General features: G+C 38.8%; 2 protein-coding genes across 4 annotated transcripts in view; both read left to right on the top strand.

Annotated features, from left to right (window-relative positions):
- Positions 1 to 19,879, top strand: part of xpo1b (exportin 1 b) — a 20,218-nt gene extending 339 nt beyond the window's left edge. The window contains exons 1-26 of one of the 3 annotated variants that reach the window (XM_083544579.1): positions 1 to 175; positions 1,742 to 1,873; positions 2,615 to 2,716; positions 3,829 to 3,896; positions 5,271 to 5,343; positions 6,696 to 6,757; positions 6,842 to 6,886; positions 7,655 to 7,836; positions 8,099 to 8,147; positions 8,272 to 8,391; positions 8,554 to 8,682; positions 8,798 to 8,956; positions 9,286 to 9,483; positions 9,800 to 9,938; positions 10,106 to 10,287; positions 10,817 to 10,973; positions 11,366 to 11,529; positions 11,634 to 11,768; positions 12,028 to 12,211; positions 13,083 to 13,189; positions 13,489 to 13,683; positions 15,552 to 15,720; positions 15,861 to 15,995; positions 16,838 to 16,997; positions 17,321 to 17,417; positions 17,988 to 19,879. The exon at positions 1 to 175 is cut by the window's left edge and continues 339 nt beyond it. In XM_083544579.1, coding sequence (XP_083400705.1) covers positions 2,665 to 2,716; positions 3,829 to 3,896; positions 5,271 to 5,343; positions 6,696 to 6,757; positions 6,842 to 6,886; positions 7,655 to 7,836; positions 8,099 to 8,147; positions 8,272 to 8,391; positions 8,554 to 8,682; positions 8,798 to 8,956; positions 9,286 to 9,483; positions 9,800 to 9,938; positions 10,106 to 10,287; positions 10,817 to 10,973; positions 11,366 to 11,529; positions 11,634 to 11,768; positions 12,028 to 12,211; positions 13,083 to 13,189; positions 13,489 to 13,683; positions 15,552 to 15,720; positions 15,861 to 15,995; positions 16,838 to 16,997; positions 17,321 to 17,417; positions 17,988 to 18,134 — 3,108 coding nt within the window. In that variant the 5' untranslated portion in view covers positions 1 to 175; positions 1,742 to 1,873; positions 2,615 to 2,664 and the 3' untranslated portion in view covers positions 18,135 to 19,879. The remainder of the gene's footprint in view (positions 176 to 1,741; positions 1,874 to 2,614; positions 2,717 to 3,828; positions 3,897 to 5,270; positions 5,344 to 6,695; positions 6,758 to 6,841; positions 6,887 to 7,654; positions 7,837 to 8,098; positions 8,148 to 8,271; positions 8,392 to 8,553; positions 8,683 to 8,797; positions 8,957 to 9,285; positions 9,484 to 9,799; positions 9,939 to 10,105; positions 10,288 to 10,816; positions 10,974 to 11,365; positions 11,530 to 11,633; positions 11,769 to 12,027; positions 12,212 to 13,082; positions 13,190 to 13,488; positions 13,684 to 15,551; positions 15,721 to 15,860; positions 15,996 to 16,837; positions 16,998 to 17,320; positions 17,418 to 17,987) is intronic. The other 2 variants (XM_083544577.1, XM_083544578.1) reach the window with 2 other exon arrangements.
- A 14,284-nt stretch (positions 19,880 to 34,163) lies between these two features.
- On the top strand, positions 34,164 to 61,124 carry LOC310727797 (uncharacterized protein). Its single transcript, XM_083544598.1, has 21 exons — positions 34,164 to 34,449; positions 35,307 to 35,412; positions 35,773 to 35,831; positions 36,023 to 36,106; positions 36,417 to 36,561; positions 37,194 to 37,267; positions 38,163 to 38,301; positions 38,399 to 38,482; positions 40,314 to 40,345; positions 40,913 to 40,936; positions 42,616 to 42,726; positions 44,106 to 44,185; positions 47,151 to 47,307; positions 47,453 to 47,536; positions 49,584 to 49,773; positions 52,660 to 53,258; positions 54,051 to 54,146; positions 54,234 to 54,281; positions 54,404 to 54,635; positions 56,778 to 56,904; positions 59,858 to 61,124. The coding sequence occupies exons 2-21, from the start codon at positions 35,334 to 35,336 to the stop codon at positions 59,988 to 59,990; spliced, it is 2,577 nt and encodes an 858-aa protein (XP_083400724.1). The 5' UTR covers positions 34,164 to 34,449; positions 35,307 to 35,333; the 3' UTR covers positions 59,991 to 61,124.
- Positions 61,125 to 72,089: the final 10,965 nt, after the last annotated feature.

The following is a 72,089-nucleotide window of genomic DNA, read 5'->3' as shown; positions in this document are numbered from 1 at the left end:
GTGCAGGGGTCCTTGTCAAAAAAAAAAAAAAAAAAAAACTAGCATAGTATCCGTGAGGCTAATCAGTGTTTTCATTCACACAGGTACTGGAAATAGTTGAGGTGATATATCTTTTGTTTATTATTATTTTTTTAGCAACTCTGGCAGACCTTTCTCTCAAAGGCTTGGACTTTCGGTAGGTAACTGACCTGAGTGTTGGTTGAGAAAATGAATGAACTGAGAACTAACTTGTGTATATGTGTATATGTGTATATGTGTTGTGCTTAGTGAATAAGGCGTTTCTGCTCTTTTGCATGTCCTCCTATATCACGAATGATCAAAGATAATATTAATAATGAATCTCCTTGCAGGTTTAGTCACCTTGCCTCCATGCTTGCTAGTCATGTCATTCATACTGCCTAACTTATCTATTATAGTTGTATACAGAGCTCATGTGTGTTCATGATTGAGTTTATTTGGTATGCAATGTTGATGAATGACTATAACTGGGTGGAGTGCTGTATATTTTTTTCTTTTATGCCATGTGAGTAAGTGTGTGTGTGTGTGTGTGTGTGTGTGTAAGAGAAGAGCATGATGTTGGGTGGGAGGGGTTGACCAATCCTGTACTACTTAGCTTGGAAGCATTGCACACTTCCTTATTCAAGCCATCAGTGTTAAAAAAAAATACTGATATGTATATACTTTTAAAACTATTGAGCATAAATTTCCATTCCATTTTGATAAGACCTCTACTTTGTCTAACAATGCTGTACATTTCATTGTTTTGCCATGCAATTGTTGTGATTGTATTTATTTCTATTATAGATGGTTGTGTTTAGAGAAAATTTAAAATTATATTAAGTGCTAGTTTTATTGTTGAACATGTACATATGTGTGTGTGTGTTATCTTTTAGGTACAATGCTGAAGAGCTCATCTAGCTGATCTTGCTTACAGTCATGTTTCCAATACAGGCTGATTGCAGAAAGTTTATTCCTCGCATCACTTTGCGATCGTTCTGCTGTCAAAACCCTGTACAACTGATTTAGGATTAGGACACTGAACTGGTTTGTTGAATTAGTCCTCAAGCTCCGACAGCTGATTGGCAAGCACGTGTCTTTGCGTCATGCCTTGCTCGATGACACGCTGGCGAACAGGTTTCAGATTCGGTCACACGGCCACGCCTATCCGTGACAGATGTAAACAGTGAGGCGTCGACTGAAAAGGACGATTCGAGCGTGTTCTCATTGTGAAATGAATGAACGGCGTCCTCACGTGCTTTCAGGCACTGTCGAACGCAACCCATCGAAAAACATAGTGTCGTTTTTTGTTTCGTCTCCTTCGTCATTCATTGAGCTTGGAGACTTGTCTTAAATTATTGACGATAAGTATCACATGTCCAGGATAGAGCGTAGTTTCTTTTTATATCCGCATGTCTGGAACCAGTGACCAGATCAGTGGGCTGTTCCTGGAATTTCATTCCATAGATTCTGACATGCAGGTTGTTTTTTTAATATAAAATTAAACTGAATATCAAAAAACAAATGTGAGTAAGCCTCATGTAGGGATTGGGCGATATAATCATTGCAATATTTTGTTACATGATATCATATCGTGTTCCAAAACGTGTAGCTCAATGTGTGTATCATTGTTACTAGAGTCTACAATTGTGAGGAAGTTGTTGCGCTCGTTTCACATGACTTTGTCCTGTTGTATGTTTACTGCCCCAAAAAAGGCCTCACCAGCCCTCCCCTGTCCCAACAGAGCTCTATGCCAGCAGTTATGACAATGTTAGCCGACCACGCAGCCAGACAGCTGCTGGACTTCAACCAGAAACTGGATATTAATCTCCTCGATAATGTGGTTAACTGCTTGTACCATGGAGTGGGACCGCAGGTAAGCTTTCAAACCTCGTGCTGTGGTGTAGCTTCACCAAGGGTTTTTTTTATTTTACTGGATTCTGAGCAGATTTTTTTTTTATTTTTTTGATGGGGAAAATCTCATAAATGTAAAACTCTTTTTTTATATTTGGGAAGTGATGTATTATTGCAGGGCAGAAAAAAAAGAAATACAAAAACACTCTTGTGGTGCAAGATATATATATTTATTCCCAGGTTTATATTCCTATAGTTCTTTATTGAGGTCATTTAGCTACCAAACCTAAACACAACCAGCATTAAGATTAATACTAAGAGACTCAAACCTGTATGACAATGACCCTGTGCACAAAGTGAGCTCCATGAAGACATTGTGTTAAGGTTGGATTGGTAGAAATCTAGTGTAATTTACAGAGCCCAGACCTCAAGCCCACTGGAACATCAGGTGATCTCACTAATGCTTTTGTAGCTGAATGATCACAAATTCCTACAACCACATTTTTAAAATCCAGTGCAAACCCTTTCCAGATGATTCGAGGTTATTATAACAGAAACGAGGACAGATATGTTTAACAAGATGATGATGATGATGATATGAGCATATAAGCGTGAAGGTCGTGTCCAAATCAGACTGACCATGTAGTGTGTGTTACCATATTCTGGATGTAAAACATCACTGCTGATATACCCACAAGAACCCAGCTGGTCATGAGGAGTACAACGTGTCGTGATGCAATATTTATTATTCTCTGTATTCCAGCAAAGAATGGCCCAGGAGGTCCTCACACATTTAAAGGAGCACCCGGACGCATGGACCAGAGTGGACACCATCTTGGAATTCTCCCAGAACATGAACACCAAAGTAAGCCTACGTTCTTACCCAACCTGCTTGTGTCAACTGGGCTGATGCTCATGAACCATCTTAGTGGCGGGAGCGCTGATCAGGCCTTTTTTTTCCCCCCCTTTTCTGATTTTTCGTGATCAGCAGGTCCTACATCAGCGCTCTTACTCAGAGATGCTTTGTGAGCACAGGCCCTGACTTCCCTGCTTTGAGGAAGTTCTGACATGATGTCACTAATTGATACACATATTTGGGGAGCTCGATTTAATCTATTTTGTAGATCCCTCAGCAATTTCTTTGTGTTATAGACAACCTAGAAGCCCCCTTTTTTAAGTGCTTATTTAGTGTGTTTTATTGAGATTGAATAATGACCTAGAATCTTTGATTCCTCCCAACACCTGTGAGCCTCGATAGTGCTTTCTGCCCCACCTAAACAAACACACTTTATAATTAGAAGGAAATTGTTTACTCTTTGGGTTAGCTTTAGATTTTCGATTTCAAAAATCTCTCCCTCTGTAAACATTTGTATCTGTAACTTCCATTTGATGGGAAAAATATATAAAATAAGTTTAGTCATAACCCTCGGAATCTCAGTTCAGTAATCTAAGGGCAGCATGTGCATGTTTACCTGGTTGTAAACTCAGCTAATCCCGACTCGGCTGTCCCTCCTGTTTAGCTGATCCTAATTGGGGCTTTGTTCTACTCAGCAGTTGTTGGGATGGAGAATATTCCCCTATTGTGCATCAGACTTCCTTAAACGATTGGCGACAGTTTGCATTTAATTCATTTTGTTCTGAGCTTGCTGTAGGTGTGCTCTAATCCTTTGGTCATTATTACTAATGTTTTGGAGTGGATTTGACAACAGAATTAATGAATGTATTAATTTTTATAATAAGCTGCCCAAAAAAAAAAAAAAAAGAAAAAGAAAATTTCTCATACAAAACTCATACTTTCAAAACCCATACGTAAAAATCTTGAAGTGCGTCAGTCACTTGTGTAAAATTTAGCTTCTCTCTATTTCTTATTAAACAAAGAATGAACAAACACCAAACCACAAGAAGAATTTCTTAACTGAATTTGTTCATATTTGATCATTAATGCCAATGTTCCATTATGTTGATTGCTTGTAATAGGAAGAAAAGGGGTGTGTCTTCCTGTGCACCTTGACACAGCTAGGCTTTGGGCGGCAGGCCTCCACAAGGTCTACCTTTTCATTCCCTTATACTTAATTCTGCTCTGCATCCGTTTTCATTGCATTTGCTTCTTCTCGTCCGAAGGAGGGAGAGCTAAGTGTAAGATGAGTAAGATGCTGATCCAGGAGCAGTTCCTCCTCTTTCTTTTGTATGGTCGTGTTCATTAAGAGAAACTGATCTTAGGTCAGCACTCTTCCTCTTTTCTAGGCAGGTGTTACCTTTTGTGTATAGGCATTTATATATAGGTGAAGGGCAACTAGGTGTTTCAACTGTAGAGATCATTTTGTTTTAAGTGTGTTTCTTTTTAGTTTTGATCTCTCTCTTTCCTCCCCGCCCCCACTCGCTTTGTATACCTTTTTCTCTCGTTTGTTCTTACCATCAGCAATTAAATGTCATTGCTGAATCACAGCTTCGACATTAATCAAATAGCACAGTGAGATTTTTTTTTTTTTTTTTTTTTTTTTTTTTTTTTTTTTTTATTAAAGGTGGACATCTGAACAGGGGGTTTGTGGGTAACCTGTAGGGTTTCTATATACAGATTTCACCTTTAATCGCATTCCTTCACTTTGTCAAGCCTCTGTTGTATGTTAAACTCCACTCATTGCTTCTTTCTCTGTTTGACCCACTGCATTTTCCCCCTTTTCTCCTTTCTAAAAATTATCGATCCCTACAGCTGAAATACTATCAGCCCAAACAACACAGATACCAGTAACTGACCACTAATGAATTCTGAAATGAAATTTTTTATTTTTTTTATTTTTTTTTTCCTCGGTTAATGTAACGAAGCAGTTTGTTTTGCTGTTCCCAGAGGTGCACTTAAGCCAAAGGTGAAAAAAACAAAAACAGGTGCCAATATTTTATTGATCATTTGCCAAATTCTTAGTCACTTATTTATAAAAATTTTTGTATTCGTTTCAATGGTTAACTTTGAGTGAAGTGTTTTATAGATTTAAAAATAATATTTAGAGCTTTCTGTGGCTCCCTGTTCGGTCGTACGTAGACGCTGCCAGCGATTAGTGAAAATGGATTTATTTTCCTTCCTGTTTTTCACTTTCTGGTGTAAAACTGGCAGAAACAGCAAAACGTGTACAAGCTTTCGAGAATCTAGAAAATATCGATTCTCTAGAATGTTTACAGCAAAACTATGAATTAACCCAGTAAAAAGAAACCTGCATGAAAGACCATGTTCAGTCTGATTTTATTTAATTAAATAAATAAATCTTTTTAAGTGTACTCAGGCAATGATGATATTTCTGTCTCTGTTTTGTCATATTTCTTAAAAAAAAAATAAATAAATAAATAAAAAAGTCAGTAGCACATGTGTGAATTGTCTAGTTAAAGGTGAAGTCCTTAATGTTCGCTTTGTTTCCTTGGCATTCCAGTACTATGCTCTGCAGATTCTGGAAACAGTTATTAAAACAAGATGGAAGATTCTGCCCAGAAACCAGTGCGAAGGTAAGTTTTCATTTCTAAAATCTACATTGATAAATATGAAAATAAACCTACAAAACACTTTTTTTTGTTGTTGTTGTTGTTTCATTATATATGGTATGGTCTTTGGCTCAGGGTCCAAGTTTGCGTATTTCCTAATGTCTTCTAGGATCTGCTCGTAGTGGACCTGCATCACTGTTAACTAATCCTAAGCTAAGCATGTGATTGCTCTGTACACACCCCCCGGTGTTCTCTATTCTGTCTCCAATACACCTGATTGAGTTCAGCAGCTCATCATCACACCCTTCGAGTAAGCGTTAAACCATGCCGATGTGCAGCAGTTCCAAAACTGGTTCTCCGAACACACTTTTAGCATGAAATGTTGAAGTTATGCAGTGATCGGGGCTAAATCACACAGGGATGTTTTTTTGTTTTCTTTCTGAGCACTGGATTTGGCTTGAAGGCTGCTTTAATTGGTGAGAACCCCATTTGTTTGCTACAGCAGTCGTGTGTGCTTTCCAAGTTGCATTCGCATTGAAAATCCCAACCTTTTTTTTTTTTTTTCTCCTGCCTGCCTTTGAACACTGAGAATTATTGCTTTGGCAATTCCATTTGTAGCACAGCATGAATCTCTAATGTGTTGTGTAGACTCCGTTATCGTACTGGACCCAGGGTAAAGTTAGGAGGGTGAATGGGTAAAAAAATTAAATAAATTTCATTAAAATGGTCCATGCACCTTTTTGTGTTTGTTAAATTATTGTATCTTGTGTGATTACAACTTAACCCCTTTACCCATGATGGATTTCTCTTGTCTCCCCCTGCTGTTTTACATATTTACTGCACCCCCGTCTTTTTTTTAATTTTTTATTAAAATTTTTTAGAAGGAGTCTGTATAGACAATCTGTATAGCTTGTTTCTTTGTAAGTGATCTTTTATAGCTCGGCTTATTAGCTTTGTTTTTAATGTACGCCTTCAAGCATTAAAACCGAGTACTGCGAAATGAAACCGTGCGATGCAAAGCAAATGGCACACATGCGATGCAAAGCAATCGCCATGGTGGGCAATGCAAATTGAAATGCACATGTGGTTTCTTTTGAGGTAATCGCTAAAACCCAGTTGGCATCTGCAGGAGCACCAAGACGGATGCAATTAAGTCATATTTATAAACAGGTTTTCTGTTGTGCACTGCAGGGACATTTTCTAACACATTTTGTACCCAGATGCTATCTAGGTTGCTCTACTCAGGCGTCTATATTGTGGTTCTGGTTTTGGAGAAGACACTTAAGCAAATAAAGGATGCATTATTGTGCTTTATGTGTATGACATGTTGTTCTCTTGATACCTTTTTACACTCTCTCATTTCTGTTTGTATGCAGGAATTAAAAAATATGTTGTCGGCCTCATTATCAAGACATCTTCTGATGCAGCCAATGTGGAGGTATGTGTGGTGTCTACATTCACTTTGGAGCAAAGTTTAATGGTTGTTTAAAGCCGATCGGTAATGTTTTGTGTTTCGTTGCAGAAGGAGAAGGTGTACATTGGAAAACTTAACATGATTTTAGTTCAGGTAAGAGGTGTAGAAGGTCAATTGTTGATGTTTCATTATTCATTTAAATTTGTATACAATGTATTGTACGCGTTCGTTTAAAATAAATGGTGCAAAGCCGTTAAATCAGGGGTCTTCAACGTTTTTCACGTCAAGGCGATGGATACATGGGGCAGGGTCCCCCCGATACAAAATTAGTCGATCTTAATAGAAACCAATCGTATTACTCTTGTTATATATTATGTTAAGACAATTAGAACGATGTTGTTGTTGTTGTACATGAATCATTGTATATATTCAAATCTTTCGAAAAAGATTTGTGCATCATAGCAAATTTATATTTATCAATTAAAATCACAATTTATTCAATTGTTCACATTTTACTATCAAGTGGACTTGGATGAATTTAACATTTTTTATTTTAATAGAACTTTAATGTAATAATTTAGTTTTATTAAATATTTAATTAAATAAATAAAAAAATTTAAACAATATTTATTTATTTGTAATTTTGTTTGCAAACAATTATGTGATTAAACAATAATTAACACCCCCCAACCCCTGGTTTAAGAGGCATAGGTTTTGTTTAACATCGTATAGACTTTTATTTAATTATTATTTTTTAATTATTATTAGTTTAAAATCTGTAGAATACTGAATTACATGACTTGTATTATTGATCAAACAATTGCACTTTAATTAAGATGGTTTGATGTGAGATGTGAACTATATTTGCTTTTTCCAGTTCTTACCTTTTTTATATTCCTTTATGTACCTTTTTTTTTATAGATTTTGAAGCAGGAGTGGCCCAAGCACTGGCCCACGTTTATCAGTGACATCGTAGGGGCGAGCCGCACCAGCGAGAGCCTCTGCCAGAACAACATGATCATCCTGAAGCTGCTCAGCGAGGAGGTGTTTGATTTCTCCAGTGGACAGATGACACAGGTCAAAGCCAAACATCTGAAGGACAGGTAAGACTCCAGCAATAGTGATAAATTAGTTCATTGGAATGATCCAATCAATTGTGTAATTGTACTGTTTATGATTTTAGTGAATTTTTTTATTTTTTATTAGTGACCTAATTTGGCGTGCAGCTTTTGCTAATAAAGTGAGGTTTGAGATTTTGTGTGTGTGTGTGTGTGTGTGTGTGTGTTAAGGAAATGCAGCGAATAGGTTTTTCAGGATTATCACTGAAAGTACAATGGTGGTGTTGTTTTCTATTATTTCCTCCAGTATGTGTAATGAGTTCTCGCAGATCTTTCAGCTTTGCCAATTTGTGATGGTGAGTACAGCTTTTAATAACATATTCAAACTTGCGCACTCTTCATGCAAACGTCTGTGAAGTTTTTAAGACAAGAACGCTATCAATTAACTTTTTTTTTTCTGTGTATATTTTATATTTTTAGGAAAACTCCCAAAATGCTCCTTTGGTACATGCCACCTTAGAAACGCTGCTCCGGTTTCTGAATTGGATTCCACTTGGCTACATCTTTGAGACCAAACTCATCAGCACTTTAGTGTATAAGGTGAGACCTGCACCCTTCTCAGAGTCGGAGCGCTGTTTCCTGCAGCACTTGACTTTGGGATGTAACGTCAGTTTAGAAGATTTGTAGCGTATCTAGACTATTTGTAGGAGTTTCAAAGGTTAAGAACGGATCAAATTTACCAAACTAATTTTTTTTCTCAAGTTTCTGAATGTCCCAATGTTTCGGAACGTGACACTAAAGTGTCTGACTGAGATCGCAGGTGTGAGTGTGAGCCAGTATGAGGAGCAGTTTGTCACATTGTTCACCCTCACCATGATGCAACTCAAACAGGTAACTAAATACAAGGCATCGGCGTGCACACACACACACACACACGTGCGCATTGTGTGCAGTTTGTAATATGTAATGTGATGTTTCGGTTTATTTCTTCTCATTTGATTTCTAGATGTTGCCTCTGAACACAAACATTCGCCTAGCGTACGCCAACGGGAAGGACGACGAGCAGAACTTCATTCAGAACCTGAGCCTGTTCCTCTGCACGTTCCTGAAAGAGCACGGCCAGCTCATAGAGAAAAGACTCAACCTGCGGGAGACACTTATGGAGGTACGTAGCGTCTCACACACGTGTACATACACAAAGTCCTGTGCTCTAATGAGTCTAATTAATGATCGTTATATTAGTTACTTTAATTATTATTTAATAAAAGTATTCTTTAAAAGCCATTGTTTGAATGTGCAGTAAACCAAACAGTGCACTTGAGAGAGAGAAAGTAAATCCAATTAATAATCCATTAATTACAATTAAGTGATAATCCGTTGCTTCAGCTGATCAACCTGAACGTTGCCAAAAACTCATAATGAATCGGCGTTCCTTTGAAATCTGCAAAAGGATAAAAGTTCTTATTTGTTGGAACTTTTGCATGTGATCCACAGGCTCTGCACTACATGCTGCTGGTGTCTGAGGTGGAGGAGACTGAGATCTTTAAGATCTGTCTGGAGTACTGGAACCACCTGGCCGCAGAGTTGTACAGAGAGAGTCCGTTCAGCACTTCCACTTCCCCGCTGCTCTCTGGCAGCCAGCATTTTGATGTTCCACCACGTAGGCAGCTCTATCTACCTGTGCTTTCCAAGGTAAGGATTATTCTCATAAACTTCTGATCTCTAATCTAGTTTGGGATTTCTAACAAAATGTTTGTCACAAAAGCAACTGAGTACCATGCACCCATGAACACACACACACCCACACACACATTTAAATGGAAAAATGGCTGCTGACTCACTCACTCTCTTACACACAAGTTCTTAATACTGTGTGTGTCTGTGTGTGTCTGTGTGTGTCTGTGTGTGTCTGTGTGTGTCTGTGTGTGTCTGTGTGTGTCTGTGTGTGTCTGTGTGTGTCTGTGTGTGTCTGTGTGTGTCTGTGTGTGTCTGTGTGTGTGTTTTGCAGGTGCGTCTGCTGATGGTGAGCCGGATGGCAAAACCAGAAGAGGTGCTGGTGGTGGAAAATGACCAGGGGGAGGTGGTGCGGGAGTTTATGAAGGACACGGACTCCATCAACCTGTACAAGAACATGAGGGAGACGCTTGGTATAAACACGCTTTGTACATTTAATCCAGATAATCATGAAGTGAACTCTGATGAACTCAGTTGATCCTTTTCTTTTTTTGCTCGTGTTTAATACTGTACTAATTTTATCTTTATTTGTCCTTTCGTTTGTTTCTTTTCTTTTATCTTCCTCTTTTGCCCCATGTAGTGTATCTGACCCATCTGGATTATGCCGACACCGAGCGTATCATGACCGAAAAACTCCATAACCAGGTGAATGGGACGGAGTGGTCCTGGAAAAACCTGAACACACTGTGCTGGGCCATCGGCTCAATCAGCGGAGCCATGCACGAGGAGGATGAAAAGCGATTTCTTGTCACTGTCATCAAGGTGTTTACTTTCAACAGATATTCTCTTTTTACACTGATCAGGCAGAACATTGTAACATTAATACCAGTGAATAACACTGATTATCTCTTTATCATGGCACCTTTAAGTGGGTGGGATTTATTAGCCAGCAAGTGATATTTTGACGTGTTAGAAGCAGAAAAAATGGGCAAGCAGAAGGATTTAAGTGAGTTTGACAAGTTGTGATGTCCAGACGACTGGTTCAGAGCTCTTGTGGGATGTTCCCAGACTGCACTAGTCAGTATCTATCAAAAGTGTTTCAAGGAAGGAACAGGCAACGAGGCACATTGATGCACGTGGGGAGGGAAGGCTGGTACGTGAAGTTAGTGCTGTTAATGCTCGATGGGTCACGACTGTTTTTACAGCAAAATGGGGACCAACACAATATTATGCAGGTGGTCATAATATCATGCCTGATCAGTGTACACAAATCTTACCTCCAGAATGAAAGTTTATTCTCGTGCTCATGTTAATTGTCTGCTTAATTGTAAAATGTTTGTGTTTGCATTAGGACTTGCTGGGATTGTGTGAGCAGAAGCGAGGAAAAGATAACAAGGCCATCATCGCTTCAAACATCATGTACATCGTCGGCCAGTACCCGCGATTCCTGCGCGCACATTGGAAGTTCCTCAAGACTGTAGTCAACAAACTGTTCGAGTTCATGCACGGTAAATTGCATAACGCGCTTTTACGAGGCACGGATTTGAATGTTTGCCCGCTTTTGCATGTCATAAAAGTCTTGTTCACATCATATACAAATACACACTCACGTGATTAATTATGTAAAAAGACACGTACTACAAATAATTTAACAAAACGCTTCCCAAAATGTAAAAGTACATTCATATTGCATTGTGCATGATCTCACGAGTGCTGGTAATATAATCCGCTGGTATCAATTTGATTGTTTATATTTCACTGCAAGTTGTATTCTATATAACTGTTTGTGCCGAATTAAAAAAAACCCATCTTGAATCTCCTCCTTCCTGATTACAAATCCAAAATCCGATCTTGCTGATCTAGTGACAATGCTAAACATTTCTCCATTCTCAATTATAAGAGACCCACGATGGAGTGCAAGACATGGCGTGCGACACGTTCATCAAAATTGCGCAAAAGTGCAGGAGGCATTTTGTGCAGGTGCAGGTCGGCGAGGTCATGCCCTTCATTGACGAGATCCTCAACAATATCAACACCATCATCTGTGACTTGCAGCCACAGCAGGTCAGATTCAGCTCAAAAGTCTCACTATGGTTTATGTTCTGCTTTTGGATATGAACGACAGATTAAAGAAGTCTTTTGTTCGCTCACTTGTCTTGCCCCTGTAGGTGCATACATTCTATGAGGCAGTAGGTTATATGATCGGTGCTCAGACAGACCAGGCTGTACAGGAGCATCTGATAGAGAAGTATATGCTGCTACCTAACCAGGTGTGGGACAGCATCATCCAACAGGCCACCAAGGTAAGACATTTTAGTGTCCTCGCACAACAGCAAATATTCAAGATGGCGTACTGAGATGTACGTCTGAGGAAAATCATAGCTAATTTGATGAATGGCAAACTATTTAAATTCAGGACGTGCCTGCATTAGTTAAACCAGTTTTGTTCACTTCACGTTGCTGAAATTTGCGAATGTTCATCACACAAGTCAATGAATCAAATTCTGAATATTTGAATTGTTGCAGTCATCAGAGTTATACTGTTCTCTAACTTTTGCCCAGAACGTAGATATTCTGAAGGACCCAGAGACTGTTAAACAGCTAGGGAGCATCCTGAAGACTAACGTGAGGGCCTGTAAGGCTGTGGGACACCCGTTTGTCATTCAGCTCGGCCGCATCTACTTGGATATGCTCAACGTCTACAAGTGCCTCAGTGAGAACATCTCCGCAGCTATCCAGACCAACGGTACGTGTTTTTATATGCGCATGCTGAATCGGACTACTTCTCTTCCAGAGCTGATACGATTTTATTGAAAATGTGCCGTGAATTTCATATTCGCGTATTCATATTCATATCCAGCATGGTTATTTTTTATTTATTTATTTATATATTGCTCTTATAAATGAAACTTGGTTATGTCAGTAGCTTTGTTGGTGCTATTAATACTGCATTAAAAACTGTATGGCCTTGCTTTGAGGAGAAAGGAATTGCCTGTTGCTTTGTATGTTTACCACTTCTGTTTCTATAAAGCTTTTATACGAGCCCAGAAAGTTTAGTTTTAAAATAATCAATCTCGCCTTGAAAGCCATATTGGATTGACGGTGCAAAGACAATAGAAAAATAATAATTTAATGATTTATACATAAATATATAAACATTGAAAACAAGCATTTGGACATAGTAAATCACGTTCGAAAACGGATAAGTTACTGTTGTAGAAGACAAACGCTATAAAAAGAGAAACGCAGAGAGCTAACAGGCTCGATTGTCGCGAGCTAGCCGATTGCGCAACCTGATGCTCGAGAGTCACGCCAGTACTGGATAGCACTTCAAAAACAGGCTTTTGCTTACGGTGCATCACTGTGAAAAATCCATACCACACAAACATTTAATATATGCTCATATGCCTTGTATGACTTGGGACGCACACTTTTTTTTTCCCGCTGCCGGTTGATTTTGTACTCGTTTTGCAAGCGGCTGTGTTATCGTGCCGTCATGCTAAGCCGTAACTTGATCAGCCCAACTGATCGATAACCGCATAACGGATTTCATTATCGTTTAGTTGTTGTAGCCCTGATAATGTGTATGTGATGTATTTTTGTGTGTGCACATGCAGGTGAGATGGTGACTAAACAGCCTCTAATCAGAAGCATGCGCACGGTCAAGAGAGAAACACTCAAACTCATATCAGGCTGGGTCAGCCGTTCAAACGATCCACAGATGGTAACACACACACACACACACACACACACACACACACACACACACACACACACACACACAAACAAACATAGCTTGTCTACAAGCACACTCCTGATCAATAAAGCTTAATATCTGTGCCACAAGTGTGTTCTTCTAAAGCTGTACCTAATTCAGGTGTAAGTCAGTCTGAACCTGTTAAGATAATCTGCTACACGCACGCACGCACACACACACACACACACACACACACACACACACACACAGTCTCTTCCCCCATTCTTTTGCTCATCCTTTAAGACTCTGTGCTTGTGTGCTCTCAGGTCGGGGAGAACTTCGTTCCACCTTTGCTGGACGCCGTCCTGATAGATTACCAGCGCAACGTTCCGGCAGCCAGAGAGCCGGAAGTGCTCAGCACGATGGCAACCATCGTCAACAAACTGGGCGGTCACATCACCACTGAGATTCCACAGATCTTCGATGCGGTGTTTGAATGCACGCTGAACATGATCAACAAAGTAAGAGCCTGGTTCGGTTCACACACCGTTCTACATTGGATTTTTCTAATCCTGGATTCTGTTTTTTTTTTTTTTTTAATGCAGACGGTGCACAAAAGTGTGAAAAAGTTATAAACGGTTGAATTATTATAAAAACACTTGCAAGAGTTTACACAACATGAAGCAATATTTTGTCACAGGGCAAACACACTGTTTCCAATATGCAGCAATAAGATCATCAGCCAAGACATCTTTACTTCTATCGGTGTCTCTGATGGAAATCGATGTTTACAGTTTTGCTCTGAAGCCATGAGATTGATGGCAAAATCTTTATAGAATGCCTCTAACCTTTTTAAGATGATCATAATTTTCAAAGTTTATATGGTTTCCTGGTTATGTTAGAAATAGACCAAAGGTCAGTGTAGAGCTGAAATCGCTGTGTTCTCCAATACAGACGTCTTAAAGCCAGAATGACAAAACCTATAACATAAACCTTACAGATATGCTTTTTTTCTTTTGTTTGTTTTTATTTAGGCATATATTTCACATAATGCAAACCCTCTATAGACTCTATAATACTTCTCAGCTACATTAGCTCCGATAGTAATCTTATGGACAAAACTTATGGACACCAAGCATGTTTGAAATTGTCAAGTGCAACTCAGACATTAACAAATTGTGTATTCTGTATTTATGACCAGATGAAAAAGAGTTGTGTTAAACATGTTTTGTTGCATTATGGTAAAAGAGACAAAATTTGTTAGTGACTATAAAGCTGTAAGATCAAGCAAATTCCTATTTGGTTTATGGATGGGTGGATAGGTAGATGGATGGATAGAACATTGTCATTTCATAGTACAGGTGCACAGCAACAAAATGCAGTTTAGCATCCAAAAGTGCAAATAAAAAAGAAATTGACAAGTGAAGATAAATATGTAAGTATATGTACAGCATGTGTATGAGGGGTATAAAAAATATGTACATTGTACAGATTTTATATACAGTGGTCTAATGGTGTAGTGTAGAGTTTAGTAGGGTGATGGTGGATGGAAAAAAGCTGTCCCTGAAACTGCTGGTTCTGGTGTATATGTTCCTGTATCATCTTCTTAAAGAAAGGAGGTTAAACAGGTGTTGTTGTGCCTTCTTAACAGAGCTGAAGTGTTCTGGTGCCAGGACAGATACTCGGAGATGTAAACTCCCAAGAACTTAAACCTGGAGACCCTCTCTACCTCAGTTCCATTGATGTAGACTGGCAAGTGTCACCTGCTGTTAGATTTCTTAAAGTCCACAATGAGCTCTTTAGTCTTCATGGTGTTGAGGGTCAGGTTGTTGGTGGCACACCTTCAGATCTCTTCCCTTTAGGCAGATTCATCGTCATTGTTGCCAACCACAGTGGTGTCATCTGCATACTTGATAAAGATCTTGGAGTCGTGGGTAAATGGGGAGTAGAGTAGTGGGCTCAGAACACAGCCCTGTGGGATGCCGGTGTTTAGAATGAGGGTTGAGTATACCTGTTTGCCCAACCTAACAGACAGGTTGGTAAGAAAGTCCAGAATCCATCTGCAAGTGGAGGTGCAGATACCCAGGTCACTGAGCTTAGTGATCAGTACAGTGGGGAGGACTGTATTTAACGCTGAACTAAAGTCAATGAACAGCACTCTGTGTGTCTCTGTCCTTTTGTCTCCATTCTTGTATATTTTTAAGGAATCTCAAGAAAGAATGGTTGACTGTTGAATTTCTATGGCTTTTTCTCCTCAACCCCCAGTAGTTTTGTTAGAGTCCAAGTGAAGTATATTTGTATGTGAATATCAGGTGTACAAGTTAAAAGAGGAAATTGGTATGAAGTCTTTTCTTACTTTTTTTCTTTCTTTTTTTTTTTTTTGCTTCAGGATTTTGAGGAGTATCCAGAGCACCGCACACACTTCTTTTACCTACTGCAGGCGGTAAATTCCCACTGCTTCCCGGCGTTCCTCGCCATTCCCCCAGCACAGTTCAAACTGGTGCTGGACTCCATCATCTGGGCCTTTAAACACACGATGAGAAACGTGGCTGATACCGGTGAGAATCTACACACGTGAAGACAAAATGTCGTATTTTGTTTATTCTTTGTGTAAAAAAACAGCATCATGTTGTTGATGAGGTTTATTCGATTATATTCAGTATTTAGTTTGTCACCTTTGCCGTGTGTATGTGTGCAGGTCTGCAGATTCTCTACACGTTGCTGCAGAACGTGGCCCAGGAGGAGGCAGCGGCTCAGAGCTTCTACCAGACATACTTTTGTGATGTATTGCAGCACATCTTCTCCGTAGTTACAGACACGTCGCACACGGCTGGTGAGTCATCCAGCACTGAAGTTAATGATGCGTTATGAACACACCCTATGAGTCACTGCTACCAACTCTGGAGTTCGGAGAATAAATAAGAATAACGTACCACAGAGAAACTGATAAACATGCAGGGCACAAATAATTCTCCCCTCCACCCCCCACAGTTCTTCCCTCGGGCAGAAAGAACATGTTGTTCAACGGATGCTTTTTGTACATGCATGTAGGCAGGAAGTCGGATGGATGGATGGATGGATAGTGTGTGTGTGTGTGTGTGTGTGTGTGTGTGTGTGTGTGTGTGTGTGTGTGTGTGTGTGTGTGTGTGTGTGTGTGTGTGTGTGTGTGTGTGTGTGTGTGTGTGTGTGTGTGTGTGTGTGTGTGTGTGTTTTATGTGTGTATATGTATGTATTTATTCCATTGGTTTTATTTATAATAAAATAAACTCTAATGATGAACATTAGTCTTAATATAAAAAAAGATTGTCATTATTATTAATAATATCATATCCATTCCCATAAACAGCACAATTTCCTCCTTTCGCAAAAGAATTCACCTTTTCATGTGATTTAAGGTTAAAAAAAAAATAAATAAAAACTATATATATATGTGTGTGTGTGAGGGAATGAGTATCTTTGCTGTAACGTAGTGAAAACGGGACTCGTCTCGAACATTCCACAGCATTAAATCTTAACTATTAACACACTTGTGTTCTATTTTTCAGAGCACCAAACATAACAGCTGCATATAAAACAAAGGAACAAGTTAAAATATTGCGCTCTATACTGGTGTCCTCTATATTGTTGTCTTTGGTTCTTAAACCATAGCATAACTCCCGTGTGTTTGTTCTGCAGGTCTGACGATGCACGCGTCTATCCTGGCTTACATGTTCAATTTGGTAGAAGAGGGTAAGATCAGTATGACACTGAACCCCGCGAGCCCAATGAGTAATCAGGCTTTCATCCAGGAGTACGTGGCCAACTTGCTCAAGACGGCCTTCCCTCATCTTCAGGAGTGAGTTTATGTTTCAATACAGTGGCGTGGAAATTCCGATCGCACTGCGAATGCTAGCATAACTGAACAGGTGGAAGCTATCGGAGCGCGTCCCGGCACGGATTTAACCCTGTGCTTCCCAAACTTTTTCACAGACCTCGGGGAGGGCTGTCATGCCCATAACTAAAGACAGTAATGCATGTTATGTTACCGTACATTAAAATGTTTCTTTTAAATGGGGTTTTCTTCACGCTGACGGTCTTCTGCGTTTTGATTGAATAGATATGATGTGCTCAATTGTGTCCAAATCTGAGTTCTGACTCTCGTTCCATGTGTGTGTTTAGTGCACAGGTAAAGGTGTTTGTGACGGGGCTGTTCAGTCTGAACCAGGACATCCCTGCATTTAAAGAGCACTTGAGAGACTTCCTGGTGCAGATCAAGGTGAGAAGGTCTACACAATATATCTTGATATTCAGTTATATTCACTTATTTTTTACGTTGCACAAAAACAAAAAATACGTTGACATTGCAGAGATGTTTACTGCATGCTTGAATAAAACTAATAGAATAAGCTAACGGTTTATTCAACATCCCAAAATGCAGCAGGGGTGTGTTTTTTTTAATAAACATTCACTGTAGGTGCTGTAGCTTGAGAGTAGGTCAGAAAGGCTCCATTTACACAGGTAACAGTTCAAACTATATTTTCCAATCTGTCGTGAGTTCAAATCCCAGCCACACCAAAGTGGCCACTCCTGGGCCCCTGAGCAAGGCCCTTAACCCCCATGGCTACTGAGTTGTATGAATGAGATGCATGTAAGTCGCTCTGGATCACAGCGTAAATGTAAATGTAGCTTGTGTTGTTTGTTGGGTCATTTAGCTGGCAACAAGTGAGTTTGTGTGTTTTATAGTTTGATGGCTGATCTTTTGGCAGTAATTGGAGCTTGTACAATGTTGGCCAGCACTGAATATATCTCTCTCTCTCTCTCTCTCGCATCTTTTTCTCTCCTTCAGGAATTTGCAGGTGAGGACACTACAGATTTGTTCCTCGAGGAGCGTGAAGCATCTCTGCGCCAGGCTCAGGAGGAGAAGCACAAGCTGCAGATGTCTGTCCCTGGAATCCTTAACCCTCACGAGATCCCTGAGGAGATGTGTGACTGAACATACAGTGTGTGTGTGTGTGTGTGTGTGTGTGTGTGTACACATCTTACTGGCGCCTTAACGCATTTAACCACATCGCTAAAGACAGCAGTGTCAATGCTGTCTTGTTTTGAGGCCAGTGATCGTGTGTGTCTGTGTGTGTGTGTGTAAGGGTTGAGTGTGTCTGAGAGTGTGTTCCTCCACTATGGAGGCAAAATCTGCACTTGGCTGTCTTTTGACCAAATCAATGCCAATCTGTATAATGATCCAGTCACCCAGTGGCCCTTTTTACATAACCTGCATTTTATATGGACAAATAATTATTATAATTTTTGTTTGTTTGTTTTTTGTATAGTACCTCTCCATAATTAACTCGAGTTTATGTTTGGTCAGTTAACCTCAACGCTGCATGGAGTTTTTTTTTTTTCTGACACCGACACCTTTTAACTTCTCTCTCGCTCTCTCTGCCTCCTCTTTTTACACATCATATATTAGTTTATATATATTATATATAAAATTGGGAGTGCAAGGTTGTTGTTTTTTTTTTTTTTTTTTCTCGTTTCTTGCAGTAAGCCACATGCTAACACGGTGATGAGGAATCTCAGATTTCGGGCTCTTGCGAGGTAAATTCTTTGCTTCACGCAGCAGGTCTTTTCTAGAGCTAAAGACAAATCTCATGTGAAACAAATACATGTGGAACTTAGTGTAGTGGTTAAGTAGGCGGGGGTTTCTTTTAAACGAACAAAAATTAAATCTTCAAATTGAAACTCAAACCGATTGTTGATTGGACAGTGAGAATAAAATTGTTCGTATTGATGAGTGAGTGATCACTTCCCGTAAAGTAAATGTGCTGTCCAGACCATGAACAGTTAGTCTGGAATTGGATCGACTTCCCAGTCTAGACCTAATCCCTAAGATTCCTTATCACTCAGTGAATGTGTTTTGATGAAGAAATAAAAAAGGAACAAGCTGTGAGGTTCTGCGCTGCTTACAGCCTGCAGAAAGAATGTCGAATTTTATGAATGAAAACGAAGCGATGAAGATTTGCTGGACGCTGCTCGATCTCAGCAGCTCTAGCTTCCTGGATAGACCTGGTTAGCTTTCTCGGTGTTCACTGGCTTCATATCGGAATGGACGCATCATCACTATCGAATAGCAGCTTTATTACCATGGGAACACTTAGATGTTTCTTCCTGTTAGTGTTTTTTTTTTGTTTGTGTGTGTGTGTGTGTGTGTGTGTGAGCGAGCGAGCGTGCAGTTGTGTGCGGGTGTGCTGTCGCTTAGCCGACATCAGGGTTTTTTTTTTCCTCAATGAGGACGGTGGCTCCTTTTGCGAGCTTTCATTAAATCGAAGTTTAAAGAAAAACAAAATCGAAAGTGGTTGAAATATTTATGGGTTTATTGTAGTCTGCGTCTTTATACCTGCTCTAATGTTAACTCATTCAGAGACAGTTATGGAGCTTTGTGTTTTTTTGTTTTTTGTACTAATTTACTTTGTTTACCATGCTGTAGTGCTTTAAGTCACTACGTAGAGCAAATAAAGAAATTAAAAAATACACAGTTTACATTTTTTTATTTCGTCGTTTTTCTTCATTGCTATTTTGAATCTACAGTATAAACAAAATTGCCGACATTCTAATTAGGAAAAGAATGTTTCTGATTCAGTCAGTAGTGACGTCATCCCCTCCTTTTAAGTGTTACGTTTTTGATGTGAAACTTTTTTTTGTTTGTTATTTGAGTTGATTAAAGGCAAAAGAATTTTATAACTATGTTCTCTCTGCTTTCTTTTGTTCACGACCGTGACGACTTGTGTGCACAATGAGAGAGAGAGAGAGAGAGAGAGAGAGAGAGAGAGAGAGAGAGAGAGAGAGAGAAAATCAATTAAGATTGCAAAAAGATCTTCATAGGTTCACTGCCTCCTCCTGCACATTCCCTTTAATTGAATTGCCATTTGGTTCTGACAATTGATTCATTTTTTTTTAATGGTCATCTTGTCTTTTTAAGAGACTGACTGACTAACCTGCCATTCAGCCACACCTACTGGTGCCATACCAAAAGAAAAAGCTGTCCTGTAAAGAAACTATTAAACTACATTTAAACATGCTGCATACATTGTTTTGGTTATCTAAGATATATATTTATATATACGATATATACACACACACACTCATTTACTCGCCGGCCACTTTATTAGGTACACCTTACTAGTACCGGGTTGGACCCCCTTTTGCCTTCAGAACTGCCTTAATCCTTCGTGGCATAGATTTAACAAGGTACTGGAAACATTCCTCAGAGATTTTGGTCCATATTGACATGATAGCATCACGCAGTTGCTGCAGATTTGTCGGCTGCACATCCATGATGTGAATCTCCCGTTCCACCACATCCCAAAGGTGCTCTATTGGATTGAGATCTGGTGACTGTGGAGGCTATTTGAGTGCAGTGAACTCTGTCATGTTCAAGAAACCAGTCTGAGATGATTCGTGCTTCAGAAGATGGGTACACTGTGGTCATAAAGGGATGGACATGGTCACCAACAATACTCAGGTAGGCTGTGGCATTGACACAATGCTCAATGGGTACTAATGGGCCCAAAGTGTGCCGAAAAAAATATCCCCCACACAATTACACCACCACCACCAGCCTGAACCGTTGATACAAGGCAGGATGTGTCCATGCTTTCATGTTGTTGACGCCAAATTCTGACCCTACCATCTGAATGTCACAGCAGAAATCAAGACTCATCAGACCAGGCAACGTTTTTCCAACTTCTAATGTCCAATTTTGGTGAGCCTGTGCGAATTGTAGCCTCAGTTTCCTGTTCTTAGCTGTCAGGAGTGGCACCCGGTGTGGTCTTCTGCTGCTGTAGCCCATCCGCCTTAAGGTTCGACGTGTTGTGTTCAGAGATGCTCTTCTGCATACCTCGGGTGTAACGAGTGGTTATTTGAGTTACTGTTGCCTTTCTATCAGCTCGAACCAGTCTGGCCATTCTTCTCTGACCTCTGGCATCAACAAGGCATTTGCGCCCACAGAACTGCTGCTCACTGGATATTTTCTCTTTTTCGGACCATTCTCAGTAAATCCTAGAGATGGTTGTGCGTTAAAATCCCAGTAGATTAACAGTTTCTAAAATACTCAGACCAGCCCGTCTGGCACCAACAACCATGCCACGTTCAAAGTCACTTAAATCACCTTTCATCCCCATTCTGAGGCTCGGTTTGAACTGCAGCAGATCGTCTTGACCATGCCTAAATGCATTGAGTTGCTGCCATGTGATTGGCTGATTAAAAATTTGCATTAACGAGCAGTTGGACAGGTGTACCTAATATAGTGGCCGGTTAATGTGTGTATATAATATATATATATATATATACAGTGAGGAAAATAAGTATTTGAACACCCTGCTATTTTGCAAGTTCTCCCACTTACAAATCATGGAGGAGTCTGAAATTGTCATCGTAGGTGCATGTCCACTGTGAGAGACATAATCTAAAAAAAAAATCCAGAAAACACAATGTATGATTTTGTAACTATTTATTTGTACGATACAGCTGCAAATAAGTATTTGAACACCTGAGAAAGTCAATGTTAATATTTGGTACAGTAGCCTTTGTTTGCAATTACAGAGGTCAAACGTTTCCTGTAGTTTTTCACCAGGTTTGCACACAGGATTTTGGCCCACTCCTCCACACAGATCTTCTCTAGATCAGTCAGGTTTCTGGCCTGTCGCTGAGAAACACAGAGTTTGAGCTCCCTCCAAAGATTCTCTATTGGGTTTAGGTCTGGAGACTGGCTAGGCCATGCCAGAACCTTGATATGCTTTTTTCAGAGCCACTCCTTGGTTATCCTGGCTGTGTGCTTCAGGTCATTGTCATGTCGGAAGACCCAGCCTCGACCCATCTTCAATGCTCTAACTGAGGGAAGGAGGTTGTTCCCCAAAATCTCGCAATACATGGCCCCGGTCATCCTCTCCTTAATACAGTGCATTTGCCCTGTCCCATGTCCAGAAAAAGACCCCCAAAGCATGATGCTACCACCCCCATGCTTCACAGTAGGGATGGTGTTCTTGGGATGGTACTCATCATTCTTCTTCCTCCAAACACGTTTAGTGGAATTATGACCCAAAAGTTCTATTTTGGTCTCATCTGACCACATGACTTTCTCCCATGACTCCTCTGGATCATCCAAATGGTTATTGGCAAACTTAAGACGTGCCTGGACATGTGCTGGTTTAAGCAGGGGAATCTTCCGTGCCATGCATGATTTTAAACCATGACGTCTTAGTGTATTACCAACAGTAACCTTGGAAATGGTGGTCCCAGCTCTTTTCAGGTCATTGACCAGCTCCTCCCGTGTAGTTCTGGGCTGATTTCTCACCTTCCTTAGGATTATTTAGACCCCACGAGGTGAGATCTTGCATGGAGCCCCAGTCCGAGGGAGATTGACAGTCATATTTAGCTTCTTCCATTTTCTAATGATTGCTCCAACAGTGGACCTTTTTTCACCAAGCTGCTTGGCAATTTCCCCGTAGCCCTTTCCAGCCCTGTGGAGGTGTACAATTTTGTCTCTAGTGTCTTTGGACAGCTCTTTGGTCTTAGCCATGTTAGTCGTTTGATTCTTACTGATTGTATGGGGTGGACAGGTGTCTTTATGCAGCTAACGACCTCAAACAGGTGCATCTAATTTAGGATAATAAATGTAGTGGAGGTGGACATTTTAAAGGCGGACTAACAGGTCTTTGAGGGTCAGAATTCTAGCTGATAGACAGGTGTTCAAATACTTATTTGCAGCTGTATCATACAAATAAATAGTTTAAAAATCATATATTGTGATTTCTGGATTTTTTTTTTAATTATGTCTCTTACAGTGGACATGCACCTACGATGACAATTTCAAGAACTTGCAAAATAGCAGTGTGTTCAAATACTTTTTTTCCTCACTGTATGTATATATATATATATGTGTGTATATATGTGTGTATATATGTGTGTATATATGTGTATATTTTGGAGTCCTAAAAGGTCACTCCTACACTAACTGTAGCATCAGAGTACAGTGGAACCTCGGAGCTCGCGGCCTCAGCGCTCGTGTCCTCGCATGCTCGCGACTTTCATTCCGACCGGCGACTCTCATTCAGACCGGCTCGTGAGCAACCGCGAGCTGCTCAAAACGCTAGTTTTAACATTTCTAATCAAGGTTTATCTCATTAAAATTGTCTAATAATTAAGTGTTATGGAGTGAAATAGTGTTATTTACTCATTTAAATCGATTTCGTATAGTGTTCTTTGGGTTTTTACTGGGTTGGAAGGGGCGTATCAAAAGGTCGCGAAAATTCGGAACTCGCGACCCGTCTTGGTCCCTAACCCTCGCAAGCTCCGAGGTTTCACAGTATCAGAATGAGCTTTGTTGCCAAGTATGTTTGCACTTACTAGGAATTTGTTTTGGTGCTAGAAGATTCCAGTAGTACATTTTTTAAGTAAAACAGAAATTAAGAAAAAACAAATAAAAAAGCAAATAAATTAAGAATAGAAGTATAAAAGTTATTGCACATCTTTATAAAGAGAGTATTATTGCACATAAAAGTACAGATTTTGATTAGTAAACATAATATTGCATGTGTTTTATTTTATTGCAAAATGGAGAGAGCGTTTAAGTGTTCATGAGGTAGATTGTCTGAGGGAAGAAACTTTTCCTGTTCCTGGCTGTCTTGGTGCTCTGTAGCTTCAGCCAGACGGCAAATGTTCAAAAAGTATAAAGGCTTGGATGTGAGGGATCCAGGGTGATTTTCTGGGCCCTTTTTCTCACTCTGGATGTACTGTGGGCAGGGGAGCACCAATAATCCTTTTAGCCTTTAGAACTGTCCTCTGTAGTCTTCTAATGTCTGCTTGTGTAGCTGAGCTAAACCAGACAGTTATTGAAGTGCACAGGACAGACTTCATGATAGAACTGTTTGAGCAGCTCCTGATGCAGGTTGAACTTCCTCAGCTGAGGAATAAAGTACAGCCTCTGCTGGGCCTTTGTGATTGTCCCACTTCAGGCTCTGAGAGATGGTGGTTCCCAGGAACCTGAATGACTGTGCTGTTCATGATTGTAAGTCGGGGGAGTGCAGGGGGTTTCTCCTAAAAATCCACGATCATCACTGTTTTGTGTGTTGAGATCCAGGTTGTTATGATTGCACCAGACAGCCAGCTGCTGGACCTCGCTTCTGAATGCAGATTCATCACTGTCGTTATTGAGGCCGATGACTATAGTGTCGTCTACAAACTTCAGGAGCTTGATAGAGGGGTCTGTAGAGGTGCAGTCGTTGGTGTAAAGGGGAGAAGAGCAGTGGGGAGAGAACTGATCCCTATGGGACACCAGTGCTGATAGTATGGCTGTTTGACATTAATTTCCCCAGTCTCAGTAGCTGTTGCCCATCTGTTGGAAAGCGGGTGATCCACTAACGTGGTGTTTAGAACAGAGAACTGGGTTAGTTTGGTCTGGAGAAGTGATTGTGTTTAAGGCTGAACTGAAGTCCACGAACAGGATCCTCACATAAGTCCCTGGTTTGTCCAGATGTTGCAGGATGAAGTGCAGTCCCATGTTCACTGAATCATCCACAGATTGGTTTGCTCAGTAAGCAAACTGCAGGGGGTCCAGCAAGGGTCCAGTAATGTCCTTCAAATAAGTCAACACCAGTCTCTCAAATGACTTTATGACCACAGATGTTAGGGCAATAGGTCTTTAGTCCTTAAGTCCAGTGATGTTAGGTTTCTTTAGGATGGGGAGGATGATGGAACGTTTAAAGCAGGTAGGCACGTCACACAGATCCAGTGATCTTTAAAAAGATGGATGGCAGCTAGTCTGCACAGGTTCTTAGACAGGCTGGTGAAACTCCGTCTGGTCCTGGTGCTTAACTTCTTTTTTTTTTTGTTTCCTGAAAACCTGTAGCACATCATCTTCAGTGATCTGAAGTACAGGAGGGGGGCTGCTGGAGGTGTTGATAGTCGAGTGAATTATTCCAGTCTTTCAAACTTGCCTTTGGCCTCATGGTCGCTCCTCTAAACAGTCTTTCTGATATTGGTTGTTCATTTTGGACAGATGGCCTGATCTAAGCAATCTGTTGGTGGCAACGTGCGATTTCCACTTCCTAATGATGCTCTGAACTCAAGAGGGATAACTAAAGCTTTTGAAATTATTTTGTAGCCTGTAGACTTGTGCCTTTTTACAAGGCCCTATAAAAGCACTTTCCCAGCCATGGTGAATTCTGTGCACTACCATGAGTGGAATTTTAAAAAAAAAGGTTGATTTTATTCTGAAGTATTCCAAACCACTGCAATGGATGTCAAGTGCCTGGTGTTTGATCTGCAAGTTGATTGGTTGCACCTGAGCAAGTTTATATTGGTATACTCTACTGATCACTTCACCAAACCAGGTATTTCAAGAATTCATTTTTAATTGAAGGTTTTAAAACATGTTTACTTTGATGATGAGGCTTATAATGTGTACCTATAGCTCAAAAACGTTCGATGTGACAAAGGTATAGATTTCACAGGGAATGAAGACTTTCTATAGGCACTGTATTTACAAAAAAAAAAAAAAGATTTACACACAATTGACATGTCATGAATTTCCCAGACCAAATAGGAAGTACAGGCCAAAAAATAAATAGAAAAATATTTTTAAGGTGTGCTAATATCATGGTAATAGGAAGTTACTTGATGTCTACTGTGGTTTGTAGTCTAAAGTGGTAGCACAGTGGTTAAAGTGCTGGAATACTGCTCAGAAGGGGGGGGTTCAAGCCCAAGGGCCCAAGTTCAAGCACCCAAGCTGCCACTCTTTGGCCCTTAAGCAAGGCCCTTAACCCTCTCTGCTCCAGGGGCGCTGTTTCATGGCCGACCCTGCGCTCTGACCCCAGCTTCTGAACAAGCCGGGATATGTGAAAAATATTATTTCAATGTACTGTAATGTATATGTGACAAATAAAGGCTATTCTATTCTAAACTATGTTCCATGGCCAGTGTATCTGAAAGATGCTTCGGAGTCAGTGGATGCACTTTTAAAAATGAATCAAGAGTAAATGTTTTATACGAGGTGGCTCCCAGAGTTCCTGTCATTTCTGGAATGTGTCCTAGAAGTCTTTTTTTTTTTATGCGTGTCAAACACCTTCTGCGATTTCTGATGGATCTCTGCAATGGTGTCGAAACTGTGACCTTTGAGCTGGATCTTCATCTTTGGGAAGAGGGTGAAGCCCGCAAGGAGCCAAATCTGTAAAGTGAGATCATGCGGATTGTTCTCCGACGATCATCATGCGCGAGTTGCCGAATGGTTTCGTCAATTTGAACTGATCTCTCGTCGTCTTTCAGTGATGCTCGAACGACTCGTTGCAGCATCGCCGTATGTCAAACGTGTGTCATGTTAAACGTTTTGCAGTCCGTGATGAAATCGTAGACGTGTTAACGCACATGGTCAGAATAGCACCAGTTAGCACCGTTAGTCTCTAAACTTTTTCATACCACCTCACAGATATCATGTAACCGATATGCATCATACTTGGCAAACAGATACGCATTCATACTTGGGAATAATTATGCTTTACTTGTGTGTATTTATAGATGGTGAGAGGAAAACCGAGATCCCAAAGAAGAATTATATGGACATTGAGAGAACCTGCACAGCAACTCCACACCAGATGGTAACCAGAGCTCAGGATCAAACCAGTGACTGCATGTGAGACACCACCACCATGTACCCCCCCTATTAGACATACAGTGTAATAAAAATAATACACAAGATTTTAAAATCCTGCATCTCCAGTATTATTTAATGACCTGGTATTGAAGGCATTGAGCAAAAACATTATTTAGGAATGTCATTCCATACAGAGTGTGTATTCCTTATGTTGGTTTTGTAAATATTTCCTACTGCACGCGGTGCTGCTGAGTTACAAACTTCAGTGTTTTATGGGCTCGCAGGTGCATCTGAGAAGCTACCCACCTGCTGACACTCGTCACTGCTTTTCTGAGTATCCATTTCCATTGAGGTAACCTGAACGCTGATAACATCGTGCTGCTGGATTATCCACAGTATAAATAAAAACAGGCTGGACGTGAGTGCACAGGTGTCTTTGTTTCAGGAAGTTCACCATAAACAACTCAAAGCTTTCTAGAATTATAAATCACACTGAAGAGTTTGTGAACAGAATTTCCACCTAGATTTTTTTGAAACATAAATTATTTCTTGATTCGGTGTTGGTTGTGGGCCAAGTGGGTTAAAGTCCATTTTCTGGGGGGGGGGATAAAATTGTCCTCAACACTACACATATGTATGAACTTTCATACATATGTGTATGTATGGGTTTAAGTTGGTGCATTGAAGTGGCTGTAGGTTACAGTAAATCAATATAATGCAGAAATGTCACCATCTTTGACTCATGAGGCACTCATTACCTTCTTTGCTTTTATTTTTAACTTCAGAAGATTGTTTGTGCCAGAAAACCGCATATAAAACCGAGAGTCTGAGATGTTTGGAGTTCCTTTGGTGCATTTCAGTTTCTCAGTGTTCAAGTGAGCGATGGCTTGTTCTCTTCACCCTGGATCTATACAAGTTTTAGCCTGTACTACTTTTGATCATAACTCATCTCCATCAAGCTCGTGTTTAAATGTGTGACAAACCGACCCTACAGCTGTGGAACCCTGTGTTCCTCTTGAACCACTTTCACTTAGATACCAGGTTAGTTTTTATATTTCCACTATGTACCGAGTGATAAGCCCTGGAAATATATAGCATGTCAATCTAGGCCTTTAACCTTGGTGACTTGGGACTAGTTTTTACCATCTAAGGCTCCTGGCAAAGGTTAAACCCTGGCTCTCCTTCAAAGACCTCTCATGCCTTTATTTCTACTCGACTTAATTGCTGCAACTCCCTCTATGTAGGTATCACAACCATCAATCTCTTTCACGACTCCAAATGTTACAGAATGCGGTGATTAGCATACCATATTACTCTGATTTTAAAATCAGTTCATTGGCTTCCATGATGTTGGTGAGAAACCAGAAAACACCAAGTCCTCTTTCCTACCTAATAAAATTAGGAACTGCTACAAAGTGCTGCCTCTGGAAACTTTAACTAGACTACAGATCAGATTTTGTTTATTCTTAGGAAGTATATACTACTGCTCAGCTGTATAAAAAAAATTATTTTTTATTTACACGGAGATAGGGTTGTCTGAAAAATACCATACATGTAAAACTCCATATTAATCAGTGGTGGACGAAGTACACAAACCGTGTACTAAAGTTCAAAAGTATTTACCTTCCCGTGTACTTAAGCATCCAAAGAGTTATTATCTCTTTGTTCCTATCAGAATTTCTCTCACAAGGTTTGGGAAAGGGATATGGGCCAGTCATTTACTGATGAAAAATGGCTCTCTATACGTGAGGAGGTTTTTCATAGATCAATCTCAAGCTCTGTGCTTCAGCAAAACTTCAAATTTATATACAGGATATATATATTACCCCAGTACGCCTCCACAAAACATACCCAAATGTATCTTAGATGTGCTTTAAATGTAAACCTGAAATAGGAACTTTAATGCATTTATTTTGGGACTGTAGGAACATTAAACCTTTTTGGCATGAGGTACATGATATGATTCATAAAACGCTGGCTAGAAAATTTACTTTGTCTCCAACTATTTATTTACTAAACTGCAAAACATCATTGAATTTCTCTACTGACTCACAGTGTTTATTAAATATCATTACTTATTTGGCAAAGAAATGCATACTTATTCTATGGTCATCACCACAGGTACCAACTTTAAAGATGTGTTTAGCACAAATGGCTAATCTTCTCCCTTTGGAAAAACGTACATATGACTTGCAGAATAAATCCGATGTATTCTGGCCCCTTTGTGGGATTTACTTACTCTACAGGCAAGACCCTAGACCTGATTTATGGGTTTTTTTTTTGTGTGCTTTGTTTATTCATTTGTAATTGTTTCCCTCTTGTTTTGATTTGCCCTTTGCCTTTCCATGGTCACTTTCTCATATTAGCAATATTTTCAAGAGTTATATTTTTATTTTGCTGTGCTGTGAGGATTGGGCAGCAGTCGAAGGCGGGGGTCTGCTTAGACTGCTGCCCCCGCGACCCGAATTACGGATAAGCGGGAGAAAATGAATGAATGAATGGATGAATGAATATTTAAATTTTGTAATCTGGCGTACCAGTGTAGATTTATTTATTACTAGAGATTCAAAGCAATTTTGTACGTCGCTCTGGATAAGGGCGTCTGCTAAATGCTGCAAATGTAAATGAATATTGTTATTAATATGATTGGGTGTATGCTGTGTGTGTTGACTGATCGGCTCTGTTGTTGTTTTGTTTTTCGTGAGAAATGAATAAAATATAATGATAATAAAAATTGCTCTTATCACATGAACCTTATAGAATGATATTAAGTCAAACACTGATTGATGTCTATTTAAATGATCATGAGCCCAAAAACTTTCTTCTCAACTGCTTAAAAAACACACACAAATAGGGCCACACGTGTTGTGGGCGAGTTCAAGACAGGAGTTTCTTCCATCATTTATTCCTCTCAAAATGCTCTTCTTGCTGATGCTGAACTGTATGTTGGCGCTAAATACCGCCAGACGGTAAGTTCAAAACAGAGTGCACGCTCGACCCTGATTGGTGGCTTGCTGCATACTTGACCAGTTTTAATCCACTCATAAATTAAAAGAAATGACTGATTTCGCAAAATGTAGTTGAATAAAAAGTACGATATTTTACTTTCAATTGTCGTGAAGTAAAAGTCTCCCCAAATATACTTAATTAGCTACTTAATTACATTTACTTCATTACTGTCCACCGCTAATATCAATGAGCTGTTACTATAGAAACAATAATGTATTAGAATAAGTGCATTCATTTAAAATCTGTGATTTTTCCTGCAGCCGGATGTACTTTTAAAAGTGCTGTTATAAAAAAACTAAACCAAGATTAGGAAATTATTATTGGAGGATTCAACAGTGCTGTTGTAGGATGTTCTTTCAAGTGAGTAAGTCCAAGGAGGAGGTTTATAAATGTGCTGAGGTGAAGACATGCACACGGTTAGTTTAAAAGAGGCAGATGTAGAGGACAGTGTGATATAAATATGGATTATTTACGACCCCTAACAGTAGCAGCCAAAAGAAGAACACCACCTTAGTGCTTAAGGCCTTGGACATTGGATTTAAAAGGTAGTGAGTTCATATCCCAGCCGCTCATGGGCCTCTGGAAGTCACTCTGGATAAGGGTGTCTGCCAAATGCTGTAAATGTAACATTGATTATCTGGCACCTGTTAGTGTGAAGTTGGATATACTAGGCAGTGGATGAAGTTACTTCCCGATCTGTGTGTTTTAGATACAGAAAATTAAATGCAACCAAATAATAGCTTTGACATGGGGCAGATTGTAATTGCTAAAATGCTATTTGGCATATACCACCTACCTAAACATTGATTCATAGCAAGTAACACCCCTTCATGCAACGGGACTCCCTAAGCAGTGGCTTCAGGTGGTAGCTCAGTGGACTCTGAATCAGAAGGTCACAAGTTTAAATCTCAGCACCACCAAGCTGCCCCTACTGCCCCATACAACATAATATAGAACATATACAGTTTAGGATGATCATATAGCAAAAAGCTTAAGTGGTGATTATTTATTTATGATTTTTGTTTATATGAAGCTAGAAAGTATTTACATGGTATTGACACAAGAAGTCTGAGTAAACTATATTTTGCACCAGCATATTTACATTAAATAAGTGCAAAGTAATGGAGAGTGTGTTAGAGACGTGAAGAAAAGAGTGCAGGCAGGGTGGAGTGGGTGGAGAAGAGTGATAGCAGGAGTGATTTGTGATAGAAGAGTATCTGTGAGAGTGAAAGGGAAAGTTTATTGGACTGTGGTGAGACCTGAGATGTTGTATGGATTAGAGACAGTGGCATTGAGTAAAAGACAGGAGGTGGAGCTGGAGGTAGCAGAGCTGAAGATGTTGAGGTTTTCGTTGGGATTGACGAAGATGGACAGGATTAGAAATGAGTTTATTAGAGGGATGGCGCATGTAGGACGTTTTGGAGACAAGGTGAGGGAGGTGAGATTGAGATGGTTTGGACATGTGCAGAGGAGGGACATGGAGAGGATGGAGCCGCCAGGAAGGAGGAAAAGAGGAAGACCAAGGAGGAGGTTTATGGATGTGGTGAGGGAAGACATGCAGGTAGTGTGTTTGAAAGAGGCAGATGAGGAGGACAGTGGGGTATGGAGACGAATGATCCGCTGTGGCGCCCCCTAATGGCAGAAGCCGAAAGAAGAAGAAGAATTGGATCCTTGGGATTTCAGTCTACTATATAATATCTATAATATATCTATATTTCCAATGTGCCCTTGTCTTTGTTCTTTAATATTTTAATAACACAGTTACAGTCATTATGCTATTGTTAATTCATTTAATTATCTTCAGTAAGCTCTTTATCCAGGAGAAGGTCATAGTGGCTCTGGTATGCTCAGAATGCAGAAAGGCATGCCGGATAATTGTCCCAACAGATCTACGTTATTAGAAATGCAACAATAATTACAACAATAATTAATTTACAACCTGCTGCTTACATTCGACTAGTTGCTGCTGTAGAAATATGTTCATATCACCATCTGCTGGAGGAGGCAAATGTTGCTGTGTCACTGAAATGCATTTCAGCTGTTAAGCATGTTGATCGAGAGCTGTTTAAAGATAAGTAGCGTAGTGTTAAGTACAAGAGATTCTGTATTTAGACACATTAAAAAGCCTATAATGTTTGCTGGAAACCAACACAGAGAAATAATTAAATATAACATTAAATAACAGAGTGGCAAAATCTTACTTTGAAAGCATTTAATAAAGTTACGTGTGCCCAGACGACTGTTTAAACACCTTGCACAGAGTTCAGGATTTGTGTTAACCTCATTGTGAAATGCATAGATACACATCTAGGTGAGGAATGTGCACCATTTACCCAGAGACAGCTGGAGATGACAGCAGCCTCACCTCTCTCTCTCTCTCTCTCTCTCTCTCTCTCTCTCTCTCTCTCTCTCTCTCTCTCTCTCTCTCTCTCTGTTTCTTCAGTTCCCTCTCGTTCTTTCTTTCTCACCCTCTATAACTCTTACACTCATTAAACTGCACTCTGCCTTGCCTTTCCTCTTCCCCATTTGCTTACTCTCATCTCTCAATATACCTCTAACTGCTTTCTCACTCACCTTCCCCTTTACTTTCTTCTCTCGCTTTACAGCTTTTCATTTTATTTTTCTCTATAACTCACACTTGCCTGTAACTCGCACTCGTTACCTGGGACTGCTAAACGAGTCTCCATCGTTCCAACAAATTCATGCAGCCAAGAATCATCTTCATCTCCATTCACGTATGTTCACTCACAGTTTCTGGTTTTACCTGTAAGCACTTTCTCCTTGCTGCCTCGTAATGTTTGATTCATCTTCTGCTCCATAAGGGGGTCCGGAGGCTGAAATGTCCCTGTCTGATGATGCACATTCTTCTCCTGAGCACGTTGTAAAAAAGACAATAAACGGGGAGAAACCATTAAGTCTCCTTAAGGGGGGATTCCTTAGGCGTACACTTAGGCAACTTACAGTCCCACCCAGCATATAGAAGACCTCCAGCACAGAGTTTAGAATCAGTAAATAGATACATGAAACAAAATGTGGCCAAATCTCAGAGTTCATGTAGGAATAATACAAACATATAATATACCAATATACTGGATAGAAAATGTACTACAGGTTACTTATAAAGTTCATAGATTCTTAATTAAAATCACATCTTGCTATACTAGTTGTTTTACTAGTACTCTGGACATATAGATAAAAAATTTGGATTTTTTGAATTTTGAATTTTAAAAAATTTCTACACGAAATTAAAGATTTATTGAAAGTAGGAGCCATTATGTAAAGTGGCAGCTCAGTCTATAAGATTCTTCTGATCTGAAGGTTATAAGTTCAAATCCTAGCTCCTGCTGGGCCCTTGCGCAAGTCCCTTAATTGTCAATTTCTCAGTTGACAATGAATTAGATAATTATGCGCTCTGAATAAGGGCATTCGCGAAATGTAGATATAGCAATCCAGAACAATGCTTTATGATAGGCAAACTGAATATTTAAGAGTATAATGGAACCGTAAGGTAGTTAGAACATCTCAAATAATCAATAACATTATCAAATAATGAATAAGTCTGAAATTGCTGGAGAAGATGGGTTGCCAGTTTTACCAGCTTGGCAGTGGTTTGATAGCTTGTAGCTGGGTCTTTCAGCAGGGATGATCCGATCTGGGTCAAATGTATACTACATGGCTAAAGGTAGCCAACCATCACACCTGACCATCACACCCATATGAGACCATTGACATTAACACAGACAGAGTCGGCCCCCACTATGCATTTATAGTAACCACCACTTTTAAGGAAAGGATTTGCGGTAGGTTTTTGAGTGCGGATGACAAGATTTGTGCTCATTCAGTAATTAGAGATCAGACGCTGATGTCAGACGGGGAGTTCTCTAGTGTATTTGGTGGTACACATGATTCAAAAACGAAGTCAGTTCCATGGAACACCTTTGGATCTTTTAGTTCTAGTGAAGGGAAGTTTAAGAGATCCTGTACAATTGTTTGTGAGTTTGTGACAACATTTTGGGGAAGAACCACATGTTGGTGTGAGGGTCATATAGTAGAGAGCCATTATTTTGTGAAATTCTTTTTGCATATCCTTGTTTTTTTTGGATCAGATAAGGTTAAGGGTCTTGCTGAAGGGTTCTGAACTTCTGATTAGTAACCCTTGGCTTTGACCCTCCTAATATGTTCTCGTTTTTCATTTACACTTTTGATTGAGTGCACCTGATGTACCATTTGCGTCCTGGAGAATGGGAACTATAGACACTTGTGGTTCCACACTGTTCTTATTAGTATATAAGGTGTTCAGACGCAGGTGTATTTTGAACAAGGGGAAGTCTGAACCAAAAATATTTCTCTCCCTCTCATTAGTATGTTTTTCCACGGGGTTGAGCATGCACTTTTGGAGAGCCAATGTGTGCGCGCTTGCGCCCCTGGGGATCTGCCGTCGGTGCTGGCTTCCATTCGCTCGGTGTCAGGTGGAGACGAAGAAAACTTCTCAACTTCATTTCTATTTCTTCTTTTCCTTCTTTTCGTCTCTTCAATACGAGTAAGAATACGGATAAAACTGCGGTGCGTTTTGGTGCGGTGCGGGATTGTTTCATAGGTGGAGAGAAATAAACATCTGGATAAACTTGGATGAATCTGAAGTTGTCGTCAGTCCAAGGTACATAAAACTAGCTGAATACATTAACATCGTGTTTTTATTGACTTGTATTTTAACACAAAATTTATTTAATTTCTATATATAAGCTATTTATAGGATGTTTATTAGGTAATTAGAAGAACGCATGAGAGCCGAATACTAGTTCGGCTTTTTCCGTCATTTCAGCGGAAATTCCCGAAGTCTTGTGTTTTCATAAACTCTAAATACACTCTCAGAACTTCTAAACTACTAAACCGGTACCATGCATCAAGAGGACACCTTTTCTACCATGATCATTGGTTTTTTAGTTGTACCTTCACTTAGCACATCAGTGGTCCAACATGCTTTAAGTGTTCATCTGAAGGGGCTTTGAAAGGAGCATAGTGAAAAGAAATGTACACTTGTTGATCCCACACCTGGAGAAGTGCAATGGAAAAAAATTGTAGATTCTCTCACTTTATTCCTAGGAGTGTCGCAAACAAAGACACTTAATATTTCCTCCATTTTTTTTAACCTTACTACACAATTTTTGGTAATGAACCTCTTGTGTATGCGGTGCCTACATTACAAACTCACACTTGTATAGAAGCAACAATACAATCGTACATGCAGATACCACACTGCACCTTAACCAGTCAGTGAAGTGGTATATATACCATATATATATATATATTGTTACTTGTACCATTTGTTTATTGTGTTCTAGGATTTTCATAAAAGTTCTAGGATTTCATCAAAGCTTCTTTACATCCTTGAATTTCACATATAATGAGGTTTATTGAAGTCCCTGGATTGATTGTTCTTTAATTACTAGTATCAATTGTTCATTGTCATTGGATTAATCAAAGCTTGTGCATTTTCTATGATTTTTCTATCAGTACACGGAACCGGAAGACATCGGTGAAATGCAGCGAGCACGAGACGCCAAGAGCTTTAGGGTTGTTCTCTGCCTCTGTCCCCCAGAACGCACTGAAAAGCGAGCAGGTTGTTAAATAGTTTGTTTTGCCAAACGCTTGTTTAATGCAGAGGATTCCTTTCTTTCGTTCATTCATTTATTTAATAATTTTTCTGTTCATCACAGATTCAATTAAAATGCGCTCATTAATATTAAAATTTTTAGAAAATAAACCCTATGTTCCTGTATGTGAAATCAGATCATGAGTGGTATAAGAGCAGACCATGTATAAGTTTAAGGACATAGTCATATTCATCTAAAAACAATAAAAACTAAATTATTATTTTAAATAGACAAGATCTGGCCTTTAAAACAATGTCTGTGTAACATTTAAAACCTCCAGCCTGCTGTGATATTGGATCCGTTGTTGTGTTTGATTCCCCTAACAGAGCCGAGAGCCTCCATCCGAGTTATCGGGACGAACAGAGTGACTGTTGACACTGGCAGGGTGAGTGTAACCCAGGCCAATGAAATCAGCTATTTCGATTGGATTACAGTTTTCTCTCTCTTTTACAGTCTTATACAAGCAAAGTTAAAGTGGAAAAACAGAATGCAGAAGTAGGAATTATGTTGTGTTGCTTCTTATAGGAGGGAACTAAGTTTCTTTTTTGCTAATGCGTGCGTTTTTGCCCTTTGCAGGGTCATCGGGCGCACGTCCTGGATTTTGACGCTGTTTGGAATGAAGGGACTTCGCCCCAAGATATCTATGAGTCAACGACAAAGGCATTTATCCTACCGCTGAGTCCCACGTTGCACAAGATCTACTACTTAGCACTGCCAGCATTCACTAAATCTATGAAATTTATTTACATATCATTTCCCGCATCTGATCTTCTCGCTGTCTCATATTACACCCTTGTGGTTGTGCAACCAGGAGATAAAACATTAAGAATAACGAATACTCGTTTTAGGTTTTTAGTCATTCTCTCCTTCTGTCATTCTGCTGCTCTTTTATTCCTATTTTCACTCTATGCTTTTCCACTACTCATTCTGCTACTTCCGGACTTTCTCACTTTATCTGTATTCACTCCAGTCATTGGTGGAATATGTGATGAAGGGATATAATGGATGCGTCATATTGTACGGGCAATTCACCAGCGGAGAGACACACCCAATTCAAGTCTGCACTGCCAGACAGAGGGGCATAATCAGCCGTGCTGCTGAGGACATCTTCAATTGTATCCATCTGAATTTGCATCCAAACTATAATAATATCCACTGTTTAATGTAGAATCCATACAATGGGTTGTATAATAAATGGTACAGGCATGAAGATGTAAAACATGATTAGCTTCCCAAACGTTGGGACCCAGACTTTGGAAACACAAAGGCTGTGAGTTTAAATCCTAGTCACACCAAGATGCCACTTCTGGGCCCCTGAGTAAGGCCCTTAACCCCATAGCTGCGCATTTGTATGAATAAAATAAACGTCTCTCTCGATGAGGGCTCCTGCAAAATGGCGTGAATGTAAATGATTTGACAGCTGTATTGCCTGAACATCTGCTGTGGAAAGGAAAGCAGCAGTTTGTAGTGTCTTATTATAGATCTGCAAAAATCTTTCGGAAGTTCTAAGATGAATGTGGACTAATGATTTGCTTTTTTATGGCCATATAATTAATATGATCATTTCAGGCTACTGTTGCATTTTTCTGCTGTCAATTTTGGGTCGATTTTCAATGTTTTCTCTGCAGTTTGCTTGCAGGCTGCAAAGGGCACTAAAACTACAGACTGCTCCTTTAATGTATTTTAGTCATTTGCTTCACCTCTAAATACATCTCCACATTTCGAATCCTTAACGTGACTCTATTAGCTCCTGAAGCTTCTCACTGCAGAATCAGAGTGTCCTTTTATCACATCTCCAATGAAAAGATTTATGACTTGTTGGTGAGTATGAACACAACCATAACATAGAAATGTTACTTGTAAGAAACGTTGTCCATACCGTAATAAATCTAAAATACTAATTGCGAGTGTTACTTATTAACCTGTTTTTGCTATAGTGATGAATATCGTAACTGACTATCATCATCATTCTATCAAAATCTTTGGTAAATACACTCTATAGACAAAAGCATTGGGACATTTTTCAGCCATATGTGAATCTTTCCCAAACTGTTGCCACAAATTTAGACACTATTAGAGAGAATATAATAGGTTGTATTTGGATGTGGCAGCATGAAAGTTTTCCCTTCACTTGAACTAGGAGACTCAAACCTGTTCCAGCATGACAATGCTCCTCTGCACAAAGCCAGCTCCATGAAGATACATGGGTTGGAGTGACAGATCTCCTGCTATAGAGCTCTGACCTCAACCCTATTGAACACCTTTGGGATGAATTGGAACACTGACTGCACCCCAGGCCTCCTCACCTCACCTACATCACTACCTGATTTGACTAAAACCCTTGAAAAATGACTAAATCTCCACAAATGAGGAAGATTGTTCCAAAAGAGTGAAGGTTATTATAACAGCAAATGGGGACTTATGCTCAGGTGTCCACAAACCTTTGTTCATAAAGTATTGACTAATACTATTGTACACATATAAATAGTGTCCCTAATATTTGAATAGATGGATCACAAAAAGGGATCACTGGTTGCCAAATAATCTGAGAACCCTGTTTTATAGAACGATTAAAACAAACATCTAGGGTCTTATTTTTAGCATCAGATTAGCATTTCTTTTGTGTAAATTCTGACTGAAAAGCATCAGATAATTCTCTAACATCAAAAAGTATACAGAACAAACACTGACCCTAATTGTAGATCCTCACTTCTAGGAGCCTCAGGTAAGTGAGGTGTGCCGTTTCCATGACACTGAAGAAGCAGTGCTTCTGGAGGGGCTGAGAGAGCTGGAGGTCGGCTCTGCTCAGGAATTGTTGGATGTGTACAACAGTGGGATCGCCCACAGGAATGCAGGTGAGAGGAGGCCATTCACACTACAGGTGTGAAGAAGAAGAGTTCAATGTACAAATGTAATCAATTTGACGACAAATTTCATGGTTTTTTTGTGCAGGTGTCTCCAGGGGAGATTTTGCCAGCAAGTCTCACATGGTGTTGAACATTATGGTCATAAACATGAGAGGCAAGTTGGATAAAGGTAAGCTGAAACAAACTAATTATGTAGACAATTATTTAGTTGCTTAGTGGTAAAGGCATCCAAAGATCATGAGTTCAAATCCAAGCCACACCAAGCTGCCACTCCTGGGCCCCTGAGCAAGACCCTTAACCCCATAGCTACTCAGTTGTATACATTAGAAAATGTAAGTCGCTCTGGACAAGTGCATCTGCCAAATGCCATAAATGTAAATTTGGGGTTCATAAAGATTTGATCAAGTCATTACCTTGTGATTAGGTCTGAAAATTCCCTTGCAGTTCAACATCTATAAATTATATTGAGGATCTGGAGGATAATAGGGTTACACCCAACCATTTTGCCGAGAAATGTTCTGTTTTCTCAGAGTTTGTCTAATACCGGGAAGGCAGAATAGTGTACAGTGGTGTACAGTAAAGAAGTAAATGTAGTTTGTTTCTGTACTTAAGTAGCTTTTTCTTGTATCTGTACTTCACTGAAGTATTTCTATTTGGGAAGACTTTACCTTCATTACATTTTAAAGTAAAATATTTTATTTTTAAAACTAGATTTTGTAAAATCAGTCGTTCCTTATTATTTATGTGTGGATAAAACTTGACTGACAAACACGCAACAAGCAACTAATCAGGATAGAGGGCATGCTCTGTTGAACTTGTTTCGATTGCCGCTTGGTGGTATCTACTTGGTGGTACATACAGTTCAGTGAGTTCAACAGTAAGCAGAACATTTTGCGAGCAATAATATTTTAATATATATATATATTAAGAAATGATGGAAGAAACTTCTGACTCTAACTTGCCACAAAACCCGTGGCCTTATTTGTTTTTGAAGTAGTTAAAAAGAAGAATGAGTCCTTCATTTTTAAGTGCCTTGTACAATTTCTTCTTATAAGAATTCTCCTTCCAATGTCAGGAATATAACCACTCATCTGGGTGTCTTCCATTGTCGTTTCATCATTGTTGTCATCATGTAGTGTACACGCCAGTGATTGGTGCTTAATTGCAGAGCAACCATTAGTTCTGAGCCACTGTAGTCCAAATCCGTCCTCAAAGTACATAAGTTGCTAAGTAACTTCATGGATCTTTAGGCTATTGATTTGGAACCGTCCTGAGCCTTATAGAGTGGTCTCAAATTAAAGAAAACTCCGTCCAGAGGTAGGATGAATCAGGATGAATTGGCAGATCTGCAGAGACGATAGGGAAAGGAGCACTGGTTACTGGTACCTCGACAGAGAGAGAAAGTGAAAGAGAAAAAAATACGAATTGTTAAGCAATTTTAATGGTAGGCCTGAGATTCTGCACCATTTCTAGACTGAACTGGTGTATATAACCTTAGTACAACCATATAAAGGTTTTGTTTTGAACTCTAATCCAGTGATCCGTCCTTAGATAGACTTTAGTCAAGAATACTATTCATTCTTTACTTTCCCAAAAACAACCTCATCACATCCATCAAGCAATTACACAACCCAAGCCTCCCCTAGGAACATCAGCAAACACATTGGAGTGCAGACATGTTTGTGTGAGTGTGTGTGTGTGTGTGTGTGTTTATGTTTGTGTGTATGTGTGTGTGTGTGTGTGTTATTGTAGGGAGATATGAGCAAACCTGTAATCTCAACCTCCTGTGGTTTATGATTTCACTACACTGTTCTTTATGCTGTTCTTTCTGTAACACAAACTGGCTGGATATATTGTATTATAAGCTTTAGAAAGTTATGTTATATGGTTTAATAGTAGGATCACCAAAATTTGTGTGTGTGTGTGTGTGTGTGTGTGTGTGTGTGTGTGTGTGTGTGTGTGTGTGTGTGTGTGTGTGTGTGTGTGTTTGACATTTACAGAAGGAGTTCTGACAGCCAGCAAACTAACTCTGGTAAGATGTTAACATCATATCATATTAAAACAGAATGCTATCTTGACCACAGCGGTGGACAGTAACAAAGTAAATGTAAATCGTTACTGTACTTAAGTATGTTTTTTCACTACAGTTCAAAGTCAAATATTTATTTGTTTACTCAACTATATTTTGTGAAATTAGTCGTACCTTTATATTTATGAGCATAAAAATATAGCTGGTCAAACACGTAGCAATCCACCAATCAGGTTCGAGCGCTCGCTCGGTTTTTAACTCGCTTTGATTGACGCTTGGTGTATCTACTGATCACCAACATAAAGTTCAGCATCAGTTTAACAGCAAGCAGAACATTTAGAGAGGAATAAATGATGAAGAAACTCCAGACTCGAACTCGCCATAACACACGTGACCTGATTTGTCTGTTTTTTTTTAATGATCATTGTGATAAAAATCGATAAGTGTTTGAGTCATTAATATCATTCCATTAATAGATCGGTGCGTTAAAAGTGTTTGTGTCCGTGTGTGTTTTTGTGTGTGTTAACTATCCATTTCCAGAGGTCATTGTGATCTTCTATGACTTTCTAGGTGGATCTCGCAAGTTCAGGCAAAGTAGGAGCAAAATAATTCTTCTGCTTTTTTTTTTCCTCAAAAATACTGTGTATATATTTATATATTTTCACACACACACACACACACACACACACACACACACACACACACACACACACACACACACACACACACTTGAGGAAATCAGGAATAAAAAATAAGAATCAAACCAAACCAACTCAGTTCAATTCAATTCATTTTTATTTGTATAATGTTATCATATTATATATTATAATTTACAGGGTTATTCATAAAGAATGAACCGCTATCATGACGCATTGCTTCAGTTCTCAAGCATCGTCATGGAATGAGTCAGTGACCGTTTGAAAGAGGAGTTATCTATGTTGATAGTGAGTATTATGGCTGGAGTTTTGTATGACTTTTCCTTGATAAAATAATGAGTAATGAAATTGGTCATTCTTTTTTAATAACCCTGTATTTGATATGATAAAATACTGATTGTATTTGCTTTGTAACAAAATGTCATATTATTCTAATTGACTAATCAAATGTAAGAATTTGGCTCAAATGATGATGCACACATTTAAAACAAAATGGAAACTTATTGGAAAAGATTCATCTGTCACTGCTGTGAACAGCTGTCCTTAAGGTATCAGCACAATAACACACTCAGCAAAATATCATCTAATCATCATTATCGATAAGTAAAATATCGCATTTTTTTGGTCAATATTTCACACCTCTACTGATAGGAAACGTAGGCCAGTGGCATAATCCTGACAAGTATGTTCCCAGTGTAGACCTGTAATCACTGAAGTGTGTGTTTTTCTACCATATAGATTATGTTGACTATATAGTCCATATAGTCTCATGTAGACTTTAGAAATGAGTTTATTAGAGGGACGGCGCATGTTGGACGTTTTGGAGACAAGGTGAGGGAGGCGAGATTGAGATGGTTAGGACATGTACAGAGGAGGCACATGGGGTATATCAGTAGAAGAATGCTGAGGATGGAGCCACCAGGAAGGAGGGAAAGCGGAAGACCAAGGAGAAGGATAATGGATGTGGTGAGGGAAGACATGCAGGTAGTTGGTGTGAAAGAGGCAGATGTAGAGGACAGGGGGGTATGGAGACGGATGATCCGCTGTGGCGACCCCTAATGGGAGCAGCCGCAAGAAGAAGAAGAAGAAGGCTCATGTAGACTCCAACAGAAAAGGTGTTTAACCATGTTGTTTGGAGATTGCAGGTTTTATTTTCATTTGATCTATGGATTGAAACCAAGAGGGCAATATTGGTTCTCTGGCTGGGAAGGATGGTATAGTTTTACATTTTGGACAGTTACAGTTTGTGTGCTTTCCTCTGAGTGTGTTACGCTGCCATGTGACACAGCATGAACAGATGTTTGAAAAGATGCAGCTGGTGAACTTGTGTCTCAAAGGAAGCATGTGTCAGACTTCAGTCTTCCCAGTTTGTAGCAGCTGTGTGACAGGACAATGATAAAACGGCTGTCAGGTGGGAATTAACCAAAAGCAAATTAAAGAGAATGTAAAACTTTGGGAACATTGTCGGTAACTGGATATTTAAAACTTAATGTATTGTTCGATTTTGAGTAAAATTGTACATCTTCTATTCTTTATATTTAGTCCATTCTTGTTTATTTGTTTCCTTTTATTTCCTCCATTTCTTCCCCCGTCTCTCTTTCCAACACTGTGCATAAGCCTGCATGTAACACTTCTGCAGTTCTGGATATAAGAAGAAGTTTCCATGTTGCCCAAGAAAACCTTCAGGAGGCCAAAACATTAAAACGATCCCTTACAATATTTCGGAATGTGAGTATGTTTTTCACTACAGCAAGATTTTTGTGTTGATTCCAGCACTATGAACTATATATGGAAGAAAACATATGGCGTTCTTTGTATGTTTCTAGCTAATGATTTCCCCTTCTTTTATTACATTACATTCTTGTACACATTATAAGTTCTAACCTCATTATGATGATTTACCATCATTAAATTCCTTTCTTATACGCATGACGATGAACGAAGAGTTAAATGTGTTTCTGTTATGGTGGAGAAGTTGAGTGGGGGTAGGCCACAGTGAGGGTCACGCCGGACGAGCAGAAATACAGGAGGATATTAGTAATGAACCCTGTTGCTGTGGTTACTAGAGATAAAGCAGAGGCCCCTTTCCCTCAATAGTTTGGATGGTTTTCTAAAAAACAAAGAGTCTGCGATAACGAGATGGAGGGAGGACGAGGTCATAATCTGCGTTTCGTGCAATGCTTTAAAGGAGCCAAAAGACCTGATTTAACTCCCCTACAGTAAATTAATGAACCAGTTCATTTACAGCAAAAAAAACCCAACCCACAAGTATGTAGGATATTAGTTTGAGAGACTCTTTTCACATGAGGATAAAACCTTTTCTTTGTTATTTTTTACTAAATGTCCTAGAACGAGTGGATATACAAAAAAAACAAAAATCATGTTTATGTGATATAGCAACAAAGAACCTTGAAGTAAATTATGATTAATAATATCAGTGATCAAGATTCTGTTATTTGTAATAGAAATAATGAATAATGAATCGTATTAGGGGAAAAGGAAAAATCTTTACAATAACCTGGCTGCATATGGATCTCATACCTCAACATAATATGCTTACAATGCAGTTTTTGTGGGTGAAGCCATTTCAGCAGGTAAAAATTGGGCAGCAAGCAGACGTGAAAATGTTCAATTGTACAATCTGTTTATGTACGCAGCGACACTGCAAACCCGCAGGCTTTTTGTGAACTGTTGATTTGATCATATTTTAGGCTGTGTTGGATAAAACACGACACTGGGCTACTGCTGTAATCAGTGTTTCTTCATCTTGTATTTTCCAAAGAGGTCGTTCATGTGAAAATATGAGAGACAGTACAAGTAGCTTGCTCATCTCTGCACACATTGTCCTCTTGTCCAACAAGGAGGAAATACTTTGCATGAGGAAGACTGTATTGTCAAGTATTCTAAAATTTGAATGTGTCCGGGTGCAAATTGTATGCTGTGCAATTGGGGGGGAATTATATATGTTTTAGATGGAGTTCTTTTCTTTCATTTGACTTTGCTATACCAAAACATGGATCTGGTCCTTTGTTCTTTTACTATAAATATACAGGTCAATAGAGTTTTTTAATTTTAAAAGTAATGTGTACAATTTTCTCATATTGCAGGTGATATTTTCTCTGAGCAACCCAGGCACTCAGCACATTCCATACAGAGAGTCCAAACTCACTCGGGTTCTGAGAGACTGGTGAGAGTCTTTTGATTTTAGCATTTTCACCATGTGTCCAATGGTGGACAGTAATGAAGTAAATATAATGCTTCAATGTACTTAAGAATCTTTTTTTCACGTATCTGTACTTTACTGAAGCATTTCCATTTAGGGAGACTTTAACTTCACAACATTTCAAAATTATTTATAACTTTAAGTGAATAAAAACTGCTCAAACACGCAGCAAGTCACCAATTAGTGTAGAGCACAAGCTCTGTTTTGAGCTTGTTTTGATTGCCGCTTGGTGTATCTACTTATCACCAATGTACAGTTCAGCGTCAGTTCAACAGCAGAACATTTAGAGAGGAATAAATGATGAAGAAACTCCAGACTCGAACTCGCCACAACACACGTGACCTGATTTGCGGGATTTTTTTTTTAAGTAGTTGAACAGAAGGTTTTGGTCTCATGATAATTGAATTAGATATCAATCAGTGTTTGACTCATTAACATCATTCTATTAATAGATCAATGTGTTAAGAGTCTTTTTACATAAACCGAGTTGATTAAGCTAAAGGTCTTATGACAAAAAATTATAATAAGAACATTATAGCCATAATAAATCATAATACTTTGGATGCTTAAGTACATTTTAAGGCAAATACTTTTATACTTTAACTGTAGCGAAAGATCACTTAATGGAGTCATATCTTACCGAGTGTATCTCTACTTTAACTATTTACTTCATCCACCACTGGATTTGAATTTTGCTTCCATTCTCCATAAGACATCATCGCCTCGTCTCTGCGGTCGGTGTGCTAAATTATCCTCAATAAAAACACAACCAGGAGGAAATATGATTGAAAAGATTTGTGTGTGGCTGTTTTTGTGTGCGTCTTTAAGTTAATGCAATTTTCAATCCTGCAAATAATTTCGAATGTGCTAAATTAATAACAAAGATGGCAGCCGGTGCTTACGTCAATACCACCAACACCACATTGATGTAAGTCGTACCCGAGCCTCAAGCAACCTTCCTGTGATTTCATCATTTATTTTTAAATAAAATAAGCCACTGCGTATTTTAACACTGTTTGACAGGCAACTTTTATTTGTTGCAACAGTTGCCCTAGCTGATAAAGTAGGTATAAAGTCACTGAAGAAGTAGGATGTGGATGCAAGTTTAATAAAGTGCAAAGTACAAAAGAATCGCAATGAAAACTAAACGCAAAAGGGAGGTGGTAGCTTAGTGGTTAAGGCACTGGATTTTGGCTTTTTTTTGGTCATGAGCCACACCAAGCAGCCTCTCCTGGGCCCCTAAGCAATGCCCTAAACCCCATAGCTGCTCAGTTGTACGAATGAGATCTGGATAAGCACGTCTGCCAAATGCCATAAATGTATGAAATTCACTCACTCATTCATTAATCCCTATATAGTGCATGGTGTCTGAGTTTACTATATGGGAAGAAGGAAATGAAAATTTGAATGCTTATGTAAATATCTGGCATCAAAGAGCAGGAAAAGGCCATCATGAACTTTACTCCTACCTGGTATAAATATAGAAAATAATAAAAAAATTTCAAATGATTCAAACTTACTGTTAGAATGCACCACCGAAGGGGAATATCCCAAGAAAATGGTAACTGGGAAGTCCAAAGGTTTAGGAAATTTCCAAAGCTAATAGTAACCTGGTAAAGCCCAGTGGAGTCCCACTGTATTTGAATACTGATGATTTTGCCATTGATATTCAGATCATCTCAGACATGTCATGAGTCTGCTCTGGGGTTGATAGTGTTTATACCGCAATTAACTTTTGCTTTTTCTCATCAACGTTTATTGAAGTCTTAATCTTTTACAAAGAAACTTTTAGCCAACACTGACACAGAATTCAGCACAAGAGGACCCAGCTATTGTTGTGGCAACTCTTGCTACGACATAATTGGCGAGACTGCCATTTTTACATATCATTTTATTGATTTAAAACCTAAAATAAAGTTCAAGATTAAACAAGTATATGATCAGACATGAGAGGAGATTTTCTTTAGCACCGTGTCACGATGCAGGATGGGAAATAGTCTATTGGCAAATGTACCCTTGATATCAAAATGCCCTGTGGGTACAGACAATTGAAACGAATGTATGAAATGAAGTTGTTCATTCGGAATTTGGGCACCAATACAAAATGGCTGACACCTTATACAATTCACTTTAGAGGAGACAGAGGAGGGAGCGTTTCCAGACACAGCAAGAGAGTGTATAAAAGAGTAGTGCAACTTTAAATACATGTGTTTCTCAAGGTGACAAGGAGGTGGGGGATTTGTGTAGCATGTGAATTAGAACATGGACATGATTTGGCTGATGGGAGTTGGTTGCTCAGTGGTTCAGATGTTGGACTTCTGATCAGAAAGTTTTGAATTTGAATCCCAGCACCACTAATCTACCACTGCTGGGCCCTTAAACAATGCCCCTTAACCCTCAACTGCTCAGTTGTATAAATGAGGTAATTGCATGTCACTCTGGATAAGAGCGTATGCTAAATGTCGCAAATTTAAAGTCGTGCGTTCCAATTCCAGCACCACTAAGATGCCACTGCTGGGCCCTTGAGCAAGGCCCCTTAACCCTCAAATGCTCGATTGTATGATTTAGATAATTAAATGACACATTTTGGATAAGAGCATCTGTCAAAATGCTGTAAATGTAAATAAAAAATGTTGGGCCATAATCCACTGCCATAATCCTAACAATGCTGATAAATTAAGGAAATGAACACTTGAGATTTAGGAGCCTTTTTTAAGGGCCCAATAATGGAAGTTTGGTCAAATGGTATACCCAATGAGCTACCACTTGTTCTTCTCACCGTACACCTTCACCCTGATGATGTTATTTCCTGCTTCATGGTTGTAGTGTATATTTAAGTGTTCATTTTATCGTGATCAGCTTTTTGGCATGAATTGTTTGTGCTGAATGAAGCTGTATTTCAGTTTGTCTATCTTCGCGTTTGCTACAGTCTTGGAGGAAACTGTCGAACGTGTCTTGTGGTCACCATGCCATCCCGGTCATCCTCCATCACAGAGACTATGAGCTGCCTGCAGTTTGCTGCACAGGCTTTGAATGTACCATCACGGACCATACATACTTCACAGATACGCTACTCGCCTTCTCAGGTACCAGACAAACACTGTCTCAATAGTCAGCTCATACAAATTTATTTATGTTTATGATCAAAAATGCATTGTCACGCAGGTTACAACTCATAGAAGCTTGTATTTTGATTATACATGGCTATAAAAGTTGTATGTATCCATTTAGATGCAAAGTATATGGACAGCAGACAAGAACAGCCTCCTTCTACCTAGAACACAAATCCTTCCACCGGTCAGTGCTGATCGAAGAGTAAGTATTTAATTTTTATCCAGTTTTTCACATTCGCTCGTGCTCATTAAACTGTTCGAGTGAGAATTGTAGTAGAGTCCGAGCCAGAACTTTTTCTTTAAAGTATCTCCAAAGCAGCGTGTAATCCTCCATTTATGTTTCATTTGTTTTTTAATTTTAAATATTTCATGAAGGGCTTCAGTGCACATCAAACAATTTGGAGAGTTGGTTCATTCTTAACACCAATCCTTTTCACATGCAGGACTTAATGTTATTTTAACAGGTTGCAGGCATTTACATTTAGAATGACAATCCTATTACACAACAGCACTGCCTATTACTATTCCTCACAGTGTCATGAATTATTTAAATGAATTTGCATTTGTGTCATAAAAGTTTACATCACTGACTCCCTCTGTCTCATCCACGCTAACCCCAGACTTCTTGTTGTCTTCTGCACTGGTGTGTGAGAGACAGGATATGAGTATTTGTACTTCATTACTTCCCACCTCTGCTGCTGGGCCCTTGAGCAAGGCCCTTAACCCTCATCTGCTCAGTTGTATGTTGCTCTGGATAAAGGTGTCTGCCAAACGCCATGCAAAAGGAGTGATAGCATACAGGTGTGTGTGTGATTAGTAAACAGGGGAATGTAAATATAGCAGAGGCTGTTCTTGAAAAGTGTCTCCAACATGGTGTCAGTGTTTCAAGGATGTTTTCCCAGAATGTGACTGCCATTCACAGTCAATCCCTTCTTGATAAATTTAATTTTATCAAATTTGAATAAAATTTTTGCATAAAATTGCATGTTGAAAAGAAGTGTTTGAAGCAGCTCAGAGAAATGCAGACCTCACTTGAACCTGAATAACTTGACTGTCTAAGTACAGCAATGACAGACTTCTCAGTTTTAGATCTGAACATGCTCTTTACAGTGACTCGTTGTAGAAGAACTTAATTCCAAACATCCGCCCTAATGCTGGCTTTAATAAAAACACAGGATGTGTATGAGGGTTATTTTTAATGCAGCTGTCAATGCCATTTGAATTGTTTTCTCTCATGTGGGCAGATCCCAAAATAACACTTTCAACTCGTCTCGTTCAAAATCGAAAAAACATCACCAGGATGATTCACCAGGATGTAAAAAAATAACATTTCATAAGCTGGATATTAAATTGTGGCCAGGAGCATGTTTTTCCCACTAATAAAGTCAGATTAAGAACAAAAACATACACCAAAAAAGAAAAAATAATTTTTTTTTTAAAGCAATTTAACTTTACAGCATATTTTTTTAACCTGGATGTAGTAATTTTTGGGAAATGGGTTGTTGCGGAATTTTTTTGTATTCATATAAAAATGTTTAGTGTTTAGTGTAATAAATTTAATATATTCTGAAATATTAATACAATTTTACATATACTGCAATACACATACACATTTTATATATATATATCCAGCAACAACCCATTACCCAGAGATTACTACACACAGGTTAAAAAATATGCTGTAAGTTAAATTGCTTTAAAAAATTTGGTTGTTAATAATTTATTTTTAGAAATTAACAAAATAATCAATATTTGGTGTGGCCATCCTTTACCCACAAAATAGCACCAATTCTTCCAGGAACACTTGCATACTGTTTTTGAAGGAACTCGGCAGGTAGGTTGTTCCAAACATCTTGGAGAACTAACCGCAGATCTTCTGTGGGTGTTGGTTGCCTTAGATCATTGTCTATTCATGTAAATTCAGACTTGATAGTGTTAAGACCAGGGCTCTGTGGGGGCCAAACCTTACTTTCAGGACTCCTTGTTCTTCTCTATGCTTAAGATAGTTATTAATGTCATTTGTGTCCTGCTGTAGAAAACATTTGGGTCAAATCAGATGCCTCCTTGATGCCTAAAACCTTTTTTCAGTGCTGTATATTATATTGGCATTATTTGTATATCTGCATAACATGGGATTTGGAAATTGCACCCATCATTCTTCAGTGTCTGTTCTGCCCAATAGAAAGTCTGGTTGTTGTGCACCTGGAAGCCAGAAATTCAGCAATTTAGTCTTTGTCTTTCTTTTCCAGTCTCAGGCCTCTTTGCCATCCATTGTGAGCAGTCCAGGACCTCTATCTCAACTCAAACCCAAACGTAGCCTGGAGGTTTCTGAAAGCTGCTCCTTTTTGCCTCACCTAGAGAAATCCAGACCACCAGAATCAAGTGGATATCACAGCTGTGGCTCTCAGATTACAGACGAAAAGAGTGGTGCAGTCGATGGTAAACAAGCGTAAAGTATAGACTTTATCATCTACATTAATAGAAAAAGCTGTACAGTCAATCATGTAGCAGCAGCAACGAATACAACCCATGCGTTTACAGGTCAAGAGCTTCAGGCAATTTTCCCATCATATATTAAAGATCGGAGGGGGGGAGTGGGGATCTCTGTGGCTTTAACCATGGTTGTTCATGGATTTTCTATCATGGAGTTAATGGAGCATTTTAGAGCCCATTGGGATTTTCACAGATAGCAGTCTATAAGAAAGGGTAATGTGGAAAACAGAAAACATCCTGTGAGAGAAGGTCTGCAGGCTGAAACACCTTGTTGATAAAAGAGTATACAGGAGATGTTTCTTGTGAATATTGATTGAAACTGAAACTCGACATTTATCTGCATGATTTTTTTGCATTGCCACATTATTGTCCAATTACATAAACTGATGTCAGAAAGTGAGACTGGGAGAAGAACCAAAATGCAGTACACAACAAGTGTATGGTGAAAATATTCTTTAATAAGTGTAATAGGCAGGGAAAAACCCACAGAAGATAAAGCTCAAAAACAGCAAAATAACAGTCCTAAATCCAAGAGCCAGCAGACAGAGCAATTAGATCGAATTAGACTTTGATCGAACTAGACACAGTCGGTTTTGTTTCTCCTGGTCAGGGGCTTGAAAAGGAGGCGGATAGAATGCCTGCAGCACGACAGGTCATGGCGAAACAGCAGGCACCTCAAATACATACCCTGGTTTGGGGTAAAGGAAGGCACTGGCCATGCCAGGGGTAAACTCTAGGAGAGACGGGGCCACGGAAAGAGCCTGTACGTTCCCCGGGCCTATTCAGTGATGATATAGCCAGAAAGAAATCAGTTTTGATAGACAGATACCTAAGGGCCACCTCAGCCAATGGCTCAAAGGGGGGCTCAGACAGAGCCGCCAGCACAACGGCCAAGTCTTACACAGGCACTCTGGGTCGCTTCCCAGGCCTCAGCCTCCGGGTGCTTGATGTAAGAGACTACCAATGTGTTGTCTGTATGAACCAGCACATGGCGATCCCTCAGGTCTGGGAGGAAGTGTTTAAGAGCCAGAAACACGGCCAGTATCTCCAGGTAGTGAGTGGAGCCTGTTCCACCGACCTTGGGCGGAGCGGCCACTCATGACTGCTCCCCACCCCAAGAGGGATGCATCCGTCGTTAGCATTACGCGATGACAAGGAGCTCCCAGGACAGGGCCTTGAGACAGGAACACAGGTTCTTTCCACATATCTAAGGCTCAAAGGGCTTGCCAAGAGACCTTGATAGTGCGGAGTGGATTGCCATTTCGGGAGAACCCTCTGTCTCTGAGCCAGCTCCTGGAACTGCTTTACAGTGAGTAACTGATCTTCTCTTACTCTCCTGACTGTCGTGAGGATAGCTTCGATCCGAGAGGGAGACAGCTGCATAACGGTCGAGTTCCACACCACGCCTAAGAAGGTGGTTCTCCGTACTGGAGAAAGTACACTCTTCGTGGTGTTTGGTCTTAACCCCAGCTCCTTCATACAGGCGACAACGACATCTCAATGTCAGAAGCTCTGATCGAGCTAATATCAACCAATATATAATATAATATAATATAATATAATATAATATAATATAATATAATATAATATAATATAATATAATATAATATAATATAATATAACATAATATCAGCGGGGTGAGAGCGCCAGGCCGAACGGGAGGACCCGATATCGGTAAGCTTCGCCCCTGAAAGCAAAGAACCAGGAACAGGAGCCGGAAGGGTGGAAGAATATTCTCAGGGGGCTAGGGAGTTGGTAAGACAATCTGGCCCCGAGCTAAAGTCTTGGGTGTTCTTAAATACAGGAAGGCGCGGGCAAAACGGCAAGATTGCTGCCGACCTGGAATTGCGTGCCGCGAAAAAAGGAGTGCGCGCCGTGTGCCCCTGAAGATCCTGACATGCTTCTTTTTCTTTCAGTCATGATCTCAGCCACACACTTAAATCCCCTTTTAAACCTATGCTGAATGTGCTTTGACTGAACTCTGTCATGATAAGGGAACTCTGTCATGATAAGTGGTGGCACAGCGGAAGAAGATATAGTTCCAATTGACATTCCTATTTAAGTATTATAGTTATTTATATACTATATGGCATATTAATATTAAAATATTCTAAAGTCACTTGTTTAAAAAAGAAGCCAAAAATAGTCCGAAATTCAAATACTGGCAAACAGAACGGTAAAGGGCAGAGCAGAAGCACAAACCGATAAAAAAGTCTGGAACAGGGGACAAGGAGGGTGGCAAGAATAATCTAGGGGGATGAAGAGCGGGTGAGCTAATCTGGCCCACGAGTAAATGTCTTTGGAAAAACGGCAAGATGACCGACAATCCAGAAGCAAAACCAGAACTCAGTGCCTGGAAGACCCTGACATTTAAACATTAACATCAACACAAATCTTTAAACTGAAGAGTTTATCTCCAATCATATTGCAAAGTTTTGAGATTAATTTTGTGTAATTTGTGTAACCAAACAGGTACATGCATGTGGATTAAAATAGGAGGTTAGTGGTTATGGCATTGTGTTTGGCTCCAGAGGTCATGAGTTCAAAATCTCAGCCACACCAAGCTGCCACTCCTGGGCCCCTGAGCAAGGCCCTAAACCACATAACTGCTCAGTTGTTTGAATTGGACAAGGACATCTGAAAACGCAACTAATGAAAATTTGGGATTTATTGAGGCAAAAGTATTTATCTACAGTATTTGGCATTGGCAATTATTATTCAGTTAAATCATTGAGAATAGAGAACCTTCTGTTATCATGTTTGCTTCCTGCTGACATTTAATTCTGACATAAGATGTTTTAAACTCTCTCACAAATTCTTTGTCTCTTGCAGTTTGTGTCATGAAAAGTGCAATCCCACTCTCCCGATGTGGGTCCGTTTTTGTGGAACCTCTACATCGTTACTCTGCTGAGAAACCTTCATCCTCACATGGCTCCTCGTCTATTCCTCCACTTCTCCCTGAGTGCTCCAACTGCAAACAGGAACGAAAGATCAGGGAGGAGTACGACAAATTTATCATTCAGGTGAAAAGAGATCGAGACAGCCTGAGCCAGAGAGTGACGGAGCTAGAGAAAGAGCTGAAGAACAGAGGAGGAGAGCAGATCGAGAGCAGAAAGGTGGAAAAAGACAAGCGAGGAGAAGAGCGAGACGTTGGAAGACAGGAGACACCAACTGGAAGTAACGAAACAAAGAATGAAAGGAAGACTGACAGCAAAGTGAGAAAGATCACCAGAGAGGGTGGTGAAGGAGAAATTGGCAAAAACAAAAGTGAAAAAGAGGAGAACGATATCAGAAGACACTACAGAGGGACCAAACGAGAGGAAGAGAGCGAGAGGAGAGAGAAAAGTGAGGGAGAAAAAGAGAATGACTCAGCTGGAAAGGAATCTATCTATCCCACACATGGAGCAACGGAAGTGCCAAAAAACACTGAGGTAAACGGCCAGATCATCATCCAGATAAAGCAACTTGTGTTATACACTATTTTCAACCAAACCTATTTATTCCCCATTGGGGTCAGCACTTTATCTGTTTAGTCACATGTATTACGTCTCTCCGTAATGTGTATTATAACACTTGCTCTTGCTTTTCAAACAGGGATGTATTCATAGTTGAGTCATTAGCATGTAGACAGGAGGGAGTACATATATATATATATATATATATATATATATATATATATATATATATATATATATATATATATATATATATATATATATATACACACACACACTCACTACTCCCCTCACCTTCACACAAATCTATAAGTTTGTTCCTCATAAGTTGGTCCCTAATGATTGATCCGGTAGTGACTGTGACAAGGAAAAACTCCTGAGAAACCTTAGGAACCAGCCTCTAAAGGGAACCCAGCCTCTAAAGTGGCACCAAATGTCCATTCATCACAGTTCCATCACAGCTGAGGTGTACTGATCAGTGATAGGTGCTTGAATACAGAACTGTTTATGCAACTTGTGGTCATTAGCAATTGTAGCAGATTGTTGATATTAATCAAAGTCCAAATCCATTCTCATGTGTTGATCAGTAAGAAAAAAACCCCATTTTCCCACAAACTTTAAGGTAAGAGATATTTACCCAGAATGCATTGATTTAAGCAACACAACCAACAACTGAGATTTATAAGAAATAATTACAGATTGGTTTAATAACTGAGTTTAGTGCAGTAATATTAGGATTGCTTTGTAAAATTTTAGGGTGTTTTTCAGGAGAGCCTTGGGTCTGACCTGCACAGCCTCAGAAAGGAGAATGAAGGATTGAGGAAGAGTGTGGATCTGTCTATCACACCGCTGCACAAAGAGAAGGTTTTAACCCTCTACTGATTCATTTCCAGCAGGACTATGAGAGTGTTGCACTGAGATGGAAGCCCTTATTGTTGTCCTGTGTTATAGGCTGAGCTTCTTTCTCACATAGAGGACACCAAGAGCTGCTATGAAAAAGTATATGCATTAATCCACATGTAAAATTTTGCCTTGTATGCAGTTTTGTTTTAGTTTATTTTTAAGTGTCTGAAGTTACATAACTGTGTTGTGGTTTTGTATGCATGTGCTGCGTCCTGCAGGTTTGTTTAGAAAATGCAGAACTAAAAGCAAGACTTGAGGTCCTCTTGAGAGAAGTAAACTCCAGACCATGCACTGGATGCAACGGCAACACGGAGACACATGACTCACACACACACACCAATGCACACGACTTAAACATTGACTCACACACACACACGGTCACCACTAACACGGAAATGCTTGTTGTGTCACACAGTGTTTGTCAACGGTGTACCAGAGAGCCTCACCAAGGTAAGACACACACACACACACACACACACACACACACACACACACACACACACACACACACACACACACAAACACACACACACACACACATATTGATCTGATAAATGTAATGATAAAGTTTAATATGATGACCATAATAATAAAGATGAAGGTTATTCTGATGATAAAGATTCTGATGATAATGGTGGTGGTGAAGGCTATTGTGATGATGATGATGATGATGATGATGATGATGATAACAGTTAACAAGATGATGAAGTTTATTATGAGAGTGGTGGTGGTGGTGAAGGCTATTGTGATGATTATAATGGTTAGATGTTGATGATGAGGGTTTTTTCTGATGATGATGATGATGAGGAGGATAATGATAATGATGAAGATGATGATTACGTTTATTTAGATGATGGGAAAGATGATGTTGATAAAGGTAAATATGATGATGATGGTGATGATAATAAAGGATATCTAGATGATGGTGGTAAAGGCTATTTTGATGATGATGATGATGATGATGAAGATGATGATGATGATAAAGGATTTCTAGATAATAGTGGTGAAGGCTATTTTGATGATGATGATGATGAGGATGATAAAGAATATTTAGATGATGGTGGTGAAGGCTATTTTGATGATGATGATGATGATGATGATAAAGGATATTTAGATGATGGTGGTGAAGGCTATTTTGATGATGATGATGATGATGATGATAAAGGATATCTAGATGATAGTGGTGAAGGCTATTTTGATGATGATGAAGATGATGATGATAAAGGACATTTAGATGATGGTGGTGAAGGCTATTTTGATAATGATGATGATGATGATGATAATAATAAAGGATATCTAGATGATAGTGGTGAAGGCTATTTTGATGATGATGATGATGATGATGATGATGATGATGATGATGATGATGATAATAAAGGATATCTAGATGATGGTGGTGAAGGCTATTTTGATGATTATGATGATGATGATAAAGGATATCTAGATGATAGTGGTGAAGGCTATTTTGATGATGATGATGATGATGATAAAGGATATCTAGATGATAGTGGTGAAGGCTATTTTGATGATGATGATGATGATGATGATGATGATGATGATGATAAAGGATATCTAGAGGATGGTGGTGAAGGCTATTTTGATGATGATGATGATGATGATGATGATGATGATGATAAAGGATATCTAGATGATAGTGGTGAAGGCTATTTTGATGATGATGATGATGATGATAAAGGATATCTAGATGATAGTGGTGAAGGCTATTTTGATGATGATGATGATGATGATGATGATGATGATGATGATAAAGGATATCTAGAGGATGGTGGTGAAGGCTATTTTGATGATGATGATGATGATGATGATGATGATGATGATAAAGGATATCTAGATGATAGTGGTGAAGGCTATTTTGATGATGATGATGATGATGATGATGATAAAGGATATCTAGATGATAGTGGTGAAGGCTATTTTGATGATGATGATGATTAGGATGATGATGATGATGATAAAGGATATCTAGATGATAGTGGTGAAGGCTATTTTGATGATGATGATGATGATGATGATGATAAAGGATATCTAGATGATAGTGGTGAAGGCTATTTTGATGATGATGATGATGATGATGATGATGATGATGATGATAAAGGATATCTAGATGATAGTGGTGAAGGCTATTTTGATGATGATGATGATGATGATGATGATGATGATGATGATAAAGGATATCTAGATGTCAATTGATGTCAGGTGTGGAGCATGGGAAGACTTCCAGGCAATTCTAGTAACACACAACAGTTTGCAAGCATACACACACAAACGCAGGCATACACACACACACACACACACACACACACACACACACACACACACACACACACACACACACACACACACATATACACACACCAGTCTTAGCCTGAACTATGAATTCAAACAGAGAGTGGTTCCTGTTTAAACTGCTGTTTATCTTTCAAACAAGAATTATAACCCATGTGAGTTATAACCGATGTTTTACAAATGAAATGATCATTTGGATTTATACCTGATCTCAACTAGGGGTACATTTTAAGACAGAAATTGATTGATTAAATATTTTTTTTTTTTTTTTTTTTTTCTTTGAAGATAAAGGGAATAAGTGTTGCTTTAGCCCCTGTTCTGGCTTCCAAGAGACATCTGAAACACCTGAGCCGAATTTACACACCTGCCACTTTGAACCAACAATACACAAACCCAACCTCTACAAACAGCTGTAGGTATAACACACACACACACACACACACACACACACACACACACACACACACACACACACACACACACACACACAAAACAATAAATCAGCAGTTCAAAGTAATTGAATAAGGAATAAACCATACTGCACACCCAGGTAAAATCAAACCTTTTTTCGAATGGCCTTTATATAATTAGGTGATGCATAACTCATAAAAATATTACAATTTAAATGCTGTTAATTTATAAATTCTTATCTTGCAACGGGTTTATGTTATGTAGGGCAGTCAAAATTATTGTACTATATATATATATATATATATATATATATATATATATATATAGTAATCCTTCAGATATCTGTATATCTGAAAAAGAAAATAACTTAACGGGCCCATATAATGTTCTGTATACCTATACTTCGCGTTATAAACCTACAAAACAACTATATAAAATATGGAATTTGGAAAAAAAATTTCCACTTAGCTTGAAGCTGCCAGACACGGTACTCCTAATTTCATGCTTATTTCCTAATAATATTGTACTGTGCTTTCATTCAGCCCTCAATGGCGGCCAACAGCAGCAAAACTCTTGCCATTGTGAAGCATGTCCAGAACTTCAATCTATTCTTGAAGAGTCGTTATCTTCCTCTTCTGCCACTTAGTTTCGTAACCAGAAGCTGTTGATGGTGCATGTTTTGGGGTTATTTTACTCTACAGTACAGATACTGTATAAATTCACTACAGTAATACAGTAAAATTTCACTAAACAACACATTATATCTGCAAATATATATATATATGTGTGTGTGTGTGTGTTTTTATATTTTGTAATCACCAAACATTTGTTTTACTGATGTGCTAAGTCTCAAATCAACAGATGGCAAAAGTACACACAGTAGAAGTACAGATACTCATGTTTTAAAAGACTCTGGTAAAAGTTCGAGTTCTGACTACACTTTTTCACTCAAGTTGAAGTAAAGAGTTTGGGCTCTGACATGTACTTAAGTAAAAAGTTATCATTACTACTACCTGTTTTAGTGTCACACTGGTAACTGGACGTCACGTCCTATTAATATATTAACACAAATTTTAAATGTATTCAGGCTGAACATCAAACCATGTAGAACACAAGCAGAGAAAAGATGATAATGATCAGAAATGTCTCTGTTCTCAGTCATGTTTACATCACTGACTCCCTCTGTTTCATCCACGTTAACTCCATACTTCTTGTTGCCTTCTGCACTGCTCGTTGTTATCTTTGTAATCTAGCCTTCCTCTGTGGTGTGTGAGAGACAGGAAATGACACACCAGTGGTAGATCGAAAAAGCCACACAATAACTGGAAATAGGTTGATGGGTAAAGTACTGATACCATTCTATTTCATTTCTTCCCATCTCTGCAAATCAAGTACCAAAAACTGCCATGATGCACACATCCGGCAATTAAAACCGTCCGTGTGGAAACATGGCAAAAGTTCAGTTTGGTGCCCTGATGATTTACGTAATTTAAAACTTGATAATTACTTTAAAACATTTAAAAGAATATTTAGTCTTCATGTTTTATGTTGAGTTTGGTTTCATTAATAATAAACAATAAACATACGTTTGCTTAAAGCATCCGCATTTGTACATGGTCATGTTAATTACAGTATAAAAAAACTATTAATTTACTATTAATTCATTTTAACTCATGACGATCATGTGATTAATTATTATTAAATATTTTAATTACTGACAGCCCTACTTAAAACTATATTATGAATATGTTTAAACGGCAGATTTGATTAGTACTTTAGTTTGAGGGCATTACAAACACACTGTCTTGGCCATGTAGATGCGACATATACGTGATTTTTAAATTCTTAAAGTCAAACGGACTTATAGCCGTCCCTTGTAGAGCAGTTGTACCCAACCTTTTTTTTGCACCAGTTTCACACAATGTCCATGGACCCTGGGGGGCACAATAATGTGCATATTAAATTACTATTATAAGGAAGTCCTAATACTTTATACTGTTTATAATATCATAACTGAATTTATTTTTGATCTTCACAAAACAAACATTGTTTCCTCATGATCAGTTCTTAATTTTTCTGTGTATTTGGAATAAGAGCATGTTCGAGAAAAAATGATTATTTGACTTCAAACTAAAATAACTCAAACTGAATTTTCTTTTTAAATTAATTCATGATCACGGGAAAACAACTCGTTATGTCAAGATCACAGGAAAAATACATCACGAGAAAACAAGAAAGAAAAAATATGATAATGCATAGCCTCTTATTATTTCGGTGTTATTATACACATTATATGATTTATTAATAGATTTTATTATTACACATATAATGAATATTTCACTTAATCTTACAAAAAGGTCATTTTAAAAAAAAAACAACAACAAAAAAACAACAATCACCCGACAGACTGTGAAAGTCAATCAAATGGAAATAAAATAAATATTGAACTATTTTTATTCTTTCTGTGTGATCTGGTAAATGATGGTCCACAGCCCAGTGGTTGGCGACCTCTGTTGTAGGATTTCAGACTGATGTAAGAAGGAGATACCAGAAATAATTCCTTAACCTACAGTAGGTTGCTGTTATAAAAGCAAAACGATCAACTTCCAAAAAAGGGTTAGAAATAATCCGATCATTAATTCAGTCAATTTTTAGAGATGATAAGTGAGGGATATTTTTTTTGCTTTCTTTAAGTATACTTCGTTAAAATGATCTTATTGTTTTTAAAATTAAACCTAAAGAAAATCCTGCTATATTAAACATGTATATGATGTGTGTATACTGCGCATACTGCACATGTTAAATCACATTAATTCACCATGAAATATTATATTTTTCAAATGGATTTTGACAATTTAAAGGGCATTTTGGTCGAAATTAGCTTACTTTTTTTGTAAGAGTTTTGTTTTAGTGTGCGTTTTTTGTTGTTTGTGTGTGTGTGTGTGTGTGTGTAGAAGAAGGGAGCACAGCCTGTTGCTGGACGTGATGCTGGTGCTGTACAAAAGAGCATGGTTCCTGCAGGATGCCATGCCTTATGTCAGACGCACGCTCAAAAAATGTGGCCTCACTCTGGATGACTTGGACTAAAGGGTGTTTTCTGTGATGGTGGGGGAACGTGGTCAGATCTCTTAAAAAAATTTTTTTTCAGTGCTGCTTATGATACTATAACTGATGAGGATAATTAATGTTTAATGATTAACACTTTTTTTATATATAAGATATTGGTGTTACAGATATTGGTGGCAAACACACAGCTGTGAAACTGTGACACCGGGTGTTCCTCTGGGATTGCTTTTGGCTCTATCCTCTATTAATTAAATGTTATTTTTGGGTCATATATCTTCCTTTTTCTGCTTCGAAAAAAAAGCTACAGAGACTTTCCCATGTGTTTTTAACTGTTTGTCTTGATTACCATAATTCCTTTTTTATTGAAATTCCAGCAAATAGCCTCACACAGTGTTTTCCCCTTTATACTGTAGAAAAGCATTTTTTTTTTTTTTTGGTCTGTATTGTGAACTATAAATACATATATACACATACATATATACAGGTTTAGGAGACAAATGAAGTAACAGCATAAATTACATCTTCTTTCAGCTGCTCTCATTAGGGGGCGCCACTGAGGATCATCTATCTCCATACCCCCCTGTCCTCTACATCTGCCTCTTTCAAACCATCTACCTGCATGTCTTTCCTCACCACATCCATAAACCTCCTCCTTGGTCTTCCTCTTTCCCTCCTTCCTGGTGGCTCCATCCTCAGCATTCTCCTACTGATATACCCCATGTCCAAACCATCTCAATCACACCTCCCTCATTTTGTCTCCAAAACGTCCCACATGCGCCGTCATCTAATAAACTCATTTCTAATCCTGTCTCTCCTCATCACTCCCAACGAAAACCTCAACATCTTCAGCTCTGCTACCTCCAGCTCCACCTCCTGCCTTTTACTCAATGCCACTGTCTCTAATCCATACAACATCTCAGGTCTCACCACAGTCCAATAAACTTTCCCTTTCATTCTCACAGATACTCTTCTATCACAAATCACTCCTGCTATCACTCTTCTCCACCCACTCCACCCTGCCTGCACTCTTTTCTTCACTTCTCTAACAACAGCATAAATTACATGATGATGTAAAAACAAAGTGCTGGATGGAGGTTTGAGCCAAAGCTGTCCCCATGTAGGCTCGTCTGCAATAAAGACTACTGCTGAAAGATATCCAAGTCTCCTGGTCTTTGCTGGAAAAAAATGTTACAACACTGCCTATTTGGAGTTAATTTCTGACTACATATACTTACAGGGTTACACACATCACAAGCCCAGGCATCCAGGACAAGCAGATTATGTGGCTGTGTTTTTTTTCTTTTCTTCTTCTTCCAGCATGCAGAGGAACAAAAAAAACCTTTACCCAACAATTATTCTCAGCCACACTGAACACTTTTGGGATGAACCGGAATGCTGAGTGCTCCCTCAGAATGTGGCTAAAGGAACACAAGTCCTTACAGTCACACTGCTAAATCAGGTGAAAAGTTTTCCCAGAAGAGTGGAGGGTATTATTACAGGAAAGAAGAACTAAATCAGGAATGGGATGTTCAACAAGCATTGAATATAATTGGTCTGGTGTCTGTTTACTTTTGGAAAAAATGCCACATGTGATTTACGCCTAGTTATTAACAAATTATTATATATATTTTTTTGTATGAGATATTGTGATTTGTGGTGAGAGTAGGGAGCAGGTTAAGAAGAGCCTGGAAAGGTGGAGGTACGTGCTGGAGAGAAGAGGAATGAAAGTCAGTAGGAGTGAGACAGAGTACATGTGTGTGAATGAGAGGGAGGGCAGTGGAGTGATGCGGTTGCAGGAAGAAGAGGTGGAGAAGGTGGAGGAGTTCAGGTACGTGGGGTCAACAGTGCAAAGTAATTGAGAGTGTGTTAGAGAAGTGAAGAAAAGAGTGCAGGCAGGGTGGAGTGGGTGGAGAAGAGTGATAGCAGGAGTGATTTGTGATAAAAGAGTATCTGTGAGAGTGAAAGGGAAAGTTTATAGGACTGTGGTGAGATCTGAGATGTTGTATGGATTAGAGACAGTGGTACTGAGTAAAAGACAGGAGGTGGAGCTGGAGGTAGCAGAGCTGAAGATGTTGAGATTTTCGTTGGGAGTGACGACGATGGACAGGATTAGAAATGAGTTTATTAGAGGGACATCAGAGGGACGTTTTGAAGACAAGGTGAGGGAGGCGAGATTGAGATGGTTTGGACATGTGCAGAGGAGGGACATGGGGTATATCAGTAGGAGAATGCTGAGGATGGAGCCACCAGGAAGGAGAAAAAGAGGAAGACCAAGGAGAAGGTTTATGGATGTGGTGAGGGAAGACAGAACGCCTTTTCATCGGAACGCGGGATCTACCTGTATTTAATGTATACAGTAATTCTTTATATTTACACTTTGACTGTAGACATTGTTCTAGTGGTTAGGATGCGGCGCTCTCACCGCTGCGGCCCGTTTTCGATTTCCGGTCAGGGAATTGAACCCAGCCATTAGGGTTGCACAAGCCAGTGCACTCTTAGTGCCGGTCCCAAGCCCGGATAAATGGGGAGGGTTGCGTTAGGAAGGGCATCAAGCATAAAAACATGGGCCAAATCGAACATGCGGATCATGAATACGGATGATCCGCTGTGGCGCCCCCTAATGGGTGAAGCCGAAAGAAATGAAACTGTAGACATTGTTTACTACCACTTTGGTATTATTCAGTGGTGTTTAATTTGAGGTTTCCTAGTAACCAAAACGTTTAATCGACTATAGGGTGAGCTAATGAATGTAACCTTTTTCCTCCATTTGGAAAAATAGGTTACGCTGACATTAAGCTCCAAGATGACTGAATTTAATTTGATTCACCATGATGCACAAAACTAAAATGTTCTATTCATTTGATTTAGCTCATTTTCAGATGTTTCTGGTTCTTCTGCCAGGCAGCTTGTAAATCTGTAAAAGAATGTTTGGAAACATCTAGAATGTTATTGTATTAGAGACACACATGCATGTTCAAACTAGAGAATTTAACAGTATGAAGATTCACTTTTACCAAACAAATATAGAAATGTACAGATCTTAAACTTTATTCTGATTGAAAAATCCTCCCTTAGCATGGAGAACATATTTACACGCTCTCTGCATCCGGACAGTTCGTTTCTCCAAACGTTCAGCTGAAATACTTTGCCGTGCCTCTTGTAAAACTTCTCATAGTTGGTCTTCGCTTGCTGATTTCTTTCTGAAATTGTGATCCAGTTGATCCCAGAGCAGTTGAGTTGGATTTAGATGCGGTGACTGGGCAGCCCATTCTATGATGGAGAACATTCAGGTCCACCTGGAACAAGTCTCCAAATTTACCTGACTTCCTCCATGATTGACTGTGGATGTGAGGCAGTTGGATGACATCATCTCTCCTGTTCTTACATAAGTTCTTCTGTTAGAGCCAAAAATGTCAATGTCAATCAGAGCTTTCTTCCACTCATTCACTGTCCAATTCCTTTGTGTTTTTCCGTTTTATCTAACCAAAATAAAAAAAAATGCATGTGTCTCAGAAACAATAAAAGATGAGGTGTTTCCAAACTTTTGACAGAAATGTGTTGGAACAACTACTGCTCTTAGTTCTTTTGTTTAATTAAATATGCATTTGTATTGTTAAATGTTAATTATTTATATTACCAGTATATATCAGTCTGCTTTTTTTTTTTTTTTTTTAAGATAGAGACATTTATGCTTAATATCGTTATACACAATTGCTATTAACAACAATTTAAGTATAATTACATCATCAATATATTATTCATAATACATTATCAGATTTAGCTTAAAGTTCCATCAAGTTTGTTATGATTTAAAGATGCGTTTTGAACAATCTTAGAACAACAACAGAAGCGAAATTTATACACAAATCATACCGCATTTGAGACAAATAATTTGTGTATGTGTGATTTTTCGTTCAATTCTTTGTCTTAATATATAATTACGTGTAATGACCACAGGGGGGCGTCAGGTTCATGTAGCAAAATGTATTTCAGCTCGGTAGGAGTCACAAAGGAGAGTGTTTTAAATGTGAAGGAAAACAGTCACCTAAAAATGATTGATTTTATGTTCCAGTGTTCCAATATATAGTATTTTATCTATAATGAAATTTCTATGCACTAATTGCAATTCAATAATATCAGCTAAAGGGGTCAGGGGTCTGAATACTTTAGCAAGGCACTGTATATTAACAGGTTAACAATAGGGATACAGTTCATTCAATTTCACTGCTCTTTTATTTCTGGCCTTTTTTCCTTAATATTATTATTATTTGATTTTGATGTTTATTTTTGATTATATTACCAACAGGCAGAAAATTATCAAAAGATCCATGCATGTAGGTCTCTTGGGAATCTGTCTACCCATATGTCTCATATGCAGTGTTGAGAAATAAAGAGAAGCCTTAGCTAAAGCTGATTCATATGATGCCCTAAGTCAGCTAGACTGAACATGTAATCTTTATAGAGAAGATCTGAGCTGACTGGCCTCCAGCTTCAGGGTTCATATGAGTGAAATGACACCAAGAGACTTATATTTTGAGATATTTAAACTGTAAGACATAGTATACATGTCCAAAATTTCAGCTTTTGGTTAAAAAGCCTTATTTTAGTTCATCTCAGATCTCAAAGAAACAGCAGATCAATGCGACTGAGATGTTTAGGGTAGATGTTTGGACTGTAGATTGTAGTGCAAATGCAGTATTCACTGTAATATTTTATCTATCTATCTATCTATCTATCTATCTATCTATCTATCTATCTATCTATCTATCTATCTATCTATCTATCTATCTATCTATCTGTCTGTCTGTCTGTCTGTCTGTCTGTCTGTCTGTCTGTCTGTCTGTCTGTCTGTCTGTCTGTCTGTCCGTCCGTCCGTCCGTCCATCCATCCTTAGGTCCTGGTGGTCATGAGAAAAATTTAGTTGCGATAACAACAAAATAACTCGTTTCGTCAGAATCGTGAGAAAACAAGAAAGAAACAAAATTGGACTTCTACACTCCAGAGACTGTATGTAATTCCCACAGATTAGAGAAATATTACATCATTCCCATAAGGAAGTGCTGTTACTCACTGAATTAAAGCATGTTTGTCCAACAAAATAGAGAACTACAGGAAAACATTTACCTCAAAGTGATTTCATTTAAACTTTCTACTGATCCAAGGTTTTTTGGGACTTTTCGCCAAAATCTATACCTGTAGACATGCACCAATGACAAGACCAAATACCAAAGGTCAAAACAAGACCTATATTGTACTAAAGAGACAAAGAAGGCACAATTATGTGTAAACAGAGATGGAGTTCGGAGATCTGTTTACACCGACCTGCCTTTATGGCCTGGTAATGCCGGAAGGTTCACGTCACACATACAAATGCTGTGGAAGTTTCATTTCAATTATTTTTATAGTAGGGAACCCCCTTTTGGTAATAGTCACCGTTTTTTGAGAATTCTGGATCCAGTTTGCAGGTGTAGACCTTTGTAATCACTATGACACACACATATGAAACCTTATTTTTGTAAAAAACATTTAAATGGTTTTCAGTTCCAAATTTTCTCAATTCCACCTGCTCTTCCGATTTAACAGTAATGTAATGTAATCTTAGAGCATTATTTAGAGAAAAACCCCTTTATCAGGACCCAAAACTTCAGCTCAGTCTAACACAAGTTCACAAATAACACAAATATTCTTTTACTTTAATTCAGATAGAATCCGTCCCGCATTGAGGTGTAAGGACTGAATAATTACCAGGGCAGTGAAGATAAGGAACCCATGGGGCTGAAAATATTGGAAGGATTAAAACATTAAAATTGTTGAGCTGCCACTGCCAGATTTCAACAAATTTTAATTGTTAGGAAAAAATAATGCCTTTAAGGTCACTTCTGGTAGTGTTGGTCCTCAAACGGTACAAATGTTATCAAAATTCAGTACACATCCATGTCCATCTGGGTTTCCTCAAAAGTTCTGAGTTTCCTCTCACCTTTCAAAAACATGCCACTATGTGGATTGGCTATATTAATCTCCCATAAATGTGTGCACCTGTATGTGTGTGGGTGTGTGTGTGTGTGTGTGTGTGTGTGTGTGTGTGTGTGTGTGTGTGTGTAAAATACTTAAAAGCAAAATGACAAGGACATATTTATTTTATTAATCAACTATTTCCACAGACAGACCATCTAGGGACATTTATCATAAGCACAAATGTATAATGTATGACACCTGGTGCACCCCTGTCTGAACATCTCGTTCTCACAATTCCATTAAGCATTGAGTGGAAAAATCCAATTAACTAGAATTGAATTTGGTGGTGACGCAGTTTAAAACACACAAGCGGTAGCAGATTTCACTTCTCGGTCAGAATCAGACATTCTAGCTAGAAAGATTGGCCCACTAAAAAATGGAACGGCTGGGGGGGACAGGCTTGTTTTTAAGGTCTGCAAGTGTTTGAAGTGGGATTAAATGTTATTGAAAAAAGCAAAGTCCTTTTCAAAAGTACTTAAGCTTTTGACTTTTGGTTTAATCCTTGAAAAAATGGGCAATTAAGAGCAATATGTTTTAGTATTTCATGACTAGGATTAAGATGGATTTCCTGTAGGCATCAGCTTTCTGGGAGCATTTTCCTTTAAGTCTCAGAAAAGTAGGTTCTTTAAGAAATAAATGCGAAAATTAAACGCGTTGAACAATACATATATTTGGATACTGTCCTGGATAATAAATTGTGATGATTCCCACTTTATGTATTATGAGTTTCGCCTCCTCCCTTTTGGCAATCAGTACAGAACTCCTAAAAGTAACACAATTCGGTTTAGACATTCATTTGTTCCCTCAACTGTAAAGTTTTTACATTTGAGCTAAATACCTCTTAGGAAGTCAAGTCAAGTTTATTTCTATAGCGCTTTTCACAACAGACATTGTTTTAAAGCAGCTTTACAGAAATCAACAGTTAAGGTGAATGGTGTGTGTTTATCCCTGATGAGCAGCCTGTGGCAAAGAAAAACTCCCTTAGATGTTATGAGGAAGAAACCTTGAGAGGAACCAGACTCAAAAGGGAAACCCATCCTCATTTGGGTGACATCAAGAGTTTGATCATAAATCTTTTAACAATACAGAACACTGAAGAGTGAGAACTAACATGAGTACTGGAGTATAAGATTATAAGTAATGTTCTTTCTGCAGTCTTTATGGTTATAAAACTAGGCGCTACTGAGCTCAACATTTGTGATCATCACAGATCCAGCACCAGCTTCTCCATGCCAGAGCCTTTTAACACTCCAGGAGGTCCAATGTCAAAACTCCACACATGTAGTGGAATCCAATTGGCACTGGTACGTCTCTAGATGGTACGGGATGCTTGTGAGTTCGGCATCCCGTACAGAAATTGGGTGTTAGACACAAAACAGTGTGTTTGAGTTGTCATGTCTTATGCTTGTATGCTGCAACCAAATTGCCTTCAGGAAATAAATTAAGATGAACTGAACTGAAAATCATTTATATGAAACAACCTGAAAGGTTTACATATGTAAAAAATTATTCTACAAATAAATTTAGCGAGATTAACGCTGTGTAGACTTTTCACTATAATTTTAATGTTGGTTTCCGGTGCAGAACCAGCCGTTGTGATGTTATTACACACCACTAAATTATGACTGACAATCTGCTTCTAATTTTTTAAAAACAATTATTTTATTGTATGTTGAAAGTTCTGTTCCAGGCAGGGTTAAAAACTCTCGGGTAATATCTGGAATGCTGTTGAATTTTTGATGGTTCAGACAGAAGGCGTTATTTTCTTTTGGATTTTTGGTCATTTTCTATAACAGCAGCTCCGCCAGTAGCGCAACTGTTATCTCAAAGTAGCTTTACAGAGATAAAGCGGTTACAAAAGAATGTCTAAGTTTGTTTCGTATAATTGTAAGTCTAGCGCTAATGATTGAGCGTGTAGCGTCTGTGGTGAAGGAAAAACTCCCTGAGATGGCATGAGAAAGAAATCCTGAGAGGAACCAGAATCAAAAGGGAGCCCATCCCTATCTGGGAGTCATTGAATGTCCATTCATTCACAGGCTGATATTAATGCAATTCATCTAATACAGTATACTTATTGTTTTTATAGTAATCGCGCATTCATAACTTACCTAGTAAATATATAGAAATAAGGTAAAAAGTTTTTTTTTTGTAAAGGTAATGTGTATTATTATAAGTTTTATTTAAGGAGTCTTTGTAAAAGTCAGAGGTAAAGCTGTAAGATTTCTGTCAACACAGGCAACGTCTTCAGAAGAGCAGGATTTGTGAAGCAAGACAAACTGCATTTTTCTGTTTAATTAACTCTGACAGAATATAACTTGTATATAAAAGTATATAACTAGTATAACACGTATGACTTGTATAATTAGAGATTTACGAGGTTCACCTAATGTCTGTGCTTAAATTTTACCTCAGTAAAAGTACACCTTTTACATTCCTGCTTTAAAAGCACTCGCTTTTAAATGGACTTAAAAGTAATAGTGGTTTAGGAGAACTCTATGTGAATAATGGATGTAGTTTAGTGTGTGTTCCATTATCCTACAAATCGAACCTTTATAACAATTTTATAGTTACACAGACATAGTGAGAGAACGATTACTCCACACACACTCTTACCAGAACCTTGTGCTCTCTACATACAGTAGCTTCTTTACTTGAAAAAAAATACTCTAATAAAGTACAGATGCTTGAAAAATGTTCAACATAAAAATACTTCCATTCTGTCCGCCACTGACCCTCACCACTAGTGATAACGAGGACAAACGTTTCTATTCTTATAGTACTGAAACAGCAAAGTTGACATTAGAACCCACCACTGAAAGAATTTTCATTTTTCAGCAGCCAAAAAGTCAATACAAAGACACAAAGAGTTTCTATTAATATGAAAAAAGCTCAGTAATATTTAGTAGTAAATAATGCAGAGAATGTATCAGTGGGTGTGAGTAATGATTTTGTAGTTAGATTTAAAACCTAAAACAGAACGAATTTCTACCATAAAGCTAAGGAGTGGATGGTAGTCATGCTAGTTCAGTGATCCATGTACCCATGAAGCACGGGGTAAAGTGGAGGTGTTGAAAAGCCCTGGGGAATTTATGCACTATTAAATGGAATTAACATTGTTGAGATGCCGGTGTCAGATTAGCGTAGAACTTAATTTCGAATATTAAGTAAGTAATGCCTGTTTATGAAAGTGGTTATGAAACAACAACATACAAATGCCTGCCTTTAATAGCTGATTAAACTGGCGTGGCAAGAACAAGACAGTGTTTGGCCCCCGTTTGCTGTTATAATAACCTTCATTTACGTTCACGGCATTTAGCAGACGCCCTTATCCAAAGCGACATACAAAAACTGCTTTGAGTCTCTATCAATGAATAAATCAACATTGGTTTACTAGGTTACAGACTTTTTTAAGACATCGAACAAATAGGGGAAAAAAGTGCTATTGTAAGTGTTACTAGAAGAGGTTGGTCTTCACCCCACCTCCACTCTTTTGGCACGATGTTCCACTAGATTTTGGAGTATACTTGTGAAGATTTGAGTTAATCAGCCACAAGGGTGTTAGTAAAGTCAGGTACTGGTGTAGGTGAGGTGAGAAGGCCTGGGGTGTGGTTTTGGTCTCCTAATTCAAGTTAAGAGAACATTACATGCTACCACATTTAAATGCGTCCTATTCAATTGTGTGTAATTTGTGGTAACAGTTTGGAGAAGAACCACATACAGATGGAACAGTCAGGTGTCCCAATGCTTTTGTCCATATAGTATAATGTTAACAGGAAGTGACTTATTTTGCAAACGTTTCACAATACAAACGGACAAAAAAGTCCTTATTAAATTATTTTGCATTGTTTGCAAATTGCTGTTGTATAAAAGGGGTGTGATATTCTGTTACTGAAAATAATGAACGTTAGAGGATGTAACAGTAACGCCTTTTTAGCATCGCTGCATTACACAACTCCTTTGTTAATCTTTTTTTGTTGCAGCATGACCTCTGTGGTTTTTATTCTTTACAAAATAGTTAATACGGTGCCACTGAAGGACAACAGGGAGAAAGTGTATGTGTGACTGTGTTTGTCTGTAACACTCAAAAGCCTGGACTGAGAGTTTCTTGTTCAAATCCAGGCTTGAATGGGGTCTGTGTTTTGTGGGAGGTCACTCTGAGTAAACAGGCCTTGCTCTATTAGCTGTACGGCCTATATAAGTGTGTGTGTGTGTGTGTGTGTGTGTGTGTGTGTGTGTGTGTGTGTGTGTGTGTGTGTGTGTGTGTGTGTGTGAAAGTGCCCCGACTTTACATATTGCTTACAGATAGCCCACTGTGGTTAAATGCAGTTTGCTCAAGCGTGCATGCCAACATCTTTCTCTTCCTGTTGTACATAAAGGGCTTCTTGGAAGAGAGGCGGTGAGAGTGTAGACCCCAAAAAAGAAAAACCCCACAGTGTTGTAGCGAAACCGTGAGCATAATTCAGGTTTGTACTATTTACTGATATGCAAAATCATTTGATGTTACTGCTTTTTTTATAATCTGTTTTTAAATACATTTTCTGACTGGTATACATTTAATTATGTGCAGACGAACCAGTTAATAAAGAGTATTAAGACCCTCAACACCTAATGTATACAGTTATATCTTAATGCATGTATGAACCTCTGTAAAACTCTGTAATTATATATCACATTTACAGTTCATACATTACAATCTTGATCTTGCACCAGAATAAGCCCAGCCATTTCTCCTCACCAATTTCTCATTTTGTTTTGAGAGTTTTGAGAATCCCTGATTATTTAGTGGTCATATAACAGAAGCCATTAAACTGTTTTTCAGCACTTGAGTTCAAAGTAAAATTGAATGCACAATGAATGCAACGCCAGTGGAAGGAACTGAGTCTGAGCAGGTGATCAGGAAGATTGACAGGAAGCGGGGACAAAGCATTCATACATCAGTGATTTCCTGGCCTAGTTGAGCTGGTCTCAAATGTCACTGCTCACAAGCCAGTGCACTGAGGCCTTAATGATGAGCTGAAGAGTCAAATTAAGTGCATTAAGGACAATGTGGAGTATAAGCAACATCCTACCTCTATTATTACATTAATGCACTATTTCTCTCTCTTGCATGCATGAGGGTTTTCAGTTGTGCAGATGGCAGTTGCTGAACCCCATGTCTCTCAAATGGCATTAAATCCACTTAATTGTGTTTCAGTTTACAAGAAATAGACACACAGCACTGTCCCTCTGGGGTTTACGCACTGAGAGACATGCCCACTAATCTCCAAACCATAACTTGTTTTCGATTTATTGCAAGAAAGCTTTCCTGGTAAAGGCTTTAAGACTGTTGACCTTTACTTATCTAAAAGCAGTTAATGCTGGTCTGAACACCCTGTGTATCTTTGATGGGCAAGATTCACTACAGTCACTACAGGACAAACCCATTCTGCTAAACAATGCAATAGGAAGCCTACTGTAATTGTCCATCTCTCTCTCTCTCTCTCTCTCTCTCTCTCTCTCTCTCTCTCTCTCTCTCTCTCTCTCTCTCTCTCTCTCTCCCTCTCTCATTCTCTCTATCTTTAGCTCTCTCTTTAATGCACAATCGTGCAAAATGTGCTGAAAGAATGTTCATCATGAGCATCATAGTCCTAGAAAGTCCTTGAAGCTCATAATCTAAGCTGATTTTTGTCTACAAAACAAATACCCTCTTTCATTTTTTTTTATTAGGATCTAAACCTTAAGTTGAAGTAGTACAAGCCCAAATCTAAAAAGCTGGGGCACTGTGTTCACAATAGAATATATATAAAAAAAATCAAATGTTTAATCTGAGAATATGTACCAGTAAAAGTAAAAAGTAAGGTTATTTTAAATTTGATGTCTGCAACAAGTCTCAAAATGGTTGAGACAGGGTCAAGTTTGTCAGTGTGTAGCATTACATCTTCTGTCTATACATCTGGGAACTAAGCAGAGTTTTTAGGGAGGAATAATGTCCCATATGTGTCTGATACAGGACTCTATCTGCTAAACAGTTCTGGGTGTCCTTTATTGTGTTTTTCATTTCATGATGCGCCAAATTTTTTCAAATGGTGAAAGGTCTAGACTGCAGGCAGGTCAGTTCAGCACCTG

The sequence above is a fragment of the Silurus aristotelis genome (genome assembly GCF_946808225.1).
Source record: "Silurus aristotelis genome assembly, chromosome: 6".
Taxonomy (NCBI): domain Eukaryota; kingdom Metazoa; phylum Chordata; class Actinopteri; order Siluriformes; family Siluridae; genus Silurus; species Silurus aristotelis.
Note: the sequence above shows the minus strand (reverse complement) of the source record. Positions and strands in the feature narration are given on the sequence as shown.

Excerpts from the sequence above, each read along its gene's own strand:
- LOC310727797 (XM_083544598.1), top strand. The coding sequence starts at position 35,334 with ATGCAGCGAGCACGAGACGCCAAGAGCTTTAGGGTTGTTCTCTGCCTC. Across the intron at positions 35,413-35,772 it reads ACGCACTGAAAAGCGAGCAG|AGCCGAGAGCCTCCATCCGA; the intron begins GTTGTTAAATAG and ends TTCCCCTAACAG. Across the intron at positions 49,774-52,659 it reads AAAGAGTGGTGCAGTCGATG|TTTGTGTCATGAAAAGTGCA; the intron begins GTAAACAAGCGT and ends TGTCTCTTGCAG.